The 72,089-nt window shown below is 37.1% G+C and overlaps 1 protein-coding gene and 1 non-coding gene across 9 annotated transcripts; one reads left to right on the top strand and one right to left on the bottom strand.

The window, feature by feature from the left end:
* Positions 1-4,215: 4,215 nt before the first annotated feature.
* On the bottom strand, positions 4,216-58,270 carry axin1 (axin 1). 8 transcript variants are annotated; one of them, XM_051888656.1, is made up of 12 exons: positions 58,142-58,270; positions 47,046-47,243; positions 39,973-40,944; positions 26,848-26,988; positions 22,635-22,731; positions 16,798-16,935; positions 12,875-13,422; positions 12,153-12,323; positions 11,733-11,981; positions 9,521-9,628; positions 8,748-8,897; positions 4,216-6,474 (listed from the first exon to the last, which is right to left on the bottom strand). In XM_051888656.1, the coding sequence occupies exons 3-12, from the start codon at positions 40,848-40,850 to the stop codon at positions 6,348-6,350; spliced, it is 2,607 nt and encodes an 868-aa protein (XP_051744616.1). In that variant the 5' UTR covers positions 40,851-40,944; positions 47,046-47,243; positions 58,142-58,270; the 3' UTR covers positions 4,216-6,347. The 8 variants fall into 8 exon arrangements, with proteins under 8 accessions (XP_051744616.1, XP_051744617.1, XP_051744618.1 ...); XM_051888657.1 differs by lacking the exons at positions 47,046-47,243; positions 58,142-58,270 and adding an exon at positions 43,156-43,236; XM_051888658.1 differs by lacking the exons at positions 47,046-47,243; positions 58,142-58,270 and adding an exon at positions 42,751-43,035 and having other exon boundaries at positions 12,153-12,320.
* Positions 58,271-67,155: 8,885 nt separating this feature from the next.
* Positions 67,156-67,227, top strand: trnat-cgu (transfer RNA threonine (anticodon CGU)). The gene has a single exon. It is a non-coding gene; the product is annotated as a tRNA-Thr (tRNA).
* The last annotated feature ends 4,862 nt before the right edge of the window (positions 67,228-72,089 follow it).

The raw sequence follows: 72,089 nt of genomic DNA on the forward strand, positions 1-72,089 counted from the left end.
TGTTTTCTAAGTTAATATGTTTTAAAATGTAATTTATTCCTGTGATCAAAGGTGAATTTTCAGCATCAGTCTTCAGTGTCACATGATCCTTCTGAAATCATTCTGATATGACAATTTGATGTTCAAAAAACATATCAATGTTGAAAACAGTTGTGCTGCTTAATATTTTTGTGTTAACTGTAAAACATTTTTTTCAGTATTTATTGATGAATAGAAAGTTCAAAAGAACAGCATTTATATAAAACAGAAATCTTTTTATAATATTATAAATGTTTTTACTGTCACATTTGCTCAACTTAATGTTTCCTTGCTGAACAAAAGTATTCATTTCTCTTTTAAAACAATCTTATTAACCCCAAACTTTTGTATCTTTATTATTTCTAGTTCAAAAATAATGAAGATACACTACAGTTCAATAGTTTGAGGGGAGTAATATTTACAATAATAATAATACTTGGAAATGGAAATGTTAATTTGAGCAAATACTGTTAGCAGAACTTTATCCAGACACATTTTAGCTATATTACGCAGTCTGTTTTCCAACTTTGTTTACCTCCTGAGCTTTGTTTGCTCAAATGTGAAAACTGATTTTTGGTAGAAAATGGGCACTCTGAGCTCAACTCATACAGCATGACAAAATCAGTTTCTCACACACAACGGCAGGGAGCCAGAGAGCTTCTCATCAGAGCGACTGACCCAAAAACACATTTTACCTGCCACAGCGGGCAGGAGTCATCCTTACTGATGAAGCCGAGACAGACCCGGTGAGACTGGAAGAGGTGCAGGTGGTGTGATCCGATCCAGCTTTAATCAGAAGTGTGAACCGCAGCATCAGATCAGTATTTGATGAGTGAAGGCCATAAATCAAACATTTACCCACCAGCTTTGATCACAGAGGGCACAGGGGCCAGTTGAGAAAAACACTGTGCATATGTATATCCTGGAGATGTACCACCTGCTAATGAAAGTCTTTTTGTTTTTAGTTGGTCCTTCTAGGACACTGCGGCAGAACACCCTAATGATCTTTCCTTTTCAATTAAGCAGCTCAGTTTTCGTAACCTGAGCTCAGCACAGTGTTCCAGAATTAATTGCAAGTCCAATACGGGAGAGTGACCTTAATCAACTAGCATCCTCAAGGTACTGAAGAAAACATGAAACGTAAGAGCACCCACTGCCTCAACATATGTTAGGGAACAGGCCCAATCATTAAAAATATGCACATTTGTTCCTTTTCAATGGAAGCAGCAACCAATCAAATCATTTTTCTCATACTATGGCTTCTATATGACATGCTTAAGTCAAAAAGAGTCCCATCAAGCTATGCATTTTTGTGGCTATTTTTCCCAAGGACCACTTTAAAAACCCATTAAGTCTCAGAAGTGCCGTCTACAAAAGAAAGCCTCCCGCCAAAGCACTCAGAGTCCCTACAGCGCCTGGACCTGCTGGATGTCCACAAAGACTGTTTCTACTACTTATATTCACATACATAAAAGACAAAAAAGGGCTGTTTTGTTTAAAGTCACCATTAAATCAAAATGGACAATTCTGTTTTTGGAATAGGCTATTGCAGTATTTATAGTAAATTATTTATCCATGCACATATATATGTATATATATTTCTTTTTTTTTTTTTTAAATTCATGTTCCGTCATAATCTTTAATCAATCAACAATTAAAGATTAATCAACATTTTCTCCCTTCTTGACATCTTTTCTTCTCTGATGACGTTTATCGGTGCGAGGGCGGGACAAACTGTCACTGAGATCAACCAATAGCAAACTACAGCCATCCAGTCAATTCTCCATGGACAAAATCAAGTCCCATCCTACATTTTTTCTTGTTCAAAAAAACGATTTACACTTATATACGTCACAGTAGGGAAAGAAAAGATTATTGCAACTTCCGTTTCATGCTGAATTTGAAGTTAAAGTACACAAAAATTAACATTAAAGGGTTAGTTCACCCAAAAATGAAATTTCTGTCAAGTACTCACCCTCATGTCGTCCTAAACCCATAAGACCTTCATTCATCTTCAGAATACAAATTAAGATATTTTTGATGAAATCCAAGGGTATCTGAAGCACACATAGGCAGAAATGTCATTGTACCTTTTGACGTCCAGAAAGGTATTAAAGACATTGTTAAAATAGTCCATGTGACTACAGTGTTTCAACCTTAATGTTAGTGACGAGAATACTTTCTGTGCACAAAAACAAAACAAAAATAACGACTTTATGTAACAATTTGAACTGTTGTCATATATAGTTGACGTAGTGAACGCAGTTCAGCACTTCCTTGTTTACGTCAGAACGCCGACTCATTATTGGCCGGCTCCTGCGTCAGTATCACACGTATGCGTCGTGCTGCTCACGTGAACAGCGTCAGCCAATAATGAGTTGCCGTTCTTACGTAGAACCTGGAAGCGCTGGACGTAAACAGCGCATGAGAATGACACAAAAGAGAAGATACTGTTAAAGTCTTTTCGTTTTGTTATTGCATACAAAAAGTATTCTCGTCGCTTCATAACATTATGGTTGAACCACTGTAGTCATGTTGACTGTTTTAACGATGTTTTTACTACCTTTCTGGATATCAAAAGATGCAATAACGTTGCTGCCTATGTGTGCTTCAGAAATCTTAATTTGTGTTCTGAAGATGAACGAAGGTCTTTCGGGTGTGGAACGACATGAGGGTGAGTAATTAATGACAGAAATTAAATTTTTTGGGTGAACTAACCCTTTAAAGCTGCGCGGGGTGGCATGAGAAAAAGCACTGGCAACCCAAGAAAACACATCTTTCTATAAATTTTCTTTAAATGTTTAATAGGCATTAAATGTGGATCTTTCAGATGAATTTGAGGGGTGCTTGTCTGGTCTTGGTCTTGACTACAAAACTATAGGGTCTGGTTTCACAGACAGTGCTTATATTAAGCCAGGATTAGGCCTTAGTTCAATAAGGATATTTAAGTAGTTTTTATAAATGTGCCTTAGAAAAAAACCTGACTAGTAATTTAAAAACCTGTAATTTATTACTGGGAACTTGTCATTTATAGCTATATCATCCAATTAGCCTACACAATATTAGTAATGTAATCTTAGTAATGATAGACTCTTACAAGCTCAATGACAAATTTGTTGATGTGATTAAATATAGTGTCTTGACTTCGTGCCCTGGATATTGACGTTTTGTTATTTTAATTATTTGTAGACACGATTATCTACTTTGTGGTACTTCATGTAGCCTAAGTGTTTTGCTTAATATTCATGAACAAGAAAAGTCTATAAAGCCACAAGAACAATGCATGAATGCTTGCTTTGGTGTTGCCACACCTATCATAGTCCTCATGCCACCCAATAATTTCTGAAACGGCAGGTCACTCGCGGAGGAACATTGTTTTGGTAATTACGTCGGGCTTCGGCTCCGCTCTTTAGCGCGTGCTAGTAGGCTATATTTTTTTCTGAGCGAATAACGCCATCTCTGGGTCGGTTTTAAATCCTTTGGAGTCTCGGAGTTGTCACCATCTCTGAAAAGCAGTCCGATATTGATACGAGTTGTATTACGGACTGTCAATTTTCCATTTTGCTTTTAAGCTCTTCTCTGAACGTGGTTTCTTTCTTTTAGCAACGGATATGATTCCTTAGATGGTTGCCCTTTTTCGTTGTGTTAATGTTTCTCAGTTGGGGCTAAGCTGTTAGAACTGACACAATGCATGGCTTTTTCTTTTATCACTGTTTTGAGGGAAACTTACATTTCCCGCGAAATCCGACCCGACTGCTCAAATTACAAAACTTTATTGCCTATAAGCGTACCGCTGTGAATCGGGCTAAGACAAAGAGTCTTGAACGCTTATTTTATTAATTCACTTAGTTAATAATTGATGTTAATTTTTCATCCAAAAAAAAAAAAAAAAAACCCTGTATTGCAGATTTTAGACGTTTTTAATAGTTTATTTTATATAATCTGTCATAATTTAGTGTTTATGTGGCACCTCAGCCATCGGCTGCATGAGATACTAGCAGAACTCAGGGAACTGTTGCTAGGAAACAAGAGCGCCATCATCTGTTTAGTCTTTGTCAAACAAAATTAGGAAGTCTTAACTTCAAATTATTGGAGAAAACAGTCAAGCATGGAGAAAACAACCCAAATAACTACAAACACATATAAATATATAATTTATACCTAAATTCATACAAAAAGGAGCAAGAGAACTACACATTTCTTTTATTACATATCTTTATTGTCCAAAGTACCATAAAATGATAACTGTACAACTCGGCACACTTAAGCAGAACCAGGGCACTAAATATCCAAATTGAGTTGCTGGTTGTAGTTGAAGACACATTAAAAAAAAAAAAAAAAAAAAAATGTACATATTTACATAGAAAGACTTAAAGTGTGTTGATGCTCTTCGCATAGGAAACTAACAACAACAACAAAAAGTTCTTAAGAAACTTAAAAACATAATGCAAGTCCCTGGTACTGGACACATGGAGTGAGGAGAGCAGACAGTGGATCAGAGATGAGAATGGTCAGAAAGGCACTCTGTGATGTCTATGTACAGGTCATCCATCATTCAGTGAGAGGAGCTCACATCCAGGCTATTCACAGTAGTTAACTCTTTACATCCCAGTTGATAATTACACCGTAATTAAAATGAGTCAAAACAAACATGAGAAATGTTCCATATTTTGCATCAAGTACCCATACTGTTCAAGTGGATGAGAACTAAAATAATTGAATGGAGGAAAAAACAAAAAAACAAAACATGAAACAACATTGATGACAATGGCAACTTAAATCAAACTACACTGGGAATTTAAAATTTATAAACTAGCATTAAGATGGGATGCTAGAAGAACAAAAAGCATTCTAACGTTTAAAGCACCACGTCTGGCTTGGTCTCGCCAGGCCTTCCCTAGCGGCTAGTACACTTCTCAGTGTTTCGTTACAACACACAGCCTGAAAACTCTATGGAGGAGCTTCATTTTTGTTGCTGAAACAACGCAAACGGATTTTAAATCGGCTCCTGTGATAGATTGTTCTCTTTGGTGTTTCATGATCTCAACAAGGCAGACCACGTTAGGCTAAAACTACATTTTTTAAAACCATTCTCGCCAGGCACCACATTTAGCCGTGTTAAACTAAAAGGCTACAATTCTCTATCTGTTTCTTGTTCTGTAATACATTAAGGTAAGTGTAAACATGATCATTATATTGTCCAATGGCACTCGGTAGACGATGGACCCCAGGACGACCAGAACGTCGTGTCCTCTTCCACAAGTCTCACATTCTCCTGCTCACAAACAGGCGTCAGCGCCGCTGTGGATCTTACACACGCGAGCACCTGGAAAGCAACCTTACAGATTTTGGATATAAACTACAGACCTATAGTTGTTCCACTCAAAAATGTCGGGACATTCATCCTTTGCCCTCATATCATGCGGTGCGTGAAGAGGGGAGGGATTATGCATTATGCATGTCATGACATCACCGAAAGACACAGAGCAACGTGAAGGCATCGTCGTATAGGACTTTCGCTCGAAGCGATTCTCCTTTGACATCAATGCATAATGCAGTGAAAAGTGCAGCGCCGGCTGACTCCTCCCTCTCCGACGTGGACTGATTACAAACCGGTTTTATGAGTTAAAAGCACTTGGTAAAGCGTGGGTTATGATTTCCGCTCCTCGAACAGCCTCCGTAACCGCAGCTTTGTGAAAACTACCACCGTTTCGGCCCGGGTCAGGTTGATGCCGCAGCTTTGATATGGGTTAAACCGATTTCTCTTTTTTTTCCTTTTTTTAAATATTTAAATAGATATAAAACTTTCTCTTTTTCCTTTTAAACAGACAGTCTGTACATATCTGGTACCAGTACATATAAAATTACAAGAGTTGTTAAATTAGAAAGGATATGTTCCTTCTGATACGTCATATCAAAAATATGCAGCTTTAGTAAACATATTCTCATAGTACTTTTTTCTAGGCTAACTTTACATTGCTACATTACATTTTTCAGAGTTAGAAATATAGCAAAAGTGAGAGAACGCTGCCTCACGCTTTCGTCTCTGTGAGTCCAAGGGCTCTCCGTGCACAATGCAGTGATTTTGAGCACTGAGCAGCTGTTTGACTTGACTTTAAAAGTCATTGTGCAGAGGTAGAAGCCTCGGAGTAAATAGTGTACTTTCCACAGCAACCTTCCCTGTTCTGCACCTCTCGCTCTCCAGCACGTCCACGTATGCTGTACCAAACTCAGCACCTGCTCGCCGCTCCCTCTCGTTCTCCACATGCTGCTGCTGCTGCTACTCTGCAGCCAGATTCCCTCTCTCCTCTTCTCCCTTCCTCCTAGTCTCAGTCGATCTTCTCGACTTTGCCGATGATCTTCTCCTCAAAGATGGGCAGGATGGCGTCGTCTTCGCGTACCTCCTCGAACACCACTCCGCAGTCAAACTCGTCGCTAACTTTCTTGAAATAATACCTGAGGTGTGGTGAGGGAGAGGGATAGTGATGGTTAAATGTCACTGAAGACCAGTCAAGTAATTCCATTCATTTGGCACAGTATACATCAAAAGATCATTGTATAATTAAACAGCATTATACAGTAGTGGCCAAAAGTGATATCCAGAGGAGATCTGTTTATGACCCAACGAGATTGATTAAACCATCAAAATGAGGAAAATATTTATATATGTATATTTATACATATATATTTTTATTTTTTTATTTGTTTAAATATAAAGGGAAGAACAAAACACTAAACTTGGTTAAGGTATTTATTCTGAAGCTTAATGAATCTTTTGTTTTGAATCAGTGGTTCGGAGCGTGTGTCAAACTGCCAAAGTCACGCCCCCCAGTGGAAATTTCAAAACACTTATGAGGTAACGAAGCCTCGTTTACTGAAATCACGTGACTTTGGCAGTTTGATACACACTCTGAACCACTGATTTGAAACAAAAGATTCGTAAAGCTTCGAAGCTTCATGAAGCAGTGTTTTGAAATCGGCCCATCACTAGATATTGTTGAATAAAGTTGTTATTTATTTTTTGTTTTTTTGGCGCACAAAAAGTATTCTCGTCGCTTCATAACATTAAGGTTGAACCACTGTAGTCACATGAACTGTTTTAAATATGTTTTTAGTAGCTTTCTGGGCATCTGAAAGTGTTAATTGTCTTGCTGTCAATGGAGGCCTCAGTGAGCCATCGGATTTCATCAAAAATATCTTAATTTGTGTTCTGAAGATGAACGAAGGTCTTACGGGTGTGGAACGACATGAGGGTGAGTAATTAATGACAGAAATTTCATTTTTGGGTGAACTAGCCCTTTAATACATTAATGTTAACAAATGAAACCTTATTGTAAAGGGTTACCATTTTATTTTACTATACAAAAAAAAAAAATATTTAAAAACAAAAAGTTCACAGGAAAAGCATACATTGACTACAACATAATCAGTTATTTGGTTATATATTTGGTTGGTTCTCTCTTGTTTTGCATATGTTCATAATTTTTGCCTAGCCTAGCCAAAAATTATGTCCGCACAATTTGTATTTTATTGCGTTATCACAAATTAAATAATTGACTCCAAGCACAACCACACAATATAATTTAAAAACTTGAACAAATTATTATTATTAATGTTTGAATGAAGGGTGAAAACGGAGGTCATACTTTGGCCACTACTGTATAAAGCCATTTGATATTGGAAATAAGTTTAAAGAAACCATTCATTCAAAAATGAAAAATGTCATGATTTACTCACCCTCATAACTGATTTCTATTTTTTTTTTTATCTCAGAGATATTGCAAAATTGTGTCCCATGCTATCCCTTCAGCTGCAGAAAAGTTCATCATCATTTATTTGCTCTCGCATTGATTATTGTAATGCGCTTCTTATTGGGATTTCTAAGCATACTTTAAATAAGTTACAGTTCGTTTGAAGTCACTACACTGGCTACCAGTTAAGTACAGAGTTGATTTTAAAGTTCTCATGCTCACATACAAAGCTCTCCTTTTTTTTAAGCTAGCTTATTGCTAATTGTGGTAATCATTGCTGGTTTCTTGTTTATTTTAATCGACCTATGCTCTTTTGTTTGATTTATTAATTATGCTGTAAAGCACTTTGAAAAGCTCTTTTAAGCGTGCTATAGAAAATAAAGTTTTATTATTATTTGAATGTATTTTAAAATGTAATTTATTCCTGTGATGCAAAGCTGAATTTTCAGCATCATTACTCCAGTCTTCAGTGTCAAATGATCCTTCAGAAATCATTCTGATATGATGATTTGCTCCTCCATTTGTGCTGATTAAAATAACACTGATACATTTTCTCAGGATTTGATTAATAGAAAGTTCAAAAGAACAGCATTTATTTGAAAGAAATCTTTTGATATTATAAATGTCTTTACTGTCACTTTTGACCAATCTGATGCATCCTTGTTGAATAAAAGTTTTTTTTGTTTTTGTTTTTTTTAAAGAAGAGAGAGACTTGAAATAAAATGTGCAGGTTGTATGAACCAGTTCTATAATACTTTTATGCTGATATTTTTGAAAGATTGAAAGCTTCAGTCCAGGAGCGACCAGCACAGTCTTAAGAATTTCTCTTTTTTTGTAAGTTTGGAACAACATTAGGGCGAGTAAATGACAGAATCTTCATTTTTGGGTGAACTATCCCTTGATCATTTAAACTAAACACTACAGACGGTCCTCAAATACCAACTGATGCTAAGAACAAAAACAGTGCAGAAGATTTACCTGTAGCTCCCTTTCTTGGTAAGCAGCTCCTTGAACTGTCCCAGCGTGACGATCCTCCCTTTGACAGACGTCCTGTACGGGATGGGCTCTCCGCAGAAGTAATAGGCCACGGTGATGTTCTCACAGGGCTGCTTCTTCATATTCTTATGCCTGCAAATGAACCGAAAGGCACTTGAAAAACAAACCAAAGCATTCATTCCATAATAAGATGAGAAAAAATGGTGTGTTTTGCAACAAAATGAGAAATACTATGTCCCAAAAGGGACATCTGATGCACATCTGATGCAGAGCCGTATTTGAAAGGCTCTTGTATGTGCTCTGCTGGGTTTGAAGTGGGCATGAGTGCTGGTGGGCAGCAGAGGATTGGTTTACTGTTGCCAAGTAAAACGAATTCCAGATGTCTGACAAATGTTCCTCAGAAAAAAGAAAAAAAACATTGGCATTGTTGTGCCGCTTTCATCTCATCCACACTAAAGCTTTGATGTCACTAAACTGCATATCTGCATTAGCAGCAGGCGCACATCCGCAGCCCTCGCTCTCCTCCAGCTGATCAGTGGTTAATACACCAGAACAACACTTCACTGCAATCAAATCAGCAAGAAACTACATGCTAAGACTGGTCAGTCTATATTGTACTCTTAAAAGCTACACACAGAAGCGTTAGTGAACTACATGAAGGCACAGCCCTGACAAACACATGCAGGTGCATGTATCGGTAGCATGGGATGGTGAAAGGAAGGGCTACGCTCTATGAAGAAGTATCAGGAACATACTCTGACTCGGAGAGCTCCGTGTCGGAGACGGCGGGCACCACACTGAGCGTGGGAAACAGAGCGGGCCTGACAGCGGTGCGACCCCTCTGGATCACCTCCATCACATACCTGAGGAACAACCCCGAGTTAGACACACCGGCTGCGTTTACAGGCTCACATCGCCTCATTACACGCATTCAACCTCAGCCAGACACAATGTGTGCGGGAACATGTCGACTAATAGGAGGGCGGGGAAGAGGAGGCAGCCTTGCATTGTGCATTATGGGTAATAGATGGGTCACCGACAAATGTCCAATAGAAAGAAAAATTAAGTAACAAAAGAGTTAATGACTCCAAAAATGTCAAGTGGTGGAACCAGCAAGAAAAACCTAACATTTTTTCCTTACACCTCGAATACATGCGAGTCTAGCTTTATCGTAATTTTCAATAAAAAGTTAGAAAGGTAGAAAGTATTTGAAGAGTCAGACCACATGACCGGACTGGGCAAACCTTGACATTTTAAGAGACTTATTGGCCTTGACACTTGTCATGAGGGTTTAAAGGGGTCCTTTCTATGACATAATTTCCTGTTTTGTTTTTCCTTGCGTGTTTCAGAACATTGGTCTAACCTCAAGTTTGATTTGGCAGAAGTTATTCTTTAAATATTTATATTTTAACTAGTGCTGTCAACGTTAACACATGCAATTCATTCTTTCCAGTTTAACGCGTTAATATTTAACGCAATTAACATTTTCTTTCTGTCATCCTTTGGCTAGCGTTAGAATATACGCTTACGCTCTTATTCATGCAAATGCTTTTACGATACGTAAATTGTTCGCCGCTAGAGGTCGCCTATTCAAAACAAAGGCATAGCTTGATGACGCCAAGTTTGAGCGCGGAATATTGTGAGATGTCGTCTTTACCTCACAGTCAGTGGAAAAGAATCGGGATGGGACTCGGGCAGAAATCATATTCATGGATAAGATTATTAGCGTTACTGTAGTATGAAGCAGAGCAGGGTGAGTGATGTTGGAGCGGAACGAGGCCGCTGAAGCGATTGCTAATGAGAGACGGACGCGACACACCTCGCGAGCAGTGGAGCTTTTATTTACGATTTACAAATAGTTGGAAACATTTGGGATATTGTAAGTACTCAACTGAACAAAATATATAACACTGGCCTAGTGGTTTTTGGATATTTTACTGCAAAATGTACATATTGTGCCTTTAAACAATTCAAGCATACCAAAAGAGAACGTGCAGACAGGATCTAGTTGCTTTTGCACTTGAACGAACAATAACACACAGTAAATGCCAAAAGTGTCAAAGTATAAAGAATAATGATCAAAAAATAAAGGTAACAGAGAAAATTACTCTCTGCTTTTGACTAAAGAACTTTTGTAGCTTTAATGAGGATTAATCTATATTCAATTTAGGCTATATTATGCAATGCAGATTGTTTGATAACTTTATTCAATTCCTGTGTATTTCCTATCTGTAAGACAGGTAGGAAGGGCACAGGTAAATATGACATTTATTATGTGAGGACTGTTTTAAGTTCACCTAAATTAAAAGTTCTAAAAGTAATAAATGTTTTTGATAGCTTTCAATTACACTGTAATGTTGAATGGCTATAATTCATTTTTAAAATTGGGGGGAAAAAATCATTTTCATAGAGACATCAGTAGCAGTATTAGTATCAGTGGTACTGGCCTTCATTCGTAAAAAGATGCCATTAAACAAATATTTAAAATATACTGTCTTTATGTTGTTTCTACATTAATTTGGAGATTAACTGTGAAATTATTACATTATAAAATATATTAAAAACGTACAAAAATTTAAGTGTTTTTAATTGCGATTAATCACAGAAAAAATGTGATTAATATAGTTAATTTTGACAGCACTCATTTTAACAAACCTAAAACAATTTAAGATTTAAAACAAACAAATTCAAAAGTTTCTAAAGCTTTTTTTTACTAAATCCAAGTCTAAAGCCTACCCTGACATTTTTGATGTTATGCTCCCCCCCAAAAAAATCAAAATGAATTTAAATTCAGAAACTAAAAACAGTTTTATTAAGTGCTTTTGATTTTTGAATTAATTATCCAGACCAAAAACTGAGTGTCACTCACCCAAAGGCAAATTAAATGTGATTATTTTCATGCAATAACAAATCAGGCCACCGTGTTTCCTATATGAATTATGATCTTCCATGGACGCGTCCCCTCACCTCTGCTTGGCCTGCAGCGTTCCAGACTTCCTCCTCTCTTCCTCAAGCCGCCTGCGCGCCTCTTCCAGCTGTGTGAGGGGGTTGGGGGCTGGGTTGGGGGGCATGGTTGGGTCCTGGATGAAGGGATGGGAGGGCTGCACGTTGTTGCGGAGCTGAGCGGTCACCCAAGGGTGCACAGCCCCCGGCCGCTCCACCGAACTGGGCCTCGACACCTCGTGACTCTGAGTTTTCTTGGAGCCAGAGACGCTGCTAAGGAAGAACCAAGACCAAAAGAGCTTTTAAATGATTCCCTTCGAAAAAGTGGTGTGTTAGAAATTATGAAAAATTGTAACATAACTATTTGAACAGCTGGTCAGCCTTTCATAGTGTAATAATCTAGAGGATGTAAAACATGAATCAATAATGAAGATGGTTTCTCACCCGTAAGGGCTCCTCTTATAGCGTCCAGCTTCCTTCTCACCCTCCATCATCCACTGCAGTATCTTCTGGTTCCTCTCCATGTCATCAGGGGGCAAGGGCTCTCGCATCTCAAAGTTTCGACCATCTTCTCCTTTTCTGACCGGCCGCTTTGACATCGTGCTGCCTTTACTGCTACAGTGAGACACAAGAACATCACTAAAGCTGTTGAGATAAATGGCTTCACTAGATACATTTCCAATATACACCATTGCTCAAAAGTTTGGGGGCAACCAAAAAGATTTCTATTTCAAATAAATTCTCTACTTTTGAACTTCCTATTCAAAGAATCCTGAAAAAAGTATCATGATTTCCAAAAATACATTAAGCAGAAAAAATTGTTTTCAACATTGATAATAATAATACATTTTTTTTTTTTGAGCATCAAATCATCATATTATAATGATTTCTGAAGGATCATGTGACACTGAAAACAGGAGTAATGATGCTGAAAACACAGCTTTGACATCACAGGAATAAATTACATTTTAAAATGTATTCAAATAAAACAGTTATTTTAAATTGTAATATTTAACAATATTACTGTTTTTGAGTGTAGTTTTGATAAAGTAAATGCAGCCTTGGTGAGCAGAAGGGACTTTCCAGAAACATTAAAAAGTCTTCAACCACACCAAACTTTTGAATTTAGTGTATATATATCTAATAAAAACCACTGAGAAGCATACCCATAACCCATGGGGTCCATGCCGTTGGGACCGACGCTCATTCCATCTGCATAGTTGCGCGACTTGGATCCATAGTGGTGTTGCTCCATGTTCCAGGCTAAGCCCCCGTGCATCTTCATGGCTTCCGCCTCCACCTGATCTTTGGGCTTCCCCCCCGCGGCATAGTGTGTGTGGTGAATGTGTTTGTGATGGTGCAGGTGCGCCGCCTCACCCTTCGGGCCCAGCCGAGCCTGGTGCTTGCCTTGGCCACCAGACAGCGGCATCATCAGTCCAGGAATCTTGCCAGCGGGCAGCCCATCTGGGGAGCGGGACTTTGGAGAATGGCGGCCCGTGCCCGGAGATTGACAGCCGGGGGTTTTCATGACACGCTGCACATGCTCATCAAGGATGCTCTCGGGGTTTTCCTCATGTGCATCTCGTAGCTGCAGCCCGTTGTAGCTCATTTCAGAGTAACGACCGCCATAATGCTGCATGTGGATCGCAGGAGGAATCCTGTGATTGGCCAGGGAGGGGGCGGTGGAAATGTCTGCATCGTCACCTTCTTCTTCCTACAGGACACAGAGATTATTCAATAATGACAAGATTTTTTTCCTAAATCTCAGATGTTTAGTATGAACTGGATCAGTAAAAAAAGAAAGAAAAAAAAAATTATATGTGTGCGTATGTGTATATGTATGCGTATATATATATATATATATATGCCAGGTGAGCAAGTCTATTGCAGAAAACAATAGGCTGTAGAATCACTGTGCAGTAACGTGTTTAAACCAGCAGATGTCATACTTTCAAGCTTCTATTGATAGGCATTTGTTATAGTCACATTCAAAGCACACAATGACCTGAAACAGAGCCATGAGAGAATTCTCTTATTGCTCAAAACAAGACTTTAATATTAATTTTAAAATCACAAAAATATTTCTGGACAACCACAGACCTCTCTAAATCGGATTATAAATAATTTGACATGTTTGTTTCTTTAAGATTTAATAACACTTCACATTTTACTTGATTTGTTCCACCCTTCTCTGATTTTGATTTTACTGGCAAACAACAATGAATCCTCTTTTGACAAATTTAGTTTCAGTCATAGTCTGGTGACTACATTACATTTTAGTCACTTTCTGTATTGTATAGTTTTGTCTATGAAAACAGTCATGACCTAAATGTAATTAAACTGTAATTGTGTTTCCACCACATAAACTCTGCAGTGTTACAGACTAATTACTGGATATAATATATTTAATCTGAAAAGTATCCAACATATTGCTGCTTCAAGTGGTTACTGACTGTTTTCCCCATAAAATGAATCATTTCATGTGTGTAACCGTTCAATACTAATTTAATAATAATTTTAAAAATTGTATAAAAAAAAAAAAAAAAAAAAAAAACACATTACAGAATATTTCACAATATTACAGTTTTTACTGTATTTTTTTATCAAAACGCAGCATAATTAATTTTATTATTCTTAATCTTTATTTGTTAACAACACAAGCACATTTTATGTTTATTTTAGGGCAGCACAATATATCAGAATTATTGAAATATCGCAAATGTACATATGCATATCACAACGGCATGTGATACATGAATGATTTTAATAGGCTACTACAAAACATTGTGAAAAGTCAAAGTTTTAGGTCAACGCATATAGCAGTGAATAGACTGGGCATGTGACTGTTACTTACATGACTTGCTTGACGTTAAGAGTTATTAACCGCAATAAGTTGAGGAAAACAACTCCTGTCAGCCTCGTGCTGTCTGCTGTCTGACACACTCACCCCGAAGCGTGCGTACGAGCCGCCTGTCTGACAGTGTGCGATCCCTTCAGTTCTCTTTCACGTGTTTTTGCACTCGAACGGTCAAATACACACACTGTTATGTCAAAATGTCTGTCTTGTTGACTTGAGAGTCTTGAAGGTGCAGTAAGTGATTTCTGAGAAACACTGTCGATATTTGAAATCACCAAAACAAACACGCCCCTCCAAAAAGGATCACATTCCTATCCCGATAACTCCACCCCCAAAATCACAAACACACTATGCAACACAGGCACCTCCCCCATCATGAGTGTATACGCCCCTTACCGCTTATTGGCTACAAGTGTGTTTTGGTGCTCGGGGTCCGATCCACTTTCAACAGTGTTTCTCAGAAATCACTTACTGCACCTTTAAGTGAACGTTATCAGTTGGGAAAGAAATCGGATGCTTTTTAGTAGGATCCGTGGCCATGCTTTAGGTCTTAAAGGGACAGCAGCCTAATACAGTAAACCTGCTGCTGTCTCTCAAACAACAAAAGATAAAGAGAAATTCACTCACTGCTCTTGACTGAATAACTTTCGTAGCTTTATTATGAATCAATGTATATTTAATTCATGTGAACACTATGCAGTGTTTTAGATTTACATTTGATCATTCAGTTTCTGTATTGTTTCTTACTTGAATGCTATTTCAAGTAAGAATTTGTCCTATTGTTTGTAGTTCTTATTTTTTAATAACAAAGGTAAATTAAAAATAACATAACTAATCGTCCACCCCTAGTTTCAGGTGTTTTTGTTTACCTGGATGTTCTTTATGTTAAGATTTAGGTTGATATAACTATATATTATCGAGCAAAGCGTTTTTGGTATTTTAATATTCAAATAAATCAATATTTTTTTTTTTTTTAATTTGTTTACATTGATGTTAAATTGACTTTTTAAGTAATGCTAAAACACTTCTGGTCACTTTCAGAAGTTGTAGTGATGATTTCTTTTCCCAGAAAGAATGTGAAACAAAAACTGAAAATTATATAACCAATATATAAGTATTTTGAAATGTATTTTAAATAGATTTTACACACTTAAAGCAATATCGTATTGCATATCGAATATCACATTATTTAACAAGGTATCGCATGTCGCATTTTTCTTCAATATTGTACAGCCCTAGTTTATTTCCATCAAATTTCCTTCATCAAATGCGCCTTTTCATTTGGTTGTCTTCTCATTTTCATAATGGAGAAAGTCAATAAAACCAAAGCCACAGCAATGCTTTGATTCTCTCTCCAGGTAGTGAAGTCCAAGGAGATAAGGAATTCTGAGGATTTGGCTCGTGCATAATTTTATTTTTACTGAACAGCTGTGCAGGTCAGCACTCTGGATGATCTTTGACGGATCATGCCAAAAAAAAAAAAAAAAAAAAAAGGAGACGAGGTGGGAGACAACACAAATCCAACTGCAATGCGCAAACCATCCAATTTTCAATGCGCCGTTTCAACCTCTAAAAACTAAAAATGACTGCATAACACCCCAGAATGACGATTTTAGAGTTTATTCAGACTGGTCAAAGCTTAGTTGCTGGCAAAAACATATCAGAGTCCATCCTGCTCAGTGGACCAAAGAGAGCTAATGCTGTATATAGGAGACAGTCACTCAGCTGATAGGTGCAGAAAACTTAAAACAGGTTTGCCGAAAGCCAAGGAACCGATGAGAATATCAATTAAGAGACAAATGGCATTCCTCCTTCGGCTCTTAATAACTCAAAGTCACTGTTCTGTGACAGAAGTTCCTCTTACAGGAGGCCAAACTACATAAATAATCTGCCTTGAGACTTAGCACCTGGCTTTGAGTCAGGAAAAAGATTCCCATTTGCGGTGTGCGCGAGCATTTCTTCACGGCCCGGCTGACTTCAAACAAAGTCATTACACTGAGGCAGACTAGCAAGTAGCTCAATCTCGGCAGGTGAATCGCCTGACACTGAACAGAAAGACGAAAGAAATGAGCAGAGTCCCCTTGATAAGACAGGAAGTCTTTAGAACACATCCGACTGTGTCACTCATGATGAAAAGAGGCACAGAACTCAGTGTTTGATCTATCTACTATAGCTCAAAATAATACAGTAGTGACGTGACGATTCCCTGGCATGTTTGGATACTCTACTCACCAGTCGAACCCTCTTGAGCCGCTCCTCCAGTTTTTCTTGCGCCTCACGTTCCCTCAGCACCCCCTCCAGCCTGCTGATCAGCTCCGCCGCAAACTTCTCCGGCTCAACGTGAATATCCTTTGGCATCCGGTTTGTGCGCTGATGGGAAGAAGACAATGCGAGTCAGTACTCAAGGTCACCATTCACATTCAATGCAATGCTTTTAAAAAAGAAACTACAGCTGCTGATTACACAGGAATGTGAAGAGAACAATAACACGCGACAGTGTAAAATACAATATTGAAAGCAGAAGAACATTAATACAGGCTAGACAGACAAAGACACATATTTGGGTAATGTGCTACTGAGAATTAATGCACTGATTCTGTCCACACACACACACTACAGTTTTAGTGTAAAAGCATCAGCTTAAAAGGACTTAAAGGATAGCAGGCTATAATACATCTTCGCTAATGCAATACAATATCGCTGATGTTACTTTGGTCGAAAACAGGACCACCAAACAGGTCAAACGGTTGCAGGAATTTGATCAGCTAAAGACAAAAAAATAGGAAAGATGGTTTGGAAGATGGTTAGCGTAAATTAAGAGATTCAAACACAGCACTTGCAGAGTAGCATTTACTGTGAATCGAAGCTGAAAACGAACAGTACTGTGCTTTGGCTTTACTCTGAAACATACAGTGCTTGAGACTATTTATTTATATAATTACATCACAACAGACACGATTTGATGATCGCAATTAGCCATATCACATTCTCACCTCCATGCCTTATCAAAATTCATTAAACAAAAAAAAAACACAAAAAAAAAAGTTACCGACTTTAACTCGCATTTGGCGCTTCGAACCCTGGCTAACAGGCTAAGGGTGTCCCGCAGATTGTACAGCACTGTCAGAAGCGATCCGTGCATGAAATAAATCTATTCGATAACGTAACATTCTGCTTTTCTTTTTAGTAATTGTTTATGGTCTTTTTATAATTTTAAATCACAAAATTAATCCCCCCACATATAAGTCACATCCCTGTTTTGGCATCCACTTTCTGGTTTACAGTATTGAGAAGTCACAATGTTGTCAAAGTTAATCTTCGCAAGTAAATGTAAACGCACAGCATAACAGGGATAATCATGGATTCACTCCTACATTTAAATGTGGTTGTCACGGAGAAAGTAGTTAATATTAACTGTTTAATGTGTAAAATCAAACTGGTGTGATTTAAATAAACTTCAATTAAAGGAGAGAATCGATTTTTTAATACACTACAGTTCAAAAGTTTGGGGGTCAGTAAGATTTCCTGAATGCTTTTGAAAATACTCTTCCGCTCACCATGAATTTTTTATTTAATCAAAAATACAGTATAAACAGTAATATTGTGAAATATTATTCCAGTGATGGCAAAGCTGAATTTTCAGCAGCCATCACTTCAGTCTTCAGTGTCACATGATCCTTAGAAATCATTTTGAAAACAGATATGCAGCTTAATATTTTTGTGCAAACCATGATACATTTTTTCTGGATTCTTTGATGAATATAAAGATCAAAAGATTACATTATTTAAAATAAAACTCTATTGAAACACTTTCACTTTTTAACAATTTAAAGCATTCTTGATTAAAGTATTAATATAAATCTAAATACAATTAAATTTAATAAAATAATGTTACCAACTCCAAACTACTGAAGTTCAGTTTTGTTTACTTTTGAAGTTCAGTTTACTTTTAAAGGTAATGTACATTCCTCACAGTCTATACATAAAACTGAAAATAATGCAAAGTATTAAGTAAACTACACTCAAGTCCTCCTCTAGTGTGCCGGCTGTGACAGCACAATGATCCCATGTCCTACCAGAATTGTGCCCTATTTGAAACCTCGTGGTAAAAAAAATAAAATAAAAAAGAAAACTGGGCAGAGGAAGCAGTCAGAAAACATACAACTGGACATGAGAAAAGATTAAACACTCCAAAAATCAATCCACCTTCACATCTTCCACTTGCAACATGAACCCAAAACTCATAACAAAGAGCTGACTATCACATAATCACTCTTCATCTGAGCAGATTATGTGGCACAGGGGATAGCTGCATTGTACCATTTTCTCTTCTAAAACCAATGAAACTCCAAACAACAGACATCCAGGAAATGTATTATTCCAGAAGTCTGGAAAGAGAAAAAGAGAGACGGGGGAGGAGGACAGACACATGAAGAAATATAGTTGCAGGCAGTGCCTGGACAAGGTCCAATAAAACCCTTACAGGAGCCGTTAAAATTTTGATTACAGGGCCAAATCTGATCTAAAGTCTGTTTCAGCTTTCTTTGTTCTGGCCTTCTGTTTGCTTAAGATTCATCAGTCTCCTCCACAGCCCACACGGTTACATGCCCAGTGGAACTGCAGAATCTGTCAAGTCTTGACAAGGCGTTTTGGTTACTAACACTGCCTCCCTGCCGCAGACCACGCTTACAGAATATGAGAGAGCCTTTTAAACTTAACAGAGACTGAACGGGAGAATACAACCAAAGGGTAAGAAGAAATCTGAGCGAGAGAGTGTTAAAAGGTTCAGAACCATAAACAATGTGAATGTAATGTACAACACAAGAAAACTTGAGAAAGATGTAGCAAGAAAAATTAAAGGTCATAGGTTAGCTAAAAATGAAAATATTATCATTTACTTCATGTTGTTCTAAATCCATATAACGTTTCTTTAATCCATTGAACAAGAAAGCAGATGTTGGGCAAGTTTTTTTTTTTTTTTTTTTTTCCTTCCATACAATGAATCTTAACTGAAGAACAGGCAAAAATTTGTCATTTGTGTGATTTGAATAAACACTACCATTGTTTGGGATATGTAAGGGATGTGCCCAAAGCCTAAATCTGAATTCGGAAAGGCACGGAAAATGAATAACTAGAGTTGTCAAAAGTACAGACTTCGATACCAAGTCGGTACTGAAATTTTAAAAATGTGACGCTTTGAGCACTGGATGAGTGGATTCGTACACACCTCTGATTGGTCACTTTGTTCGCGGTTCATCGGATGTGTCTGTGATTGGCTACAATGATCAATGCACGGCAGCGTTTGAAAGCACACGGAAGTGTTTGAATTTGAAAGCGTTTTGGAAGCGGGAGCGTTTGAAAGCAGGGTTCTATCAGTGGACTGGTTCGCGATAAACGCCTGCTTTCAAACGCTCCTGTGTGTATCTGTGTAAGCGCTCGGGGAAGAGCTTCATTGATGACTTTTTACAATGTTTTTACAGCGTTGATCATTGTAGCCAATCACAGACATATCTGATGAGCCGTGAACACAAAGGCCAATGAGAGGTGTGTACGAATCCACTCAAAAGAGCTCAAAGCGTCACATTTTTAAAATTTCAGTACCAACTAGGTACCGAAGTTGGTACTTTTGACAACTCTATGAATAATGCATGCTATAGAGCACCTAAAGGGACATGGCTTTCTGCAGTCGTTGATTACATTACAGTACATCAGATTTCACTTATGTGAAGAGAGTAAAAAGGCGGTCACACTGCACTTTTCGCTCCACTGACTTCCATTTAAAGGCATGTGAATGCGTCAGACCGGAAACGCAAGCTCATGTGAAAAGTTTCACATTTCGCTGTGTTCCAAAGTTCAAGTTTTGTGAACTCGGACCTGTGAATTCTCCTGGCTGAATGTTATATGTTGAATTCATGTTTATAAAACAGAAGCAACAGAGCGTGACATAGGGCTGGACGATTAATCATCAAGTAATCGAAATTCAGAACCTCTAACTGACGTAATTTTACCATGTCGGTTATTTTATTTTTTTAATCCTGTTAATACTCTTCCCTTAAAAACATTTTACCGCATGTGTAGTCACATGACTCAGCCCCCTCCAGTCAGCAGCATGGAAGCAACACGGAGCCGAACTCAAACACCGAGTCAACACACACACAGCGATCCCCGAAGTGAAATCACTTTCACTTGCTTCTTCACTAAAATTTTGTCAATTGTATGTGTTTTAAGGCTTGGACATTTAAGCAATTTTAGACCATCGGATGCGTGTCATTATATTGAGATACTGATCTGATGCATTGCGGCACACGAACACTCATACAGACAGTAGCTGCACATCACGTGAAGATCGCAAGCACAGAGAGGAGCGCAGAAACTTGCTATAAACACCGTCCTGTGATTTATCACTAAAGTAGCTTAGAAGCTTAGAAGTTATAGCAAGTATTTTTCTACTTTTAAGGTAACTACTTACAACCCACAGCTTCACAATTAATAGAGAGAAGGTGTGACTAATTCACACACGCAATCACTCTCTCATTAATGCATTCAAATAAATATACTGGTACTGTGCTAATTTATCTCTATATGATTTACGACGAGCAGAAATCTGTAAGAAATGTTATGACCCATAGATAAAATAACTGCTGAAAGTGAGCACTCTTTCATTAGGAAAAAATATCCCACCTTTAATAATCAGTACAAACCTTGTCTGTGAACTATGAGGGCAAAAAAAACAACAACAAAAAAGCAACCCCCGCCCCCCACCAAGTCTTTTGCATGCTTAAAGTCTAGTGTGACTTAAGGAGAGATGACTGACATGATGGCAGAGGATTTGGTGCGCAACAGATCCTGAGCATCACTGACAAATATCTTGTAAAACGTGTGGTTAGTACCACTGCTCCCTATACACAGAGTACATGTGATCGCAAACTGGAAAGTGAAAGTAAAAAAAAAAAAAAGCATGCATTCAAAAAATCGTTTTCAAAACCCAGCATATTAATAGCAGCTCACTGAGGCCCGCAAATAATATACAATATAGTTACACAATTGTAATTGTGAGAGAACGCAAAAGCATTTAAATATGTTTTTTCCATCACTATGTCCCTTTAGGGGCTCCGTAGAATGCGTCATTTACTTTACGAGCACAGTATTCACTTCGGGCACATACCTAATATATACACAACTGTTAGTTCTGAGAGCGAGTGTCAATGGCAGAGGAGCAAACCCACTATAATTTTACAAATACTACTGTTATTGTATCACATGAACATCCTGCTAAACATCATTTTGTGTTCAATGAAATAAAGTCAGTCATTCAGGTTTGGAACGACATGAGGGTGAACGAACGGTGACAGAACTTACATTATCAGGTGAACTATCTCTTTAAGAAAGTTTGTACATCTGCAACTTGTCATTCGATAATCAGATATTGGTGCGCACGCGGAAAAATCAGTAAAGAGTTTCCTGTACGTCATGCACGAACGAGCTGAAGTGTCTTCGCTGCCTCCACAGCTTTCAGTCTCTATAGGATGAGTGAAAGGCCCCGGTGAGGGGAAGTGTATGTTTGCTCTGTTAAATTGGGCTCTATCTCAGAGGCTCCAATTATGCTGGAGCCGGTACAGTGGGAAAGCCGAGCCATCAGAGGGGGAGGCTTCACATCTGCTGGGGCAGAGCAGGCAGAGCTGACGAGAGCATCAGGAACGCTTTAGACAGCACACTCGCGCTCTCTCACTCTCCATCAGCTATTCGCCGGCACATGATCAAAGCTCCCCAGCCACCGCTGTGCATCTTAAGAATGCACATTCATTTTAGGGGCGATGGGAGAGACAAGGCAGGGGGAAGAAAAGAGAGAGTAAGAATGACAGGGAAAGACCAGAAGATGATGGACGGAGACAAGGCTCAGAGAATAAAATAAAAAGAAGGAGTGGGGGTGAGAGAGAGAGAGAGAGAGAGAGAGAGAGAGATGGAAGAAGTGGAGTGGAATAAAAAGGTAGAGAGCACACATACACACACACACACACAAAAGTGTCGTAAAGTCAACAAGGTGTTCTGGAAATCCAAAGCATACTCACAGGAATATGAGGTAGTGGCACTCGCCCATTAACTTTGGCACTTTCGTGTATCTCACGTCGATGCGGTTTACGATACCTATAAGGTGGGACTCCATCTCTGTAGGGAAAAACATAATGGTATTTTAAAACACAATCTGTGTCAATATACAAAAACACCATATTTGAAATCATTGTCTTCTAAATACATTTTGATGGTCCAATGGTGGATAATGACAAAGAAATAATTTACTTCAAAAAAACAAAAACACCAATTGTCATTTACTCACCTGTATGACTTTCTTTCATCCATTTTACAATAAGGTCCCATTTTTTAACATTAGCTAATGCATTAACTAATACTAACTAACAATGAGCAACATATATGTCAGTATTTATTGATATTCGTTAATGTTAGTTAAAAACAAAAAATTAAAATGAAACTTCATTTTAGCTCAGGCCTATTAAATAATATTAATAGATACAACTTTTATTGATTTGTATAATGTATTCGTAAATGCAACCTTGACTAATAATAAATGCTTTAGAAGTATTTTTCGCTGTTAACTAATGTAAACAAATGGAACCTTATTGTAAAGTGTTACCGCAAAAACTAATAAAAATGACAAATTACTAAAATTAAAATGAAAACTGATAATATAAAATGGAAAGCTAATTAAATACTATAAAAGAAAAATATTAAATACTTCAATAACATATCAAAACTAAAATAACACTGGTAAAATAAAGCTGCTCTTTTCCCATACAGTGAAAGTAAATGGCTGAAAAGCTAAATTTTCAATAACCATTTCAGTCTGTTTAAAGCTATCATAGGGCTTTAGAAGATATACTTCAGAAGACTTATGGATGATGCTTCTAAGGCACTTTTTTTGCCTTTTTTAAAGCCGTGACAGTCCCTGGTCCCCATTCACTTCCATTATATGAAAGAGAGCAGCTCAGACATTCGGCTAAACATCTCAGATCCATGTAACACAAAGTCATACAGGTTTGAAACAACATGAGGGCGAGTAAACAATGGCAATTTTCATTTTTGAACAAACTACGCCTTTAACCGTAGTATCATTTGTCTAATTTCCATAATATGTCAGTTTGCAAAACTAGCTTTTAGTGAAAGCTTCATCATTGTGTATTTTGTGATGGTAGAAAAACGTGCAGCGCATCAGTGGTTTTAACGGAGCTTGCTAAATGCGAAATGTTACATCATTACCATGTGTGACTTATAAAGAAATGTCAGTTCTACAGGGAACAAAATGGTGCTGTTGCTTCATAACGACTATGTGCACACAAGACAGTCCTTGTGTGAGAACAGAACTCAGACTGCAAAGCTAAAGTGATTGCAGGTGTTTACGTTTTTGTTGTGGGACCGAAAATGCGAAATTGTCCTCCCCCTGTCTAACTGAATCCCTGGGGCAGTGGCAGCAACCGCTTCAGAGCAGAGCATGTTTGGGGTCCTTCACTGACACATGCACAGGGAGTCTTTAATCCCCCCGGGTCCTGCTGAGGACCCCCCTGCATCGCTGCCTGGCAAACAGCTGATAATGGCCTCTAATCTAGCCCACTTCAGACACATGTTTTTGCCCTGATGTGCCTTTAATGTGTTTTTTTGTAGAACACGGATCACTCATGCCATCTCTGAACTCGGCACACTCCCTGTTGCTGCCTCTCTAGCTAAAACTCGTATCCAGTCGAAACCCTCTCAAAACAAACATCCAGAACAAAAATGTTACTGCTAAACGAGAGAAGTTTACATTTACCGTTGTTCGGCTAATTTTTCGAGGGTAAATTTGACGTGAGGACAAACGATTTTCCCACACAGATTTCGCAGTGGGTTCAAGCTGATCATGTTGATTCGTTGACCTGGGGTGCGTTTCCAGAAACAACGATGCAACTCACTACTTAACTACCATAGTACAATGCATCGTTGGAGACTAGATCTAGCTAGTCACAACTGTTTCCCAAAACCGTAGCAACTTTGTCACACATCCTCGTTTGAACCACGTTGGTTACTGCTGTTGATGACGTCAAGCAGGTCGAGAAGTAATAACTTCAGCATCTGATGACTGCTTTGCTATTTTTGTTCTCCTTTATGTTGCTTTATTTCCATTCGTTTTATTCAAATTGCGGGTTCCATGCCGTACTAGAGCAAGTTCGCATATGCGCACTCTTCTTAACGCGGCTTTAATTCTCTTGACAATCTAAAAGATGTAAAATGAAATTTGTATATACACTCCTGGGCAAAGAAAATGGGCCAAGCCCAAAATGGCTAACAGTAGGCTTTTAATCGTCTTAACCACAAATTACTGGTCAGAAAATTAGCAAAATTTAAGCAAATGCACTACTTAAAAAGCCATTGCTGTCTCAGAAAAACATCAAAGACAAAATGAAGTTTTTGGCAGAATATGGGAAACTGTGTGTGAAGTGATGAATCACAATGAAGCACAAGTTGCATGGTGGTGCTCCAGAGCAGTGTCTTTGAAAATCTGCTGAGAAATATAATAATAAATGCATCTCTACCACAGTGAAGCATGGAGGAAGAGGTGTCATTGTGTGAGGAGCCTTCTTAGCTGCTGGTACAGGTGAGTTACTTCACTGTGAAAAGTCTTTTAATGTTTTGGAGTGCAGGAGAATATAGCAAAATGGTTTGCTTCTCACAAATGATAAGTTTTCATCAAGACAATGCTCGTGACCAAACTGCAAAGAAGCGGCTTGAGAACAAGTCCATCAGGCTCGTGTTTTGGCCTGGTCAGAGTCCAGATTTGAACCCTGTAGTGAATATTTTGTCTCACATTAAACTCAAATGAACTGAGAGACATTTTTCAACTACTCATGAACTGTTTGAAGCCATTAACATTGAGTGGAACAACACTGACTCTTCTTCCTGTAATAAGCTGTCTGCAAGTTTACCCGCTTTTAAAGAAAATGAGAAGGCTATTCCATGCTAAGTTACTTTATCTACAGTATTTGTGCAATTCTTGCAAATTTCCTAACTAATGATTTGTGATTAAAATTGTTAAGACCATTAAAAGACCACCTTTTTTCCAAGGAGTGTATAAATAGATTGAAAGATACAGAATACACAGCATGTTAGCTTGCTTATTTTACTAAGTACATGATCTGTTTAAGTGTAAGAATATATGCTGGTCGAGAGCTGTAGTTCCAACCACACAAATTTGCGATACTGTTTTGCGAATGTTTGTTGGAACTATAGTTTCGGGAAACACTGAATCATTGAACTACACTGGTAACTACGGAACTTGCAACGCTAGTTGGCTAATGATGCTTTTTGGTTTGTAAGTGACTTATGTGTGATCTGTGCTCTCTACGCTGTTGACAATGTATCTTTTCCACCCACTACATTTCACTAATGTGGCTGCACCTTGACAGGGAATGAGAATTGGCTGCATTAGTGAGTTTAAAAGTACACATTTTTAAAAGCTTTACATTTATTACCACTTCCACGTAAATGGAGGAAAAATCATTTCATATCGCAACATTTTCTCCAGCCGACCATGCCCTCGTGTCAGCCATTTAATTGCATGAAGCCAAAAATATTTTGGTAGCCATGCAATGAGTAGACAAATTTGATTACACCTAAGGCCAAAGCGCTGTTTATTCTTTTATGAGCTCTTATTTTCAGGCCTTGTTTGTTTTCAATATTTCATTTCCTGTTCCCTTCTGTAACCTGCTTGTGTGGAGTACAACGTGAAGGCCATTTCCTTTGTTTTCAGGGAAAGTTAATTTGAAGGAAAACAAGTCAATGCCTTCAAATTACAGCCTGCAGCGCCTCATACCTCCCAATTTGAAGCTCTATAATTAGCATAAGTAATGACATTTAGAAGCTTTCATTGGTGTGGATAATGAGCAGATGGTCCTCCTCAGAGGAGAGCAGATTTGTTTCTGTTCCCAGAGCAGAGCTGGGGGAAAATGGCACTAATTCTGCGTGCACGAGACACTGCTCTGAGACCAGCCTCTGCTAACAGCTGCCAATGACATGTAATATTGAGCTTTGTCTGTGCGTCTTCCGTTCGATTGCCGAAATATCTGGGCTTTTGCAGAACTGGCTGCAAGTTTCTTGGAGGAAGAAAATCCTGCTAAATTGACTCGGGACGGTGTGGTGAAATTGAATCGCTCTAAGCTCTCGGATGGAATGTTCCGCCAGCTTGCGGTGGTGAGAATGGATCTGTGTGTATTTGTGTGTCTATAGATGTGTACGTACACACTGCTGTCGGTCAGGGAGAGAGTGTCTGCATCACTGGACATGCTCTGCTGCTCGCTGTCGTTGGCACTGGTGGCGGGAGCCAGCGCGTAGCCGGTGTTCACGTAGTACGGATTGATGGGCTCCCTCCATGAAGAGTGTCTGTTGATGAGAAATGGGACAGTGGAGATTCCTGTTAGACACGTGATGAGGAAAACAATACTGGTCATTTCAGTGAAACAACGCATTACATTCATTCATTTCTGAGTATCAGACATAACTGCATACGATGGATGCTCAGCTGATTGTATTAGTGGATAATCACTTTCTATGGCTGGACTGTTGGTCTCTCAACTTGACCAGTAAGATCACATTTCAATAATGCAATTGACACCAGACTTCAGCATCACCTTCCAGGGGCTAACAAAGGTACTAATATTACCAAAGACAGGGAATGCAAGTATGAATGCAATATTTAGACATGAAATAAAATTGGGTAAATATAATAAAGGTAATGAATGAGTAATTCAATGACAATGATGAATAAGTTCCTGTCAATCATGAACAATGAATAATAAAATACAGAAAGAAATCTCAAAGTTTGTTACACCAATAAGTTACTTTGAATTATCAATTTAATTATTTCCTCATTACTTGTACTTACTTGTTCTTTTTAGGCCCATTAAAACAAATAATTTTAAAATGAATATTGTTTTGTGCTTGTTTAACCAATAGTAATCTAAACAACAGCTGTAGTATTTTTATAGTATATAGTATTTGCTTTCTGTAAGCAGAGAGCTTACGAATAACATTATGGCGGAGTTCCTAAAAATTACTAACATACAAATACAAACAAGGATTGGTATCAGACTATACAAAACAAATGTATCGGCTGTAAAAACCTGATTCGAGCATCCTTACGTCATAAAATTACATTCAAAAGTGTCTTAGACAAAAAGTTCATAAAGACACCACCGCGCCTTACCAGATCTGGCCTTATTCTTGAAGATTAAATGCTTTAACAAAAGGACTTGCCTTCTATTAATGATAGCAAACAAACAACTAATCAAGAGTTTCATCATCTAATTAACCTTAAACATTTCCAAAGTTAGGTTTCAGCTGGGTGGAGGCAACATGCAGACAATCAAATTCTCAGAAAACCAAATTATCTTGCAATTAGTTAAAGCTGACAAAGAACAACAACATGCCACACAGTTGAGGACACCATCTTGTCATGAAAACTGCAGCATGAATAAGTGTAATGCTGCTTAGGTACTCTTAAGATACAACCTGGTTAATGCCTGTTGTCCTAGCTACAGGGTTCCTACACATTTTCCATTTCAAAATTCCATTCTTTTCCAGACACAAATTTTTCCAAACCTTTTCCAGCATTATATTTGGTATATAGAACAGTCATCTGTTAATTTTTTCATTTGTTTTCTCAAAGTGATAACATGCGATAACATCAGAATAAACCTAAAACACTTTATAACCTGCATATATTCACCTCTGACACATTGGTGTGACACCGTAAATGTTTGATGTGGCACAAACAACAAAGTACAGTCTGAATTAAATGATTGTTTCCTCCTTTATTTGTTGCTGGTTTGAGTGGCAATTGAGTAAACATTCTTTTAGTGAAGTTCAAAAGAGACCCGCTTATGGTAAAGAGAAACAGTTTTGAATAATGAAAATGTGCGCCTTGAATTCATTCAGTTGTGTTCAAGAATCACTATATGATCTTGAAACTTTTACCAAGAAAACACACATTTTTTAGAAATTCTTAATTTTATATTTTAGGAAACTGAAAAGGGGCAATAGTCTGGAAACACAATTTCTTTTCTATACTGATATTTTCCATAAAAACAATTTAAAAAACAAAAACTGTATTTCCACAGAATTACCCGTTTTAAAAAAAACAGTTCATAATCAGTAACTTAATGTAATTCCCAAATCGGGGTGGGCAATATACCGGTAGATACGATTAACCAGTAGATATTTGTCAACCGGTAGAAATTTTGGACTCCATCGCGGTTACGCTCATGTGAGGTTGCTGTGCTGCGCTTATCGTTTTTAAGCAATTGGTTTAACAACAAGTGGTTTTAAACTGTTAAAGCACAAATAGCAGTGAACGAGAACTCATTTCAGCATATGTGCGCTCTCTGAGAGACGTGCGACATGAAGCCGCTGCTCATAGAGCACGTGAGGACTGAACTGAGTGCTTTCTGCTGCCTAATTGGGCTTGAACGGTTAAATACACATACCTATGTGTCAAAGTGACCATGTATTTGCAAGTAAACAGCCATTTATGTCTTAAGTGAAGGTACAGTTAAGAAAGACAAGGCTTGAGTTAATGGATCGGTGCAGTCAGTCTTAAAGGGACAGCATCCAAATTTACCTGCTGTCATTATTAATTAATGCTAATCAAACAACAAAAAAAGAGAAAATCTCACTGCTTGCTTTTGTAACTTAAGAATAAATGTATATTTAATTTACACAGTAAAGACTATGCATTGTTTTTCAATACCTTTGATATCTTTATACATTTTATGTAGTATTTCTAGTGCTTGAAGTTTTTTCAGGTAGGTCTGTGTCTTTGTTGTATTGTAGTTTGTTTTCTTTGCTCTTTCTTCATCACTGTTTACTTGTCTTCAGTAAACGTGAGAGTTTTTTAGGCTAGTATTAATTTTTTAAATGATATTGAAAAGGATGATAATCATGAAATTTATTTTGATATCAAAACCTTATTTAAAGCAAAAATAACTATATTGTGACATATATCGTTGTCATGATATAAAATTACTCATATCGTGATATAAGATTTTTGTCATATCACCCACCCCTATTCCCAAATTTTTGTTTTGGATTTGCCACAATTTGTAACAGACTCTGGTCAGCTTTGTAGAAGCAGTTCACGACTCTTGAGCTCCATTTTACATTTCACAATTCACATTCATGCATTTTGCCACAACCACACTGTGCAACTGATAAGAGCTGCCATTTCTGTTGCATATGAAAAACATCAAACGAAACAAAAGCGGAACAAAACTGCGCTTCTCGTCTGAGCTGCACAGGGCGGACAGTTTATCGGCACTGACCAATATTAAACAGCACAGCGCAAGCTCAGAACAGGTTTACTCGCGGTCCGATCTCGATCAAGCGACACCGTTATTACACAGCGCTGGGAGATGTAGTGTAAAATATCAAATCATCAAGAAATAAATCTGTCAAAGTTTGGCAGTTTTTGTACTTAAGTATGAAATAGAAAAGTCAAAAGTCTCATGAAAAACAAAACCTTTTCTTCAAATTGTGACTGAATTGCACAGAAAGCAAGTAAAGAGCGCTCCTTTTATAATCACTAAAGCTGTCGGTCAGTTCAGTATAAAATATAGAAGAACAATGGTACATTTAGTAAAAGTAGAATATTTAAATTTTTCCATATAGGGCCTAAATATTTGTTTTTTGCATGTTACCGTTATTAATAAAAGGTCATTTTATCTCAAAGTCCCTTTAAGGCAAGTCATTTCACTCAGCGGCCATCTTAGAAATGCCTCTCAGGCAGCTATTTCAGTCATGCAGGTACAGCTAATGTTACATAGGACCTAACTATTTCAGCATTGTGGAAAATGTGGACAGAATTGCGGAATCCAGCCATGAAAATTTAATATACTGTGTAACTCGGAATCACAAAAAGTAGGGCTATACACTTAAATTGCAGTATGGACTAGCATCTGGGAATATTAAACTGTAATAAAAAAGATGTCTGCCTGTTCTGCGCATTTCTTTGTGAACGAGCAGTGAAGTTTCGTCAACTAGCTACACATAATCAAGCACACGTAAAGCTTGGTGTTTTCAGCATCTGCTGTCTCACTATGAGGACATGAACACATGATCTTCACTTCCAGAGCTACTCTGAGATTTTACTTCACAAGCATTTTACCATTTCAATTGAGAAATGAAGATATCATCACATCATATACGCATAGACACTCAGAGGTCTTCACTACAACCCACCAAAATAAAAGTTTGGTTTAACTTGAAGAAATTATGACAGAAATACATTACTACTGTACAGTAGAATATACTACTTAAAGTAATAAAAACAATAATGATAATACAATTCTGAAACAACATTTCATAAGCCACTATTATTGTTAAAATAGTAATAAATTACATAAAAAAAAAGTTGTATTAATTCAATTGATTAAACATGGTTTTTGATTATTAAAATGATTGAACTTTAAAACTAATTACATTTAATTAAACCACTAAAACAGAATGTTGGAAAATTTTGGAAAATCTCAGATTTGGAAAACATAAAATAAAATAATTGATTTTTTTGGGAAAAAAATAACTATTTCACATCACAGGTCCCTATTTCTATCAGTTAATATTATTTTAATTAATATAATTTTATGGTTCTTTTTATTATCGACCGTGGTAACACTTTACAATAAGGTTCATTAGTTAAACATTAGTTAATGTATTAACTAACGAACTAACCATGAGCAATACATTTGTTACTGCATTTACTAATCTTCGTTAACGTTAGTTAATGAAAATACAGTTGTTCATTGTTTGTTCATGTTAGTTCACATTTGGGTCTTACTGTAAAGTGTTACCCTGACTGTTTACTCAATTCAGAAAAACCTTAATATGCCATTGTTTTCATTTTTTAATATCAATAATAATATTTAACTTTAAAACAAACGGGTGTGTTCAAAAGCACACTACTTTTTGCTATGGTACAGAAAATGTCAAAGAACACGAAATTCTACTTCCCTTACATAATTTTAATATTAATGACAGCCTTCTCTGCTTCCCTCAGACTGAATTTACCCAGCTAACATACATCATGCCAACTGAGGCATGCAACAGAATCCAGGATGGCCAATATGAGCATGACACAGAGATGATGAAAATAAGAGCAATGTAAAAAAGGTAGTCAACCTTGCAATATGGATTCCTTCTAGGAAGAACAGGTATGATAGAAATCAAAATGCTTCACTAATTATCCATTACCACATGCATGTAATTTTGAAGCAACCACAAAAGGATCAGGAAGTGTTTTGAATTCTACCAGACAGTGTTATTTCAGAATATGGTATTCTCACTGTGTTTATAAGAGCGATACAAGGCTTGTTTATTGTGTGGCACTTGGGAACAGCTAGGCACTGCTTGAACCTCACAAAACGAGACAGAAACATCTCTTTATGACTAGCCTAAGCAGAGGGACAGAAAGAAACAGACAGAGGCAGATATAACGGGAAAGAGAGAGTATACGAGAGGGGAGGGGGAGGAGAGAGAGAGAGAGAGAGAGAGAGAGAGAGAGAGAGAGAGAGAGAGAGAGAGAGAGAGAGAGAGAGAGAGAGAGACAGACCCAGGCTCTCTGCAGTCTCCAGTGATTATCCCTCGCTCTCAATCCATCCACGGTCTTCTAATGATTCAAGCAGCAGCAATGTCAATATTCACCGTATAAGAGATACCCAGAAGCCTTCAGAGACGATCCCGAGCCTTCAGCAGCTCTCTCCACATGCCCAGCATTCCCCATTCCATTTGATTCTCCACAAAACAAAGGCTCTAAAACAGGCAGGGGGCATTTGGAATCTCTGTATCATTACTGCGATTCAAAACGAATCGATCTGCTTCTCTTCCCCTCAATAACATACACATGCCAACATCCAGCTGAGCTAACACATTAATTACTGTGACATCTCCTATAAAAAAGAAGAAAAAAGGAAAAGCAAGCTCTCTCGAGTAAAAAATAAAAAGCATAGGCACATTAGGATTTAACTGGCTCCCCTTGCAGCCCATTACCACTTAAAAATCATTGCATCCAAAGCAACTCCACTGGGACAAAAGCACGATGCGCATTTGAAAGGAGCCATTACCTAGGTACAGGTTACATTGCTGTGCCCAAGATTTGTGCACCTCCCCACATTCAGAATAATTATGAGCTCTTTGTCATCCCATTTTACATGTGATCACACAGACTCCAGACTCCTACAGATTAAACCCTCAAAGGCAGCTTTGCGCTCAAGAACACAGGTAAAAGAGAGAGGCTGAGATTCAGATTACACTTTACCTCTTGGAGAGCCATGTATCACACAAAATTAAAGAGAAATCATTGACTGGCTAGTGAATAACTGTCTTCTTCGAGACAGGCACTATCCTGGACATATAAAAATTCCAATTTTCCTCTTGACAATAAAAAAAAAAAAAAAAAAAAAAAACACATGGAGACATTGTGACATTCCATATTGACATTAGATGTCGACAGTGAAATCAGATGTTACGAAACAGTTAACAAATAACAATTAACAAGAACTAACACCTTACTTATGATGACAATATTAATCCTAAATATAAGATAATTACGATTAGAATCATTATTAGGGATTCACTTATACTACAATTCTGGCCAATATACTACACTGTAAACGCTAATGTTGTCATTACTAAAGAAATCAAGTTATCATAACTTAGCATTACTTAAAGGTGCAGTATGTAATAGGGCTGGGTAAAAAAAATAAATATTGATTTCTCAATTTTAATTGATTCTCATTTTTACGAAGCTATATCGATTCTTAAATCCCAAGAATTGATTGGTCTAGTCTGTTTTCAGTTGATGAATGAACAGAACGTGTAGCGCGCCACCCATCCAATAAATCACAATAATCTTTGTGCTTTATTACTTTTGATATGAAGCAAAGTCTCAGATTTCAAATGACGTCCATCTTATTATGAGATTAAAAAAATAAGTACCGTTTTGGCGCTGTTTAATGTGGCGTGACAGATCGCTGTAGCACCTCAGTTAAAGAGAAGCGGCAGCAACGAGTGCATTTGAACATCCTCTCCTCCGCTTTAATACCAGTTACAGCGCGAAATAAACATGAATAAACATCTGAAGGTATGTTAATATATACAGTACAACTTACCGAAATCCGTATCATGTCTTGTGTAATAACTCAGTGTTTCAACCTGGGAAAGACGTTAATATAACGGCTTGTATACAATGCAATGTAACATCACATTTACCTCAGAAAAACATATTCAGTGACCATAAACTCATTAGTCAGCTAGAAAAATTAACTCTAGAAAGCAACATTCTGATAAATATAGATATGCACCGTTACATATTCATTATAATGTTCTTCAATATTTAATGCATGTTTGAATAAATCAGCCACGATTTAAATGTTTATATTTAAAAAAAAAACTAATTGGAGTAGAAATATGATTAACTGTTTGTATATAAATAAGTTAATTTTAACCTTCAATATTACAGTAGTGCCAACTGACTCACATGTGTAGTTTACAGCATTAGTTGAGAGATTTTTTTCCTCTAGAAAATTGGTCATGTACTGTAACTGATATACTACATCTAAAATAATTGAAAGCATGTGAATAGAATCGAATCGTGAAAATTGTGTCAATACCCAGCCCTAGTATGTAATATTGACAGCTAGCAGTTGAAATAGGTACTGCAGTCTCCACTCCGTCCACCTCAGATGCAACGCTAACGCAGGTTGCCAGACTGAGACGACGCAAAAGGAACGAGCACAACTGACCATAGAAAGAGACAAGCCTTACACTGCAAGTTGATCAGCTAATGTATACATTTGCAATGTTTTTACTGACGAGACTTTTTAGGTTGGGTAGAATCTGTGACTCTGACCCAATTCGTTTACTGGCTTCCACGGCTGCAATATGCTGTGTTTTCCACCAACTGGCAACCCGGGGTGTCGAAATACTATTAGGTAAATTGGCAGTGAGCGGGATCACAGACAAAAACAGACATTCCGAACTGGAACGGACATTTTAAAGTAAAATAATTGGCTGTAGCATTGTTTTTGAGAAACTATTCGAACTCTGCAAACATACTATGGTATTTTTATGATTTAGTACAGTCAAAAATAAATAAATAAATAAATACAGCACCTTTAAAATACCATGTTTTGGCATCAAAAGTCAAACAGGTGTGTTTAACTTATTAGGCAGCAAAATCTTTCGAATTAAAAATGTATGTGTTCAGAACTCAACATTATGATATTTAAATTATTAATTCTTTCTCTGTTTAATCTGATCGGTCAAGATTGACGTTCTTCTTAATCACCTTATAAGTTTTATTCTAATGTTATGTGACATTAACTAGTGTTTTTCTCATGCAATGGCTTAAGCAGAGTGGCGCTGTCAATGTTAGAAAGGCAGGAAGAGACAATCGTGATGAAGTCCTTTTACAGCATATAGCTTTAAATGTTTTAAGAGTTCTGATGATATGCAGTCACTGGTTATTGATACTGTTGCTAATTACTACAAGTACTGTAACTCTGAAAACACGTATAAATGGATATTGTTCATTGATGAAATATGGTTAATATGCTGTTAAATCACTACATTTTACTGAAGTTCGGCTATGAAAAGTATCAGGAAGTAATAAAGCTGTTGATGTGAAGCAGTGACTTGTTTTAAGGATTTATTGCTTGTTCAATGTAAGTAAATTGTGTATTTTTATGTCAGTGTAAGAGATCAGAAACAGAATTTTCATACTGTGTCCTGCTGGACCAAATTCCTCTTAAAAATGTCTACCATTAGATTTATATTTTGACCACAGATCTTGGTATAGCAGAGGAATTATTTCTAGACTTAATGATGCACATTACAGACAATCGCTGTGGCCTTATTACCAAACTAATTACCAAAGAAACTTCTGAATTCCCTCACTTCCTAGTTTTTGCCAGCAAATAAAAGACATATGACTCCTGAAAAATTTACATGCATGAAACCCTAAAGCATTTACCTAAAAGGCTATTTAAAAAATAAACGTGATGTCTTTCTGTACTTCCAGCCAAATACTTCATGTAGGCCTAATGAAAAAATCATTTGAACACAGCCTCACAAATGCATTGCTCCCGCTAATTAAAAACACATCAGGTCCAGAGGCAATGGAACATACGTTGAGCAGGGTGGAGTGTGGAGAGAGTTTCTGCGGTTTAACAATATCAATCTGTCATTGAGTCTTTCGTTTTGTCATGTTAAAGCTTGTTAAAAAAAAATAAAAAAAATAAAAAAATAAAAAAAAAGGTACCCTTAAACGACATCCAAAAATTAAAATGCTACACAAAGCCCCCCGAATGCTAAACATAAACTGTCGGGAGAAGCTGCGAGTCAAAAGGAGGAAAGGAAGAATATGCTGCAAAACAATCTCAAAGAGAGGCGCATTTCCTTTCAGAACACTCCTGGGGATGTTTCTCATCTTTATACCTCACCTGAACATCTAAAGCTCTGAGGTTTTGGACAGAACAGGGTTACTGCACCATCAACAGATGTCAAGGTTTGTCTCAGACAGTTGAGAGAAAACTGGGTCAACTTCTAGGGGTAGATTTCCGCAATTTTCAATCTCTTTGCGGGAGGAGTGCCAGCAGTGAACACAGTGCAGTTGAGCACATCAGAGCAGCGGAGCACAATGTATGTTTGAGCATTTTACAGAGGCTAAATCAGGCTGTGTAAATCCTCCTCCTGCTCCTCCATGCCTGCTTAGAATTTAAGCTTTAGCTCCGAGAAGGGGGAAAAAACATGTACAAATTCAAAAATTCACATAAAGTAAAGATAGTTCAGGCTCAGTTTCTGATTGGAAGAGATGCATACAAACATGTTGATAAAACGTCACAGTTTACTAAGTTGTATCAAAACTACAAATGTTCAACAGTATAACTATTTATTCTGACTGTTAAGGTTAATCTCATCTATTGGCGAGTTGGTGTCTGGTATTATTTTGCTACTGTATCTTATAGTCTCAGTTTTATGAAAGCAATAAGCTGCTCAAAGCTGTGCATTACAGTAAATGCAGTTAAATTAGTGGCTCTCAACCAAGGGCCCAGGCCCACTAGGGTCCTCAGCAAACTTCCAAGAGGAACTTTTTTAATTATCTAAAATAAGACAAAACAAGCAATAACAAACGGAAAAAAAAAAAAAAAGAAAAAAAAAAAAAAAAAGATCAAGATATTTATTTTAATTCAACTGGTAACACTTTAGTATAGGGAACACATTCACTAGCAACTATGGCTTTTCCCTCAAACTCCTAATTTACTGCTTATTAATAGTTAGTAACGTAGTTGTTAGGTTTAGGTATGGGATAGGATTAAGAATGTAGAATAAGGTATATAATATAATATGTAGAATATTTTAAAAGTGTGATTTCTAGACTTGAAAAAGTCATTCATGGGCATATTTATAATTGAATACACATTATTCTAGTTATGCCAAGCTGCAAAATGTGTTTATCAGGTAGAAATTGAGAGTACACTGCACAAAAAAAATTCTCTCATGATTTTTTTTTTTTTTTTTTTCAACATTTTTCTCAACCTTCAATAATTAATGTGGCAGGGCTGGATGATTAATCGAAACCTAAATTCAGAACCTCTAACTGAAGTAATTTTACCATGTCGGTTATTTAATTTTTTTAATCCTGTTAATACTTTCCCCTTAAAAACATTTTACCGCATGTGTAGTCACATGACTCAGCCCCCTCCAGTCAGCAGCATAGAAGCAACATGGAGCCGAACTCAAACACCGAGTCAACACACACACAGCGATCCCCGAAGTGAGATCACTTTCACTTGCTTCTTCACTAAACTTTGTCAATTGTATGTGTTTTAAGACTTGCCAGTTTGGACGATTTTAGACCATCAGATGTGTGTCATTATATTGAGCTACTGATCTGATGCATTGTGGCACACGAACACTCATATAGACAGTAGCTGCACATCACGTGAAGATCGCGCGCGCAGAGAGGAGCGCAAAAAATCGTTATAAACACCGTCCTGTGATTTATCACTAAAGTAGCTTAGAAACTCAAAAGATATATATTTTTCTACTTTTGAAGTAATTACTTACAACCCACAGCTTCACAATTAATAGAGAGACAATATGATTAATTCACACACGCAATCACTCTCTCATTAATGCATTCAAATAAATGTACTGGTACTGTGCTAATTTATCTCTATATGATTTACAATGAGCAGAAATCTGTAAGAAATGTTACGACCCATAGATAAAATAACTGCTGAAAGTGAGCACTCTTTCATTAGGAAAAAATATCCCACCTTTAATAGTCAGTACAAACCTTGTCAGTGAACTATGAGGGCAAAAATATATAAAATAAAATAAATAATCGTTCATTAATCGTAATCGAGGTAAAATGTTAAATTAATCGAGATTTTAGGTCATGTCGTTTAGTCCTGTTATGTGGTTCAGATAACATAATATTTTGAGTTTCTGTTGATTAAACCAAATGTCTCCAGTGTATTAACTCAAATTTTTTAATTTCAATGAACTCAATTTTAAGGCAACTAGGTAACTTAGTCAACAATTCTTTTTTACAGTGTAAAGAAAGTATGTAAAAATTCTTATTCTTAATCCTCTCCAGTAAATCATGAACTGAAAAAAATCAAGGGGCCTTTTAATATTGTTGTGGACAATGGGGGCCTGGAGTCAAAAAGTCTGAGAAAACAGTTGGACTAAAATAATAATTTGTCTTTTTAAAATGTCATGTAAGCACTGCAGTCTGGCTGAAATTGCACCAATCTAGTTTTTTAAGGGATAGTTCCCCCAAAAATAAAAATTCTGTCATCATTTACCCTCGTGTCGTGAAAAACCTATACGACTTTTTTCTGCGGAAAAAAAAAGAAAAAAGATATTCTGAAGAACGCTGGTAACCAAACAGCTTTAATTACTATTGGCTTCCATTGTACGGACAAAAAACCTGAGAAGAAAGTCATACAGGTTTGGAATGACATGAGGGTGAGCAAATGACAGATTTTATTTATTTTATTTTATTTTATTGAACTATCACTTTAAGTCACACTATCAGAGCTGGATAATGCTATTTTAGCTCAGCTTTGTCCAGCACATATTCAAATCGGACTACAATTGACAATCTGGCATTGTGTGCATGCTCTAAAACACAGAGGTCATGTGGCAACATGTATATAATCCATCAAATAGTCAATTATGTAATACATCATGTATAGCTGGACAGATAAAGCCTGTAGCTTGACTGCACAAAAACCTGCTGTAGCTTGATTATAACAGCCCACATAAACGTAAAAAAAAAAAAGAAGCAAAAAATGGTTTTACCATGGTAAAAGCCTAAAAACACCCAAAACCTGGAGTGCCTTGTTGCTTTGATATCTCATTGTAAAAGCACCTGTCGATATTTGCTTTTAAATCTAGGGCGGAAAGCTTTGTAATCTTCCGCAGAGGCTGTTCAAAGGCCCACATGCACCGCTTTCTATTCCAGCAGGACAAGGATTAAAGTATTTAGCAGTCACATCTCTAAATCCCATTTTGCTCATATGGAGGGACTCGAGGCTCTGATGCATCAAGTGATTTGCTGTAAATTTCACAGCACGGCTTTAAAAAAAACCACGTCCTCCAGATTAAACGATGTTGGTGCGACGCACGATATGAAGGAGAAAGATAAAAGAGCACAATGGGCCATCACAACTGGTGGTGAGGAATGCCTCGGGAATGTCTGAGCACAAAAAATTCATTACAAAACACAATACCTGAAGCATACATTCCAATACGCTCGCTCGCCGCGCAAACTATGGGTGGTATGAGAGATAGAGATCTAAACGTTCAGAAACACAACAAATCCATACACAGCTATGGACTTCAAAGCGCATTAAATCAGATACATAAACCGCCCCTGAATGCATCTGTTAAATCTATACCTCAAAACTTTTCGGAGTGTGCGCATTCTTTCTCTCTTTCTCGCAATGCAGTTTCTTCCTTTGTGCACATTCTAAAGAGAAACCATGTTGTGGTTCTCCTGAAGAAACCTTTATTCTGCTGCAAAGCCTGCCATTCAAGAGACACCTGCATGGAGAACACAAAGAGCACCCACTTGCACCAACTCGCAGTAGGCAAAGACAACGCTGCGACCCAGTATCTGTCTTGCTACCTCAGTCGCAGCTACTTAGAGCTTTCTGCCTATACTGCATTCCTCTCATCTCCTGTGGAAGGCTGTGCTTAACTCAGATTCCCTTTTTATCTTTTTCTTCTGACTGCGATTGCACCGCGAGGGGGGAAGGGGGACGGAAGAAGGGAGACAGGATTTTCAAAGCTGCAGGGATTTACCTGTACTCACGGTTGTCCTGATATCTTTTACTGCTGGCCACCCGCTGAGGCACGGTTTCCAGGAGCAGCTTCTGGGTCAGCCTGTTGCTGGGAGTGGGGTCGCTTTCTGCGTCCTGCTCCTGTTCCTGGTCGCACCTCCATTCCTCGTCTTCTTTCACAGTTGGCAAGTAGCCGGGCAGGACTTTGCCATTCCCTGACACCGAGCTCTGGTCACTGAACAGTTTAGGACTCTCTCCACCCGTCCTAGTGTATTCCAAGTATATGTCGGACTTCAAAAACAAAGGGTAGGTGTTTTCCTCCATCATAGTCTGAATTTCGGTTTGAGCCTGGTCAAACATGGCGGGATCGATGTGAAGCTTCATCACGCAGTCTTTGATGAAGCTCTTGGTGGCTGGTTTGATCTGCCTCGACACGATTCCGTTGTTATCCAGGATGTACTTTTTGTAAATGGCTTTCGCGAGCTTCAGCATCTTCTCGTTGCCTTCGTTGTTCTCCTGCTTGCGGAAGCCGCTGCAAGCGAACCAGAAGTCCAGCAAGTCGGCGCAGTCCTCCTGTTTGAGGAAAGTCCTGAACAAGTGAATGCCGTCTTGGTCGTCCAAAAGCGAGTGCAAGGACTCGGCCCACTTCAGGTAGGGCGGCGTAGGGGAAGCGCTGCCCTCTGGCTCGTAGCCCAGATCCAGGTCGGGTCTTCTGGGTGTAGCTATGGAGGCCTCGTTCTTGAGGCTCTCGCACTTGGAGGAGTAAAAACTGTGGCTGTACTGCCGTCCATCGCTGGACACCAGTTCGCCCTCCTCCCCAGGGACAGGGGGTCTGGGGGCATCCTCAGTGAAGCTGCCGCCCAGGTCTGCCAGATAACACGCCTTCTCGTTTACGCTCATGCTCACAGTGTCCCTGCACCCTGTCCCAGTACAGCCCACAAGGCAAAAAGTTTATATCCAGACTTCTATTAATGCCACTGCGAAAGAATTCCTCCTATAAGAGAAGTAGAGAGAGAGTAAGGCACGGGAAAAACATTCAATAAGGCTCAACATGGTCAGTCCAGTAAAACAGTGTAAAACCATGCGTAAAATAGTGCTGCTAATAAACAACAATCACATAAATATTTATAATAAGAAGAGAATAACATTAAGGAAACAAATTGACTCTCAGTGTGTTCTCAGCATACTGGATTTTATGTGAAAATGTAATGTTTTATAACACTATGACCTACTGTATTGCAGAGATGAGGTAAAATGATCATTTTTGTATCACAATTGAGCTTATGACATAATCGTCACAAAAAAAGCGAAATTCTGTGCACTGCATACAGCATTAAAAGAGGTTACACTTTATTTTTAAGGTGTAAATAGTCAGATAAGTACTGGTAACATTAATTAAAGTGTATGTATGCATGTAATAATGCATACCTTTACTGTTATTACTATAGTAGTGCACGTAACGTGCAACAAAGACACTGTAAAAAAGTGTTCCCGTACAATACCTGAACATTTCCAACGCTAGAGATACAAGTCAATTACACTGTAATAATGGCTCCAGCAGTACACCTTTTGGGCAATTTAAAACCTGTACCATCTTAGTTTAATTAAACACCGCAGTGCTCTTCAACCCCCATCAAACTTACAGTGGCCTCGGGCATCTATCTTAAAGGAAAGACAGTGCAAAAGGGCAGCCATCATGGCACAAACACTCCTGAACTCACCTGTGACACGCTTTATGACACCGACCATAAATCCAACACTTTCAAGTTCCGACCTTAAAACCTGTGACTGCCTGCCAACTAGAATTCGTCTGATGTTCTTGATAAAGAGAGCTAAGGAGGAAAGAAACCTTGAGCTCTCCTAGTCAGTAAGTTTAACAGCGCGAACTTCAATGGCGATGAGCTAGCAGGCTAATCCAGCACAAGACGCGAATTCATAAACATTTTACGCACACAAATGCTGTTATTTAAAAACAAAGCCCAGCTAAACACTACGAGTGTACACTGAAGGAGGCTACTAACTAGCTTCAAAACAAAAAAAAAGCTGTGATAACTTAAAAACATAAATACGGCGAACATCAACCGCATCAAAGAACGTAACGCGCGAGGAGAGGAAGTACGTGCGGCGCGAGACCTTCCCGAACAAGTGAGCATAGACGGTGAAAAACACTTTCACCATCTTTGAGTGCACGAGCCGACATTTCTAGTGGGCTTGTTCTGCTGATCCACTCAGCGGTTCTGACTCAACTAGTGTGAGAACACGTTGTCACAGCACGCTAGCCATCTTTAACCACTACAAACGCCAATATATCCGATCATCCCACTTATGCACGGGGAAAAAACGGCCATCTAAAAAGGGATCGCGTTCGCTCGCGCTGCGTTTTTCCTTCGCTGACGACATTACAACACCCCTTTCGCTGCCCTCGCGATCTGCTTTGAAGTGAGCCCCACATTCATCGCATTCATGTCTCGGCCTCAGCAGCAGCAGGAGCGGATGGGGGAGGGGAAAGTAAGAAACAAACTCCATACACACACATAGCCAGGCCCTTCCGCAGCCCAGGGACTAGTGTGCAACTTTGCAACACTGATTTTCGCACTCCAACACGCGCATCACGCGCCGATAAACCGAGCGCGAGAGCTTTGTAAGCGCGCGCTCGACCTCGCAGAAGATTCGAACACGAGCAGCAAAAAGCGACGGTGCATTTCATCTCTCTCTCTCTCTCTCTCTCTCTCTCCCTCCGCTACCGCAAACCCCCATTACACCCAAGCCAGGAGGAGGAAAAAAGTGTTCCGTACTGTACCTGTGAGAACCTACTTTCCGTTTTCGAGCGCATCGGGAATAGCGTTGTATGCGGCGAGATATGAATCGTGTCATCGATGCGGATCTCGGAGTTTAAAAATAACAAAGAAAACAGTCGCTTCTCCACCTCTCCATGGCTGTCTCTCACACTCCTGTGCCCGTGTGCGAGTGAGAGAGCGAGTGAGTGAGTGAGTGAGAGAGGAGCAGGAGATGTGAGCGCCGCGCACGGCCAGAAATCACACTGCCGCCTGGAGAAGAAAAAAAAACCAAGGCGAGGAAACCCTGGAGTGTGAAGAGCGCATTCAATCCACTGTCATTGCACTGTAAAGGTGCTCTCGGTAATGTTTGCTAGTTAAACAGTTTGGAGGTAAACAGCGCTTTGAGAAATATGATTAAAACGACATACACATGATGAGATATGATAGCAGTCTTCTAGAAAAAGCTGTTTATTCTACAATGAGCAGGTCGCCCCCTCATGGACGCCGCCATGTTGACATCACATGACCAGCCGTGTCATACGTTTGACCATCTACTGCATTTTCACTTACAATCAGTGCTGATTTAAACAAAACAAGCATTCCAAATAATATAAAAACAAACCTTTTCTTGAAAAACCGGAAAGGTAGGCTACTGGTAATTTTTTTTAAATCAATTATTCAAAAAACAAATAAAACACCTGTGAACAATATGGAAAATTCCTTTACATTAATACAATACATGTACTTTAAAGGGTTAGTTCACACAAAAATTAAAATTTTGTCATTAATTACTCACCCTCAAGTCTTTCCACACCTGTAAGACCTTTGTTCCTCTTCAGAACACAAATTAAGATATTTTTGATAAAATCCGATGGCTCAGTGAGACCTCTATTGACAGCAAGATAATTAACACTTTCAGATGCCCAGAAAGCTACTACAGACATATTTAAAACAGTTCATGTGACTACAGTGGTTCAACCCTAATATTATAAAGCGATGAGAATACTTTTTGTGCACCAGAAAAACAACATAATGACTTTTCAACAATTCAAAACACTGCTTCATGAAGCTTTACGAATCTTTTGTTTCAAATCAGAGATTCGGAGCGTGTATCAAACTGCCAAAGTTACGTGAACTATTGAAATTTCGAAACACTTATGACGTAACGAAGCCTTACTGAAATCACGTGACTTTGGCACTCCGAACCACTGATTCGAAACAAAAGATTCGTAAAGCTTCATGAAGCAGTGTTTTGAAATCACCCATCACTAGGTATTGTTGAATAAAGTCATTATTTGTTTTTTTTGGTGCACAAAAAGTATTCTCGTCGCTTTATAACATTAAGGTTGAACCACTGTAGTCACATGAACTGTTTTAATAATGTCTTTAGTAGCTTTCTGGGCACTGAAAGTGTTAATTATCTTGCTGGTAAAGGAGGCCTCACTGAGCCATCGGATTTCATCAAAAAATATCTTAATTTGTGTTCTGAAGATGAACAAAGGTCTTACAGGTGTGGAACGACATGAGGGTGAGTAATTAATGACAGAATTTTCATTTTTGGGTGAACTAACCCTTTAATGCTATATTTCAAAAAAAAAAAAAAAAAACGTTCAGTAGACAAAAACTACATAAAACAGTTTTGAAAGTTGTGAATTTTGAAAATTACTATACCTTTATAGAGCTTATGCCATTGTAAAGATTGTATCCCTCACAGCCTCGTTTTCATCCGCATAGAATTCAAAATGGCGTCTACCCTAACCTATTGGGTGCTACATTTTTTGGACATTTCTTATGTACTACAGACACAATATTACAATGAAGCCTGAGTCAACAGCACAGTCTAGAGTGATTAATGTGTGCAGTCCACTCATTGAAACTAAAATATCCAAACAAGCAATCATTCCCTGCTATAGTGATGCAACATACGCAATGACCTGCAGCTCCCATATATACAGACCAAGGATAAACAGCAGGATATCAAGCACCGAGCACAACGGTCACAGCTGCCACACTGCAAAATGCCTCCCTCTAACACACAGCCGCTGTAGAGAGAGCGGTCGTGGCAGAACCACCAACAACATGCAAAAAATGTTTTTTTGTGTAGTATGAGACAGAGAAACAAAATAAATAGACGAACAGGTACACAACAAAAGATAATCAAACAACTTCAGTGTGAAGAGGCAGCAGTTAGTAAACAAACTTCATGCAGACAAACTGACAGGTCAGTATAAAGCCCAAGACCACACTAAATGCAAACCAAAACAATAGAAGTGCACCTCCTATTATCTATTAATTTTGTAAGCAAGTTTTTGTCTGCTGATGTGCCAGTCTGCATGCTTTATTAATAGGCTTATTCAGAAGATTAGTACAGTCATAGTGAACTATAACCTTGAATAAATTATCTCAGTTTTCCATCTGCAGTGTCACTGAAACACATTTCATGGCTCTTCCGTGACAGCTTGGACATGTTATCTGTTTTTAATTCTCTTCAGCTATCAAGTTGCTGTAATCAAATCAAGTTTTTCAGATGTTTGCCAGGTGTAAGTAATGCCCTTCTTTGTAAGTAAGTTCCTACTGTGTGCAGTATATATTGCTGTGGAATAAAAGATCAAGCTTAATCCTCATCTTCTTGTTAAATTTTCAATGAAACGTATCAAAAACATAACTCAAATCAAATCCCCGTTCTGAGCTTAGCACCTAAAAACATGAGAAACTAGAGAAGGAAACAGCCACTGCTCTTTCAATTGAAAAGAGATTAGAATCAAGGTGCATTTCGGATTGTATCTCTCCATCTGACAAAAGATGAAAGCAATGTAGGGGAAAGAAAGAATGCTGGAGATTTAAACACTGCTCTTTTCTTTCAGTCATGAAAAAGTATGCAGCAGAAGGTATAATCCTGTTTATGCACGTCTTATAAACTGTACAGATAAATGACTGGGAATACAAATTTTTAGCCTATTGAAGACTCTAAGAGCAAGAAATATGCATCAGACTGGACACGGACAGACTACATGTGAGAGAGTCAAACGCCTCTGAAAATGATATGCAGAAGGTATAAGAAGGATGTATGAGTGAAGGAATTCGTGTCTTATGACTTTGAAAAAAAAATTAGCAGGCCTTAAAGACGAATATTACTTTGCTCTGAACCTCTGAAGTTATGACTCAACACCTGGATATAATCAGGCATGTAATCTCATGGATTCATTGCAAAAAGATCAAAGGCCTTTGGAATGTGAAGTCCTGTTCCTCCTTTTTATGACTTTATTTGATTAGCTCATCTGAAAATGAAAGAGCAGTTTGTGTGGAACCATGAATTTAATGACATATTACAAATTACTCATGGGAAATCTAGATTGGGTGTAGTTAGGCATTCATCTCGGAATTTGACACACCTTAATGTTCACAAAAGAACATTAAAGGAATATTTGTCAAGGTTTGCCAAGACAAGGTCTCCAAACAAATTTGCTGACCTTGCCAAATGTTCCCTTGATTTTCTTTTCAGAAAAATACAGTAATATTGTGTAATATTGTGAAATATTATTTCAATTTAAAATAAATGTTATCTATTTTTATATACTTAAATTTATTCCTGTGATGTCCAAGTTGAATTTTCAGCATCATTACTCCAGTCTTCAGCGTCACATGGTCCTTCAGAAATCATTCTGATATAATGATTTGATGCTCAAGAAACATTTCTTATTATTATCAATGTCGAAAACAGTTGATATTTTTGTGGAAACTGTGATAAATATTTTTCAGGATTCTTTGATGAATAGAAAGTTCAAAAGAACAGCATTTATTTGAAACGGAAATCTTTTTGTGACTTTATAAATGACTTATGTTATACTGTTATACTTACTCTCAATTTAATCTTAATAAAAAAATGTTAATTTCTTCAAAAAAAAATAAATAAATTTTTTAAAATTGAAGTGTTTCCAGACTTTATTTTACAGTGCCGTGGTTACACGTTACTACATGTACTTACTATAGTAATAACAGTAAATTATGCATAATTACAAGTAACTAACCCTAAACCAAACCCTAACCCTAACTGTAACTCTATAGTAAGTGCATGTAGTTAATTAATAGTACTCAGTACTTATTTGAGTAATTACAATGTAACTACAGGCACTGTAAAATAAAGTGTAACCAAAAATCTTACTGACCCAAAACATGAATGTGTGTATGTACGTGTATAAAATAAATTAATTAGCATGGCTCCTATTGTCAAGAAAAGTACTCTGTAAAGATGTATAATTGTATATGTGCACTCCATTACTTCAGTCATTTAATAAGAATGAAAAGGTAAATGCATTACCTGAGGAAATCGTAAATTTCTGTCTTGCGTTTTCTGGCATCCCCCAACTCTCCCTCCATTGAAAGAAGATTCCATTTCAATACCACTGACTATTTCAAGTTCCAGTAAAAACTGCATCCTCCTCTTTTTTAGAGAATCCGAGGTAATTTTCCACAAAAAATTGGTCCATTCCAGGTTATTGACTGTGTCCATTCGAATCTGAAACACAGGTATGAAAAATCTTTAATATCAAATCATTGGAAATGTTCAGCGTGTACTTTAAATATATATCTATATTTATCTATATATATATATATCTATATATATATATATATATATATATATATATACAGTGGCAAGAAAAAGTATGTGAACCGCTTGCACAATCTGTGAAAATGTGCAAAATTTTAACAAAATAAGAGAGATCATATAAAATGCATGTTATTTTTTATGTAGTACTGTCCTGAGTAAGATATTTTACATAAAAGATGCTTACATATAATCCATAAGACATAAAAATAGCAGAATTTATAAAAATGACCCCATTCAAAAGTTTACATACCCTTGATTCTTAATACTGTGTGTGGTTACCTGGATGATCTACGACTGTTTTTTTGTTGTGTGATGGTTGTTCATGAGTCCCTTGTTTATTCTGAGCAGTTAAACTGAGCTCTGTTCTTCAGAAAAAATCTCCAGGTCCCAAAAATTCTTCAGTTTTCCACCATCTTTTGCATGTTTGAACCCTTTACAACAGTGACTGTATGATTTTGAGATCCATCTTTTCACATTGAGGACAACTGAGGGACTCAAACACAACTATTAAAAAGGGTTCAAACATTCACTGATGCTTCAGAAGGAAACACGATGCATTAAGAGTCGAGGGGTGAAAACTTTTGAACAGGATGAAGAGGTCCAAATTTTTCTTATTTCGCTTGAATATCATTTTTTTTTCATTTAGTACTGCCCTTCGGAAGCAACAGAAACCTACGTGTTTCCCGGAAGACAAATTAAATACAATTTACCTTGATCTTCAAATTCCAAATGTTTTCACCCCCCATCTATTAATGCATCATGTTTTTTTCTGGAGCATCAGTGAATGTTTGAACCTTTTTTAAAAGTTGTGTTTGAGTTCCTCAATTGTCCTCAGTGTGAAAAGACGGATCTTAAAATCATTCAGTCACTGCTGTAAAGGGTTCAATTATGCAAAAGATGCTGGAAAACTGAAGAATCTGCAGGACCTGGAGATTTTTTCTGAAGAACAGAGCTCAGTTTAACTGCTCAGAACAAACAAGGAACTCATGAACAACCATCACACAACAAAAAAACAGTCATAGATCATCCAGGTAACCACACACAGTATTAAGAATCAGTGGTTCACAAACTTATGAATGGGGTTATTTTAATAAATTCAGCTTTTTTTCTTTTTTTTTTTCTTTTTTTTTTGTCTTATGGATTATATGTAAACATCTTTTATGTAAAATGTCTTACTCAGGACAGTACTAAATAAAAAATAACATGCATTTTGTATTATCTCCCTTATTTTGTTAAAATTATTAACATTTTCACAGATTCTGCAAGTGGTTCACATACTTTTTCTTGCCACTGTATATATCTATCTATCTATCTATCTATAAATAAATATATATATATATATATATATATATATATATATATAATATATATATATATATTAAAGCAACCTAGCTCAAAACATAGCCTTACATTTAGTGAGATCAAAAAGTGGCGGTCAAAAGTTTGGATTAATTTCGATTTTTTAAATGTTTCTGAAAAGTCTCTTCTGCTCACCAAGATTGCATTTATTTGAGTAAAAATACAGTAAAACAGTAATATTGTGAAATATTATTACAAATTAAAATTTTCTGTTTTAATATATTTTAAAATATAATTTATTCCTGTGATCAAAACTGAATTTTCAGCATCATTACTCCAGTCTTCAGTGTCACATGATCCTTCAGAAATCATTCTGATATGATCATTTGATGCTCAAGAAACATTTATTATTATTATCCATGTTGAAAACAGCTGTTCTGCTTAATATTTTTGTGGAAACTGTGATTCACAACCATTTAAAAGATCTTTTTTTTAAATAGAAATTAATATTTAATTAATTCAAGTGACAGTAAAGACATTTAATGTCACAAAAGATTTCAATATCAAATAAATACTGTTCTGCTGAACTTTATATTAATCAAAAAATCCTGAAAAAATCAGTTTCCACAAAAATATTACGCAGCACAACTGTTTTCAACATTGATAATAATCAGAAATATTTCGTGAGCATCAAATCATCATATCAGAATGATTTCTGAAGGATCATGTGACACTGAAGACTGGAGTAACGATGCTGAAAATTCAGCTTTGACATCACAGCAATAAATTATACTTTAAAATATATATTTAAATAGAAAACAGTTATTTCTAAATTATAATAATATTTCACAGTATTACTGTTTTTATTTTTGATCAAATAAATGCATCCTTGGTGAGCATAAGATGCTTCTTTCAAAAACATTAAAAAACTTAATTATTCCAAACTCTTGACCACCGGTGTATATATAGTGATTTGAATTTGTAAATGTGTTGGATTTGTATATTTTTGAAATACTGTTTTCCAGTCAAAGGACATATTTCCCTATGTATGGGCTAGTGAATACTGGGCCAGTGCTCAAATCAGATGGCATCAGCAGCTGCAAACTCAGATCTATCCTTGCCCTTCCTGAGGCCTGGCTTTGATTACTGGGCCCCCCACCACGAGCCAACACATGGCCATGAGCGCATACCAACTCAGTGCACAACCTCTGAGCGACCACTTGGAAACAATCAAGAGGTAAATAGCATGAAATAGAGGTGTTTGGAAACGGTTTGGAGAGATCGTACAGATTAGGAGAGTATTTAGTAATTGCTCAAAGCCAGATTATTCTTGCCTTTGGAACTTTCACAAAGGGCGTTACAGTCGGAGGCGAGCAGGAATCCTTGCCGCATAAAGTCATTTGGAGAACTGTAACCAGAGGTCAGAGTCACATGGGTGAATGTCAGATTGTTCTATCGTCGTTCTTCTACATATAGTGAAAGTCACGGTCCCAGAGGAAACTATTGGAATCATTTGACAGCTGTGTTCGCCGAGCTTCCTGCGTGAGTTTTGATGGAGGTTGTGACTGGCAGCTGTAGCTGCCATTCTGCTACCTGTTGAGTGGCCTTGGAACTCTTAGACAAATGACATGACAGGTGCACGTTCAGCTTAAGTACCTGCTCCTCTACAAAGCAGCTGCTGTGATTGCTGGTAGGTTGCACAAGACAAAGAAAACAACAGCAATTACACTATGTTTGCTCATGTTTTCCAGTTCTCTTCTCACCAGTGCAAAACACAGATTGTCAGTAGCTATCGAATAAACCCATTATCTTTTAAACTCAAATAAACACACACTCAGGAAATGGTTACAGCTGCAAGGACAGAACAAAGCACATACATTTTGGATTTTTTTTTTTTTTTTTCCCCAAAATGAATCTGGATAAATTTAATGCAGGCATATTCGGTATAAATATAATGATAAATCAATGCAACGCTTTCACAGTAGCCCTTTCAGGTTTGTGCACACACAATTCAGTTCACTTCCTTCCATAATTGCACATAGTTTTAGACAGATTTTTTTACTTGTTAACTTAAAAAAATAAAATTTGAAGTAAAGTAAAAATGTCTTCCTTTAGTATTTCTAAGTCTTATTCAAATAATTGTAAAGTTATCTCTTTTTCAACCGTTAGATTGATTTGGTAACAATTTCAGGGTCACACTTTATTTTAAGGTGTTCTTGTTACAATGTAATTATACACTTAAGTACTGAGTAATAATAATTAACAACATGTACTTATAGGTTTAGGATTAGGGTTTAGTTGCATGTCATTTTGTATTCATAATTTACTGTTATTACTATAGTAAGTACATGTAACATATGTAACAAGGACACTAAAATAAAGTGTTACCGGAATTGACACATTGGGTTTGCTAATGACAGTAACCTTGCATATATTTGCCATAAGTTTTTATACCGAAGTGTGGATATGGGGTAGATTTTAAACTACGCATTTATGCATTTTCCATAACTTAAAAGGTTAGTTCACCCAAAAATGAAATTTCTGTCATTAATTGTGTAGTTCCAAACCGGTAAGACCTTTGTTTGTCTGCAGAACACAAATTAAGATATTTTTGATGAAATCTGACGGTTTCTGAAGCACACATAGGCAGCAACGTCATTGCACTTTTCAAGGTCCAGAAAGGTATTAAAGACATTGTTAAAATAGTCCACGTGACCAGTGGTTCAACCTTAATGTTATGAAGCAACAAGAATACTTTTTGTGTGCAAAAACAAAACAAAAATAATGACTTTATTCAACAATCTCTTCTCTTCCCTGTCATTATCCTACGCAGTTGACGCAGTGAACGCAGTGCAGCGCTTCCGGGTTTACGTCCAAATTCTGGCTCAGTATTGGCCGACGCTGTTCACGTGAGCAGCACGACGCATGTATGTGAGCCGGCCAATAATGAGTCGCCTCATCTGCGTAGGATAATGACAGGGAAGAGAAGAGATTGTTAAATAAAGTCGTTATTTTTGTTTTGTTTTTGCGCACAAAAAGTATTCTTGTCACTTCATAAAATTAAGGTTGAACCACTGGTCATGTGGACTATTTTAACAATGTCTTTAATATCTTTCTGGACCTTGAAAGTGTCGATTATATTGATGTCTATGGAGGAGTCATATACCTCTCGGATTTCATCAAAAATATCTTAATTTGTGTTGCGAAGACGAAGGTCTTACAGGTGTGGAACGACATGAGGGTGAGTAATTAATGACAGAAATTTCATTTTTAGGTGAACTAAACCTTTAAAAATATATTTAAAACATGTATTTTCCACAACTTGTATTTAAAATATACAGTAAATGTATTATCAAAGTATGTATTTTCCATATCACTTTCCCTTCTTCATAATATAAATAGAATCTAACATCAGCTTTTTTTGTTCTTCCAGTTTGGCTTATGTAACTTGTTAAAGTTATACATTTAATAGACAGGTAGATGCCAAAGATATTTAAGGAAAAATTTCAAAGCTTTAGGCTGAATGATTTCTTGAATAAAAGAACAAAATAAAAAAAAACTCCCCCATTGCTATGCAAATATTTTTGGAGCCCCTGCATTATATAGTATTACACAGCATGATATTGCATTTTTTCAAAGTGCATTCCTTTAGTTTCCAAAAACCTGTTGGTACGGTCTAATGGTAAGATTATAAGATGATGAAAATATTTGCAAAAAAGTAGCTAGGTTTGCTTTCAGCTGAACACTGGTAATTGTAAATTCCAAAGGTTTTCAGGTCTGATTAATGGGATTATTGTGTCCCTTTGGCTTGTCTATATCAACAAGAGTAATTTTCAGCTTCAAGGACATCCCGCACCATAAATGCAACTCTGAAACTTTGTGGTACGTGACACACGGCATGATAGCAGGCCCATAAAAGTAATTACCTATGATTTTCTAGCATTGCCAATGACATCACAAGTGTTCTTGTTCAAATGTTTGTTACATCAACATGTGACTTATTGAAATCTGATGAATCGCAGTTCTCTCTCTGGGCACTAAAATGAGTACATAAACACATAAAACAGCTTTACGTTTACATCTTTCTTGTTTAACAGTATTTCTGAGAATAACCAAATTGATTTGTAGCTTCGACCAAAAATATTGCAATAAATAATATCATTAAAATAGTTAGGAACAGTTATACCATAATAAATCATGTGCACACTGAGGGCTAATAGTAAATATTATATAAAATTTCACTGCATTGTAAAATTTCACTGCATTTATTATGAATATTTTATCAGTCTTCTAAAAGTACATAATTCTAAGTGTTGCACAATGCTAAAGCCATTTTTTCTTTGCAAATTTTAACAGCAAACATATGACCGAGGAAACTTTTCCAATAACACTGTGAAACATTTAGATTTTTTTTTCCCCAAATGGGCAAACACACAAGTTAAGACCTCACCTTTGACTATCTATAAACACAGATTAGATTGCAAAAGCACAACTCTTGCAGAGATCAGCACAGTATATTTCATGCAATAGACATACATTTACAGCAGTGTTAAAATCCTCATAAGGGGGTGGGGATCAGGTATACCGTATATGAAAATAAAGCATGACAGTAAATGTGGCAGGAAAAAGATAAGTTCTTGGCCCGAGGTCATTCATTTTCTTTTTTAAATAACCTCTGACTAAAACATGTGGTGACTCCCATCCCTTTGCGGCATCTCACATCTGGCAGGCTAAGCAGGATCAGCTAAGTCAAGCCCATGGCGCTCTTCCATGAACCTATTGTTTGTGACCACCCCATCTGCTCAGATTCGGCAGCATCAAGCGCAGGAGCAGATGAGTGGGCATCTGTGGGGACCCCCACTGAAGCATCACAGAAGTTTCACAGACTTTAAACTTGTCAAATGACTTTTTCTCTCATTTGTCTTTTGAATAACACACATATTTAATGGGTTAGTTCACTCAAAAAAATTAATTACTCACCCTCACGTCATTCTAAACACATAAGACTTTCGTTCATCTTCGGAACACAAATTAAGATCTTTTGGTAACACTTTACAATACGGTTGCACTAACATGCATTAATTCATGCTTAACTAATGCACAGATAATCATGTTTTAATGTATGACTCATGAAGAACTAAACCATTCATTAATGATTACTGCATCAGCAACTAATAAAGAGTCTATATGATTAATAAATTAAGTAATATATGAATTGTTATTAATGAAATGTGTCATAATGTATTAATTCCTTATTAACATATTTTATTAACTAATAGTCTAAATTAATTACCACAATTGGTCAAAGCCATGTATTTAAACTTCCAGTTGTCTGCTTTAATTAATCATTAACTAATGATTTGCAAATGCATCATTATGTTATGACTTTACTTGTTGAGGCACATGACTATTAACTAATTGTTAAGTAATATGTCATTTATGGGTTTTGATAGTTGCACATGCAGTAAGTGTAACATCAGAGAATGTGTTTGAAGGATGGGTAAGTTGGGCAGCACACAAATATCAGCACACCAGAATCTGAATTACTGACCGCTGTTACACTGTGTTTAAACTGGATGCGACCATTATCGAGTCATGCTGCAGCAGCTGTTTACACTGGACATGACAGACCATTGCAAGTCCATTTGTCCTTCATAACAGAAGTGACGTTTTGATGTGTTGTGTTGCTTCGTGCCGCATCCAGTGTAGTATCACTATCACTGATTATAATGGGTTCTATTCTCTTTGTCCGGTCTTGACACAGTGTTACGAAATAGCAGTGCCCGGCCCTGTGTTCTCAGTGTTCCACCTTTGAATCCTAGACCTCAAGCTTAACCTGACACATTCCTGTGCCATGAACAACAAGGTTCTGGATGCAGCAGTTCATCTGGTACAGTGGAATCACGGTTGTAGATGGTTGTGGATGTCAGAACCATAATGACATACTACTTAACAATTAGTTAATAGTCATGTGCCTCAACAAGTAAAGTCATAACATAATGATACATTTACAAATCATTAGTTAATGATTAATTAAAGCAGACAACTGGAAGTTGAAATGCATAGCTTCAACCCATTGTGGTAATTAACACATTCATTTCCACTATTAGTTAATAAAATATGTTATTAAGGAATTAATACATAATGACACATTTAATTAATAACAATTCATATATTATTTAATTTATTAATCAAATAGACTCTTTATTAGTTGCTGATGCAGTAAAAATTAATGAATGGTTTAGTTCTTCATGAGTCATACATTAACTTGTGATTATCTGTGCATTAATTAAGCATGAATTAATGCATATTAGCGCACCCGTATTGTCAAGTGTTACCGATCTTTTTAATGAAATCTGAGAGATTTCTGTCCCTCCACTGACAGCCTACAAAAATGACACTTTCAAACCCCAGAAAGGTAATAAAAGCATAATAAAAGTAATCCATGTGACTCCAGTGGTTTAACATTAATTTTATAAAGTGATATGAGTGCTTTGTTTGCGAAAAAAAAAAAAAAATTACCACTTTATTTATGATGCTTCATAATAAGCATTCGCATCGTCATAAAACTTGTGTAGCTTCATGGATTACTTTAATGATGTCTTTACTGGGGCTTGAAAGTGGTAGTTGCGTAGGCTGTCAATGGAGGGACAGAAATTGCTCAGATTTCATTAAAAATATCTTAATTTGTGTTCTGAAGATGAACGAAGGTCTTACGGGTGTGGAACGACATGAGGGTGAGTAATTAATGACAGAATTTTTATTTTTGGGTGAACTAACCCTTAAAATGAATCTTCACAGTCAGTTGCTTGTTGCATGGTGGATATCTCCATACACATCTGCAGAACTAATTGTCTATAACTTGCTTAACGTTTTTAGATCTTTAGAACATTATCAAATCCATTATACTTACTTAAATTGATGTTTAATAGATCTGTATTGCTTTCCATTACAGCTTTTACCTTTAAAAACATGCAAATAAATAAATACAGTATTCATTAGCATTGATTTCATTGCCCCTGATTAATGGCCAGTGACACCGATGACTGTAACGCAACAACTAGCCTATAAACTACACAATAGACATTCCAGTCTCTCAGCTGCATGTCACCAGGTCTTGTGTGTGCCGCCTCGGCGTAACCATTTCAGTGGCCGTCACAGACTAATGTGCGACTCAAGCCTTCAATAAAAAGGTGATGACAGCCATGTTAGGTGAATGAGGATTTGAAGAAAAGGAGTGAGTTCAGCAGGTGCTCCTTTAGCTATGAACCAATTTTGATTCCAGCAAACTGTAATTCATTAATCATCAAATACAAAAGCACAAAACATTTACCATGGTTAAACTGAAAATCAGCAAGTCTGTCATGGTAGAAACTTTTAATGACTGCAAGCAATGTTAAATTTCACTGTCAATATTAAGAAACTCAAAAGTAATAGATGTATGCAAGAATTTGCTCTTTTTAGAAATCAGACAGATGTTCGTTTTGTGTAAATGACCACTTTTAACTTCATTATTTGCATTCGAAACATGGTGAAACAAACAAGAAACATCATGAGCGAAAATAAAAAATGAATGATTATTCTGATGTCATGATATAAGTCCTCTTGACAGGAGAAAGAAACCCCATTTCTGGCCAGAATTCCTCTGTGTTGGTTTTTGTTACAGCTGCCAGTGCAAATTTACCCCTCCTCGTAGGCTGTGCTTGAAATAGGCTTATCTTTTGAGGGGCCTGATCAGTTGACAATAGCCCATTTAGATGTTAAAGCTGAGTGCTGCTCTTCTCATTTCTACAAAAGATAATTATTCCTTCAAATAAGTTACTTCAAGGCTCCTTTTAGCACTTCTGTAAAAAGTGGAATAATAAGGCTTTGAATTATGAGGGAAAAACTGAGATTTTCCAGATACAACCGACAATAGACAAAGAAGCACATGCCTGAAATGGTTGGGCTTGGAGCACCACGAAACAAAGACGACGAGGGTCTGGTCGAGAAAAGCTGATTTATATTTGAATGATTGGGACATCAGACAGAGAAAATGTCTTTGGTGTATTGATAAGCTGCTCTTTTTAGCGCTCGCAAGTCTTGGGAGAAAGGTGGTATCTAAAGACTGTCAGAATGAACTCTGGAGTCCTGCTGATATCTTTTGTCATAGCTGAATAAATCGTGACTAACAAGGCCAAGAGTGGATTAGCCACAGAGGATTAAACAGGTTGTTGCTTGAGGTTTGTCCAACACCAAACCACTGATTAATGCTTCCATAAGAAAACATGCACGAAATGCTACATTCGGGCGCTTATGCTTATTTCGTTGGCAAACAATGTGGCGCTAATGACACGGGGCTACAGCTACAAACGGGCGAAAGATTCAGATCGTGAATGCTAACAAATGCGCAGTCAGAGAAGCTTAAAAGCTTGTTACCATCACCAATACACGAGCTAGAAATGCACAGCAAGCGGTCGCAACAATTGAAGCGGCGTCTATCAAAGCAAGAGGGCCGAGAGAGACGTAAATAATAAAAGAGCGACAAACAACGCTACGTGGAGGAAGAAGAAACCGCCGCCATTATCAACGGTACACAATCGACGCACATGCCATCTTCACGGTTACCTCAGTGTGAGCGAGAACAACTTTTGAGCTGTTCTTCAACGTAGACTATCCGGATTGTCTCAACAGATCAGGTCTCGTATGTCTGCGGCATCCCCGGCCGCCATCTTTAGGCACAACTGGCTTTAGTTGGCGATGGTCCTCCCCTCCATCTTTCTTTATCTTCTTGTTTTCCACCCAGCCCCCTCTCGGTTTGTTATGAGGGGTCTTCTTTATACATCATATTGTGGTATCGATCAGTCGGGAATCGGCGAGAACATGGAGCTCTTGCTGCTGTGTTTCACCCAATGATGGATCCTCTGACCATGCTTGATTATCTCGAAACATATCCGCTGAGGACAAATATTCATCCCAGATCTGAGGCCTTTGATCTGATGAAGGCCCGATTTGAAAGCCCCCTCCAAAGAGCCCTTTAAAGACAGCGTTCCCTCAGATGTTCCAAGTAATGAGATTTAGAGTGCTATGATTAATCTAGGCCAATTTCATACACACACACACACACAGACAGATGAAAACACAAAAGACATGGACATATGCATACTCGGACTGATCAAATTAAGTTTGCGCGACGATTCCTCCCATCCGCAAATTAACGGAAAAATATATACGAAAACCAAACAACAGCCCAGCTGGAGTTCTTTGATCGCGCTTTGGAAAAAAATTGATCTGAAGAGGCTTCAACAATCATATTGAAAACTACGGCCGCGGCGGGGTTTTTTTCTCGCTTTCATTTGCCCAACGTTCACCGTCCAGACTATTATTATTCTTCGAGCTCCAGGACGACCAGCGTTTATTTGTACTGGTAATGCTAATCTCGTTGACCACCATCTCTGACACATTTCACGGAGTCGACTCCAAGAACAATAATGTGAGTTAAGTCTCAAAATGGTTGATGCTCTCACCTGCCTCTCCTGCTGGGTGTCTCCTCCGCTGTGATTTCTGCGGTCCGCCATGACTGGGCGCAGTCGCCTATACTTGCCAACCCCAGAGTACTTTCTTATACTCATGAATCTCTTTCTGTTTCTTACTACTGTGTTGCTGAAAGATGTGCATCTTTACTTTATGTTGCAGCTTCAGCTCTGCAACCTGATTGGTGGACGCAAGGACCAGATGATAGACCTCGGAACCCTATTGTAACTATGGCAACAGACCCCACAGGCACGAGTGATTTGCTCCTAATTGCAAAGTAAACATTAGAAATGGAACTGGATATTATCACAATGTGTGACGAACCTTGGGGTGAAGATTACAAAAATGAAATAAGCTTTGAAAAAAAACAACAAAAAAAAAAAAACAAAGCTGTCCGATATGCTGCCCATTCTGAGCAGGATGAAAAGGGAAGCACAAAGACCACAGAGTAGCGGTCCTTTTCAAACAGTTTTCAGCGCTCAACGCGAATGCTGTTTGATGTTTGGGAGCATTTCGTTCATCACGAGAAAACAACAACAGACCAGCAATGAGAAAAATCCACAAATATACATAGCGAGACGAGATGAACAAAATCGGTGTAGGCAGATGAGAGTGCTGGAAAGGAAAACGTAGAGAAGGCGAAAGATGATATTGCCTTTGTTGGGTAATGTTATCAGCTGCTTACCTTTCATACGGATTTCACACTTGCTTGTCTAGTAGCAGCCAGGGTCAGACCCAGCAAACCCTTCCCACAATGACCGATTTTCCATTCAAACCATCCTGGCGAGGATCCTTGGTATTGCCTGCCACTTGCATTTGCATTGGCGCCACCACTCTCAAACAAATTTACCACACACACTTTGTCTTGTTTTCAGGACTTCACATCATGCTGTCTTTGGGCTTGCGTCGGCTAGCGGTGGACTCTTATTGAAAAGACACTTTTGATTCCGCACGCTCAAGAACAGCGATGTGACTAGTGAGAAAAGAAAGTCACTGCAAAATAGCAGCTGGCCATTAGTCTCAGTGGCCCCTCAGCACAGGCTCATGTGTTTGGGGGGGGGACTCAGGTGGGGGGTTTCTTGACTGAGGGAGGGAGAGCGCAGATACGTTATATATTTAATGAGTCGTTCTCGTTGTTTATCAATAAAAAAACTACTGTAGGTACTAACCATTTAAACACTGAAGACATTTGACATATTAAAAGAGACATTTCCTTTACAGAAGGAACAAAAAAATATAGGTAACTAGAGGAGGTATCGAAATAATAAATGCATTTAATAAACTCTGAATAAATAAGTTCTGTGGTTCTTTTAAAATAATTACACTATAATTCAAACGTATTGGTGACACTTTATTTGAAGGTAAGGTAGTTACACGTTACTACATGTAATTACTATAGTAATAACAGTAAATTATGCATAATTACAAGTAATTAACCCTAAACCAAACCGTAACTCTATAGTACGTGCATGTAGTTAATTAATAGTACTCAGTACTTATTTGAGTAATTACAATGTAACCACAGCACTGAAAAATAAAGTGTAACCAATAATTCTTTTATTAAACAGGGATGCATTAAATTTATCGGTAACACTTCACAATAAGGTTCATTTGTTAACATTAGTTAATGTGTTAACTAACATGAACTAACCATGAGCAATACATTTGTTACTGTATTAGTTAATGAAAATACAGTTGTTCATTGTTTGTTCATGTTAGTTCACAGTGCATTAACTAATGTTCACAAGATTTTAATAATGTATTAGTAAATGTTGAAATTAACATTAAAAAAGATTAATAAATGCCGTAGAAGTGCAGTTCATTATTAGTTCATGTTAACTAATGTAGTTAACTAATGAACCTTATTGTAAAGTGTTACCAATTTATCAACTGTTTTCAACATTGACAATATTAATAAATGTTTCTTGAGCATCAAATCATCATATCAGAATGATTTCTGAAGGATCAAGTGACACTGAAGACTGGAGAAATGATGCTGAAAATACAGATTTGCCATCACACGAATAAATTGCATTTGAAAATATATTAACATAGAGTACATTTATTTTAAATTGTAATAATTTTTCTTACAATAGTACTGTTTTTACTGTATTGTGATCAAATAAATGCAGTCTTGGTAAGCATTAGAGACTTCTTTCAAAAACATTAAAAAATCTTTCCGATTTTTAAATGGTACTGTACCTTTAAATTGACTTCTCGGCAGGTGTTTGAAACTACAAATGCAACATTTTATAATGTTTTAAACATGCTACTTTAAAAAATAGCAATTAATTTGATAATATCTAGTATGCTGCACACCGAATAAATCTCAAAGACCAGAGGATAACATTTGTTTTTGTCAGGATTATCCAGGTCATAGTTATTTTAGTCAATTAATAAGAGCTATTCTAGCCCAAAAGCAACAGTGTTGCTAGAATAGCTGCATTTGTTTTTCATTTCATTCCCAAAATAAGTAGCCCAATTATTATAGATAAGGTAGTGGATGAAAATTGGTACATAACAAACCAAATAAGCTTCAAATAAATATAATGAGTGGGATTATTAAGTAAAAAGAGGAAATATTCTCATCAAAGTATAGACAGTTCTCTTTTCCCTTCGGCGCCAAAAGGGCACATAATGCACTAGTGCAACACATCATTAAAATACTGCACACCACATACAGAGCATACGGCATAAAAAATATAAGCACCAGGGGAGAGTCAAAATACTTTTGTTTGGCTCATAAACAAACAATACTGTTGCTAAGGTCAGATGTATAGGGCATTATAGAGCTGACTGATGTATTATTCAGAACAGAAATCTGCTCTGAATAATACAAGAGATTCAACCATTTTTACTGCCACTCTAGTTGACATAAAATGATTTTACAAACATGTAATTAACAAAATCTTTGACAGCACAAATGCAGAGCAACTGATGATTTATATAATAGGGTTTCGGTGCACATTTTAGCCCAAGATGACTGATTAAACAGATAAGAACACAGAAAAGTGTCAAATAATAGTAAGGTATCCATTTCAAGGGCTGAAACAGACTGGAAATGTCAGGAGGAGTGGCTTAAAAGTGTCAGCAAAAACAGAGTAAAATATCCTCAGGCTTTGAAGGTGTGTCAAAAGAGTATCCAGTTTCTTGCTGGCAAAATAAGGGCAGCTAACAGTTCATATCACTTTAATGTTACACCTCTAAAATAGAGCTAGCATTAGCCTACCCACTGGCACTACATTTTAAAATCAAATGTAGACTAACTAAATATCACCAATAAAAGAGGACCCTAAATTCGACACAACAGTCGATGATAAATCAACAGAATCTTGGTTCTAGATCTCTGTTATCCTCCGTGAGGACTGCAAGTCGCATGCTGAAATCTATTTTCCTTTGTAAGGCAGACAGTCTGTCATTTTATCCTCAGGATCATCTATCAGAATTGTCTTACAAGAGCTATACCGAGAAAGGCTTTTCTCACCTCAAACAGTGAACTGCTTCACCTAACATAATTCACAGCTGGAAGACATTCTCAGAATTCCCTGTTCTCACAAAGACAGTATGAAAAGACTTTTTAGTAGACTATTGCATGAATAAAAATGCCTCATTAAGGGATATTGAGACTCAGGGATGGTTATACGATTGCAGTGCTGCATTGATTTGAAGATCAATGGAGAGCAAAGGTGTTCAGAAGACTGAATCAATTCTGCATAACAATCAAATCCAACACCTCAAAGATTGCTCCATCCCCCAGTGACTCAAACTCACTTCTGGCATAAGCTAGACTAAGACATAGTGTGCTTGACAAATCAAATCCCACCTCATAAATGACAAAGAAATAGTTTCTGATTTGCAAATCTGCATGTTTTAGTAGTACACGCACACAAAATAAATGTGACTCTGACAAACACTTCTGAAATTAAGTAACCAAATAACCAAAGTCTATTAAAATTTGCAAAATAGATAGCCTTAGTTATCTTTAATATCATTATTTTATTTATTATAATGATCTCTAAATGACTATTACATCAGAAGTTTGTTGCCTCCATGACTAAGAACTATTAGAATTGACAGTAATAATCACTGTTACCACAATTACTCATTTTACATTAATCATTTCTACAAGGAAAATGAAGAGAAACATAATTTAAAAAAATTGTACTAGCTCTATGTATTTTTACAAAGAAAGACATGAAAATAAAGCATAAAAATAATAATAATAAACAAAAATGTCCAGAAGTATATTTTGACACTTTAATTAAATAAAATAAGCTGCTTACTATAACTATGAGACTAAATTTACATCATATATATATATATATATATACGGGTCAATGACGTGACGGGTCATTTTTTTGTCCAAAGGCCTTAATAATAATAAAAAAACAAAGATATGACATCCAAAGTATGTAAGGTAGTACAACTAGATCACTTTTTTTGAATCCAAAAGGTTTTAATTATATTTTGCTACACATAAAGGTATTTTAAAGATTTTGAAGTGTCAAAAAGTTCATTCGGTTTAACCGTCCAAAGGCCAATACAGCCATTTCATTTGTGATTAAAATATCTAAAAACATAATAAATGTATATATTTTTTATTCTGGCAAGATTTTATAACATAATATATCAACATAGTGCAAAATGGTATTAAAATTATGTGTAGAAGTCGTTGTTTTGTTATGAGAAATAATGTCCAGAAAAAATGAATTTCATTGATGTCATTTGGAGTAACCAATATAAAGGGACCATTTTGGATCAAGTCATGCGGTCAATATCATGTGACAGGACGTGACATCATTCAGACACCTGCAAAGGACCACATGGTCGTGAAGCAAAGTAACTAACTCTCTTTAAACTATTTGAAAAATTCATGTTTTCACTTGCGCTTACGCATGTCCTGAAACATCAGCTATAAAACATGGAAAATGTTGTAATATTTTAAAAACTTGTAATAAATATAAAATGTTTGATTGTCCTTTTGCTATCTAGCTAGCAAGCTAACTAGCCTGTTAGCATTGTTTGAAAATATCATCATTCGGTAAAACCCAAAAGTGTCATTCGGTAAAACTGAAATTTTGGTTAAACCGAATGACTTTTTTGGTGACAAATTTTGCCCATCTTGTAAAAAAATGACAAAAGCAGTGTTAATTAATTATAAAACCCACATAATGTCATTGTTAACACTTAATAAAACTAAAAAAAATTAATTATATCTCCATTGTTTTTTTTACAATTTTAAAAAACTATATTCGTCAATGACCCATATATATTAGTACTGTCAATCGATAAAAAAAATAACTAATTAATCACACATTTTTGTCATTGGAGTTTTTAATATTTTTATTATATTGAAATAATTTCAGTTAGTCTCCAAATTAATGTGGAAACAACTTAAAGAGTATATTTTAAATATTTGCAAAAACCATAAAAAAACATAAAAATAATAAAAAACAAAAGTCCAGAAGTGTATTTTGTCAATTAAATTAAAGTTCAATTAAATTATATGTCAATTAAATAAAATAAACAGCTTAGTATAACTATGAGACTAAATTTACATCACACAAACAATACAATTGCATTATCACAAATAAAACAATTGTGTGTGTGTGTGTGTGTGTGTGTGTGTGTGTGTGTGTGTGTGTGCGTTTTTGTGATTTATGAGGACACAAATTTGTATAATGACATGGGTATTACACTGGTATTACGATGTAAACATGAAATATGAGTCCTCGTATTTAAAATAGCTTTAAAAACATACTAAACAATGTTTTATTAAAAATGTAAAAATGCAGACAGTTTTCTGTGATGGGTAGGTTTAGGGGTAGGGGTAGTGTAGGGGGAGAGAATGTACAGTTTGTACAGTATAAAAACCATCACGCCTATGGAATGTCCTCACTAAGATAGCAAAACAAACCTGTGTGTGTGTGTGTGTGTGTGTGTGTGTGTGTGTGTGTGTGTGTGTGTGTGTGTGTGTGAATATCTATTAATCTATTATAAAAAATCTTACAAGTTAGGATAGATAGATAGATGACAGATAGATGACAGATAGATAGATTGTATGCATGCCCTATCATGACATTGTGCATATTAAATGATGAACTGTGTGAAATGTAAGAACTGTGAATATCATTATAGATACCTTTTTCATCTTCGTCTACACTAACATACATCAAAAGCAGCACAAACATTATCCATATGGGCAGATATCACACAGCGCTTTGAAAATATATCACTTACAGAGCATTTATTCAAAATATGCCCCTTGCCTGTACAGTGCCTTTCCTATTCGCTCTGAAATCTCAGTCAAGAGCTCAGCATGCTCAGGTTTCAGCAACAAAAATGAGCTCTTCTTGCATTCCCACCCCCATCTTTGTACTTCTCTCCCCCTCCCACCTCTGGCTGTCTCTCCCAGAGACTCTTGTTTATTCCTCCCCTCAGGCTGTAAGATTGGAGCCCGGGCCTGCCATGAAAGAGCGCACACAAAACAAGAGAAGATTAAAGGACAGAGAGATATAAGGAGTGCATCTGACCAAACCATCTGTGCTACTCAAAACCATTTTTTTCACCCTACACTTCCATGCAGAGGTGTAAGAACCACAGTGCAGACAACCACATATAGGAAGTAGCAACATAAATACAAACTATGAGGGTTTATTTATGGATTCAGACATGGAGGTAGCAAAGTATACAATGAGTTCAGCAGGAACAAAATAGGCTACTATTTACCAGCATAAAACCTTCTGACGAATACCACAAAAACTAACATGAAATCCAGTGTTGATTCTAAACACTGATACAATCCACAGGACTGGATGAATAACAAATAGATTTATGCAGCTGTATTTAGGGAGTGGAAATTATATTTCTAATACACATTTATGAGCTTCACTGAGCTGAACGGAAAATGCAAATGACATACTTCCGGAAGAACACAATCTAATCTTCAAAATCAGTTTAACCATTTTTTTGCCTTATAGAAAAGAATATTTAATTCACTGCTGAGATCATTTAGAAAAGAAAAGAGGCATATTCTCATACTTACATATCAAAATTGAAAATGATTGGTGTGAAGTGGTCTGGCCCTTACGTTTGTGCCAAATAATGATCATGCAGTACGTTATGTGCAAGAACTCTAGGTGTCTGAAAGCAACGTTGTGGACTGTGCTGAATGCTTTTGTACCAGGGGTTTCAATAAGGGGTCTGTAAACTCATATTTAAAACATATAGGATTGTCTTTATAAATATATAAATTATATTAGAATTCATTAATAAAGTTTAAATGTTACTAGTAAAAAGTGCAGCAACAACAAATAACTAGTGGGTGTCTTATATAATGTTATTATATACACTACAGGTCAAAAAGTTTATAATAATTAAGATGTTTTTGAAAGAATTATTTAATTATATTTATATTTATGTGATGGCAAAGCTGAATTTTCAGCATTAATCCAACTGAAATAATTCAGGTATAATATCTATATATATATATATATATATATATATATATACAGTCAAACCAAAAATTATTCAGACATTTTTGATATTTTTGATATGTTTTTACTAGTGGGTGCAGGACACTATAGTTCATTTATGTAAGTGAGGATAGCAAAATAAAGTAAACTGTTACATATTATACCCAAAAATTATTCATACAGTGGACTACCAGTGAAACTGATCAAAATTTGGAACCAAAAATTATTCAGACACTTTGACCTGACCATGTTTTGCTTAAGTGTTATCTGACATAATTAAGATGAATTTTTTCTGACACAGTTTAACTCTGAGATCTTGTCATATTTTATTACCATTTTTTAAAATTATAGTAAATAAACTGAATTAATAAATGAAATGTTCAAGGTGTCTGAATAAATTTAGGTTTGACTGTATGTATGTGTATATATATATATATATATATATATATTTTTTTTTTTTATTATTATTTTTTTTTTTCCCTCCATACAAACTTATTGACTTAGGAATGCTACCGGACTGATCAAAAGTTAGGAATAACACGCAAATTCCTTGTGTAAAAGCTGTATGGATTAATCCAGTCCAAATCCAGGTTTATTCTGTGCAGATTTTTCTTTATATTGCATAAAGAATCATTCCATTACTTTTCAGGATCATGATCAGGTTTAGACAGAAGCTCCACGGTCTCAGTTTTATATCATGGGCATGACTTCATGCCAGTGCACTCTCCACTTATTCTTGATATTATAAGTAAGCCATGATTCAACAGCCTCCCCTGGTGGATGCACCGAATCAGATGTAACGAGAATGATCTGGGCTGCGTTTCCCAAAAGCATTGTAAGCCTAAATTGATCGTTTACAATTGCCACCAATGGAGCTACGATCAACTTATTAGGCTTACGATGCTTTGGAAACACTACCCTGGATGAGCTTGTAGCTTTTGGAAGTCTGATTCATTTTAGCTAATTTGTTCACTCGGTTCAAAACAGCGATTTACTGACACACTCGACTCATCTATCAACAGTGCTCCCAAAAGTAAGTGTTAAATACTGCCTCTGTGCATAATTTGTATACTTACATGTGTCAAAAGTTTGTTGTATAGCTATAATTTCAGTGTCACGGAGCAGTTTTGGTGTACTCGCAAATAGAGTCGACTTTGACAGACGAACGCTAAATGATGCAAAATGATCGGAAATTACTATTTTATGTTAAACACGAACACATTAATACGATAGGTAATCACAACGACAGCGTTCAAATAGTCTAAAGCATACCATTTAAAGACATTTTTATCTGGATGCTCATACTCCAAATTTTAAATGAGGAAAGCAGTAAAATCAAAGACCCATTGTTCTCATGGAATCTGAACAGCCGTGTAACGGCTAGTTGTGTGTTTTTACTGGAGAAAAAAAATACACGGACACTAAACGCTGTTTGCGATGCGGTATCCTCTGAGAAAACGATCTTAATCTCAATTGGAACATCAGGTCCATATACGGACACGAAATACGGAAAACAATAGCAGCAGAGCGCAGGCGCGGTGGCCAAGTGGTAAGGCGTCGGTCTCGTAAACCGAAGATCGCGGGTTCGAACCCCGTCCGTGCCTTTTAAGTCCATTACAGTCCAACATAGACTCATAATATATGGGATTGGTGAACAAAACTCATCAAAATGTTGTACAGCCCTGTTGGTTTACCTCAAGATCTTGGGAATGAAACACACTCAGAAAGTGGCATAAATTGACTATCAACTCTCCTGTAGACCTAGGCTACGTCCCGGCAGAGTTCAGCTCCAACCCTAATCAAACACAGCCAGGACTTCTAATCAAGGTCTTCAGGATCACTTGACAGTTTCGGGTAGATGGATGGAGCAGGTTCCTTCTCAATATTTGCTGCCATCCCTACACAGTGTACAAACAAACGCCGCCACTTCCGGATTTTGTTTTGTATTAGAGCTTCAAATGAAGCTGGAAATAAATTGTGGCGGACTGAAACTATCAATTTCCTAAACTTTCCTAAATCCGAGAGATTTTATATTTCCGATACATTATAAGTGGATCGGAACAAACTAATATAAAGTATGCTAATTAGCAAAGTCATTAAAGTCGCCTCAGCTATAATAAGATCCTAAGATAAAAAGAGCTGTTATTAAATCTGATCAATGCCTACTGTTATAACGCGGTAAAATGTGTATTAAAGAATCAGACTGACTACGTTTTGTAGTTCTGCTAAGTATGTTTAATTTTCTTTCTTTCTTTTATTTATTTTTTATTTGGTCTTAGGCATTGGTTATTCAACAACCTGTAACACATCAGACACATTTAAATGCTAAATAAAATAATTAAAAAAAAATGTTTAAAACATTATAAACAGCATAATTCTCGTTAACAATCTCGGCAACAGAGGGCGGCAGAGAGCAACAAATCGGTGCTGTAATCCTACAGGTTTGATTGCAGATTAATAAATCATAGATTTTCGCGTGTTTAAAGACGCTCGTTTGGCGTGACAATACGGTCAAAAAAGACACTACATGGATGGAAGCTCTGACGAATACTCAGCTGACAAAACAGTGAGAAGAAGTTAAGTCGGTCATAGCGACTCGGGGGTTTCTAAGAACGTCCCTTCCTTGTTTCTATATTTGGAAATGACTTCTAGGAAAATAGAAACTGCCAGTTCCATATCCAGTTCCACGTGTTTGACTTCGCTCCCTTTTAAAGCAAAAGAAAAGCATCGGGCAGCATGAGACTCGCATGTGAGCGATTTTACATACTGCCACCCATTGATGAGCATTAATAGACTCGAGCATGTCAGCGAGGAATTTAGCGCACAATTGGCGTGTGTTGCTGAAAATGGCATCTCCCCCTGCACGGCCCCTGCTTACCTAGTAGCGTGACCATGAAGCAATGCACGAGCAGAGAGATCTTAACATGCACAGAGTCAGTCTGCTCCTCGAGACGCTTGCTCATCTCACCAGCAGGAGCACGTATAGCGCGCGCACTTAAAGAAACAATATCTGATTCAAATCAGCCAGATGTTTCTTTCAGTCCCTCGGTGCTTTGTTCATTCGAGGTAAGTTTCAAGCGATATTACATCGATATGCGTTTGCGCGTTTTCAGCGGCAGGTGTGATCGGAATTGGGGCATCGCGCAGAATACTTATTAATTCCATTGATGATGTCATAATAGAAATTCTGCTAACCGTTACAATAGGAATTCGCGTTTGAATTCGAAAGAGACAGATAGAGATGTTGTGTGTGATTATTATGCGTCTTTCTAAGCAACAGCGTGACATTATTGGTGCATATCGCTCCGTTTCGCGGATGTTGCTTCCCGACAGAGGCAGACAGATTGTGTCTGAGAGAGTACCTGAACTCTCCAGGGAGTCGAAAACACTGTCTGGGACTCAATTGACGCCCAGTTGTCTCCTAACAAAAAGCTCTTAATAGGTCGGATAGGGGTTTTAAAAGCTTTTTAATGTCTTCCTCAAACCATATGCTTGAAAAGAACTGAAGTGCATGCGACAGCTCTTGTAACCTCTGTAATTATTGCATATGTGTAACATTTTCACTTGGAGACATGGCTGAAGAAGGTCACTTGCTTGTTATTTGTGATTATATGTCTTAAAAACAAGCCTGAAAATATCAAATTAATAACCATGCATGGCGTTTGTCGTATTCAGTTTAATTCAATACATGTTAAGTGCTTCTCACAATACATATTGTTTGAAAGCAGCTTCGCTGGAAAAGCATGTTTCACTGTTACAATCAGGAAGTATTCTGTCATCAGTCAGATATGAGTAAGTAATGTCCATATGACAATAACTAATACAAGTTATGTGGTTAGTTTTTGCCATATTGTTTTTTTTTTTGTTGTTGTTTTTTTGTCACTGCTCAGAAGCCGGTTGTAAATTACAGAGCAAATTAATTCTTTAGTCTTTGTTTGATGACTATATATATATATATATAGGCCAACATGTATATATGAAAATGCATTGTGATTTCAGTGACGGGACTTTGGGGGCAAGATGAGTATTGATCTCAATCCAACTGGCCCGCAAAGTCCCGCTTCTGGGACGCACTCTCACAACGTGGCAAGAGTAAATATACTAGTTAAACTTAAAGTAGTTATTTCTCCATCAACTGTATCAATCAGAGGTTTCCTATATAATGACATTACATCATGTTGACATGTTTGTGCCTGATGATAGTGAGCAGTGCTGGGTAGATACTGATTACAAATTACATGACAAAAACTGTAGTTAGTAACGTAATCCATTATATTACACAATGAGGTAATTTTTGATTACTTTTAGATTACTTTTGACCTAACTCATTTATCACATTGATTTGAATAGGATAATCTTGTACCATACTGATATTAAAAAAAAGAGAAAGAAAATATATTACGTACTTCAAGTAAATATCTTTGGTCAAAGAGGTTTAGCTGGTAAAAAGTTGGGTGAATTTGTTATTTTTAATGTTTGAAAGACAAAAGCCATCCAAAGACAGTAATACATGGTTAAATGACTCACTGAGTGATAATGCAAATAATAATAAGGGCCAGATTTGCTAACAGCTTGCACCAGCGCAAACCCTCTTTTGGTGTTAAAAAATTACTGTCGGGATTTACTAAAGACAAGCAATGCAAAATTAGTGCTGAAAAGGTGTTTTTGCAGCTGACCTTATTGCATATGCATTTGTAGGAGTTTCCCTTTCAGACGCAAAATTTATGGGAGGAGAGTATTTAAATGAATCACGCAACGCCATTTACTAATGTTTGCGCTAGTCAATTTACTGGTATTTGCACCATTAATAACGACCCCAAAAAAGCACGTCTTAACCTATTTTGCAAGATCAAAAAGCATAAAAGATCTGCACATGAAAATTAGGCCAAAAAAGCTCAAAATAATTTACTGTCCAGAGGCCACAGAAAGTGCAAAAGTGCAAGAAGTGCAAAACGTTTTCGGGATCAACCCTTCATCAAAGCCATTAATTTTTAACCCATTTTGTGACATGGCTGCAGTTGTTGCTGCTAGGAGGAGACACCGCAGAGAACAAAGAGCACGTGGTAGAAGGGAGAAAATATTTTCCACTCGTATTAATTTCTTTGGAATGCCAGAGGAAGACGTTATCCGTATATTACATGTAACAAGTTGCGCCTGTGTCGACCCGCACCTGAGAAGCATCGGCTCTGCTTATTTGCGACCCAACGCTAATTTGCGCTGCTCTTGGAAGATTGCGTTGGACATTATGTAAATGATTTGACTGCATCTGTGTTCTTTAATTTGCACGTCAGCAATAGATCACACGCAAAACTTGGCACTCCCATCGGCGCATTTGTGGAATTGCGCTCTCACGCTAATTTGCCCCGTTTAGTAAATCTGGCGTTGAGTGAACTATCCCTTTAATTTTTGGAATCTGATTACGTAAACCAGATGACATGTAATCAGTTACTACCCAACACTGACAGTGAAGCAAATGGTTTTATTGCATAAAAGTTCTGTATAAACGTGTTCAGACACTGTGTTGCAAATGCACATGATTTGAAATTGCACTTAAGTCTAAATGTAATGCCGCAGGGAGAATGAGGGGCTTTTGGGGGCACTTGTGTTTCAGTTTCACCATCATAATGCCCCTAAAAATCCTTATTGCTCTTGCACTGATCACCATTTATAAATGAGATGTTTACATGCATATGTTGTGAATGCACAGTCTGCTTTTATTGCGGATTAATTTTGATTTTGGCAAAGAAAGAGTTGTGTATTCCAAACAACTGATGGACACAAAACATGTCTGCCTACTCTTATGTATGATACATTAAATGGAAATGGCTAATGCCGCCTCTTCGATTCATTTGGGAATATCACATATTATGTTTGGTGCTCAATTATGTAGTGCTGCACCGAAGGCCTGCACTAAACGCCTTAAGCATCTGCTGCATCTACTCAAGCGTTCTGTCATTCAGCTGATGGTGGCAACAATCTGGTTTCATTCTCCGTCTCCATTTTATGTCATGCACAGTTTGATCTTCTTGCTGAAACATATAGAACGGGCCCGTCCCCTGAGGGTCGCTCAAACAGACAGAACAGACAAGCACCAAAGGAATTTCCAAAGTCCGAGTGTGGAAATCATTTGTCTGTCATTACGAAGAATGCTGGTCATAAATGGCTAGGAGCTTGACACTCTGCAGCATTCATTCATGTCAATCATGATTTAATTAGGAGATGCTGCCCACAGCTATTGCTGACAAAAATGAACGAAATGATGGAAGTAATGCTGCTATGTGCTTCATGTAAACAATATGGGCATTTATATGACAAGGAGCAACAACTCAGTCATTTTCATGTCAAATCAAAAGAGTGATCGTCAAAAACAGTGGAAAAAAGCAAAAGTGACTCCCTTTAGTGATCTTTTAGTGCACTCCAAAACATATCATGCCATGTTATTATAAGAACAAGGGGTCTATTGCTA

This window comes from Ctenopharyngodon idella, chromosome 3, assembly GCF_019924925.1.
Source record: "Ctenopharyngodon idella isolate HZGC_01 chromosome 3, HZGC01, whole genome shotgun sequence".
Taxonomy (NCBI): domain Eukaryota; kingdom Metazoa; phylum Chordata; class Actinopteri; order Cypriniformes; family Xenocyprididae; genus Ctenopharyngodon; species Ctenopharyngodon idella.

Excerpts from the sequence above, each read along its gene's own strand:
- axin1 (XM_051888656.1), bottom strand. The coding sequence starts at position 40,850 with ATGAGCGTAAACGAGAAGGCGTGTTATCTGGCAGACCTGGGCGGCAGC. Across the intron at positions 16,936-22,634 it reads TGCCACTACCTCATATTCCT|CGCACAAACCGGATGCCAAA; the intron begins GTGAGTATGCTT and ends TCTTCCCATCAG. Across the intron at positions 9,629-11,732 it reads ACGCTGCAGGCCAAGCAGAG|GTATGTGATGGAGGTGATCC; the intron begins GTGAGGGGACGC and ends GTTGTTCCTCAG.